The sequence below is a fragment of the Suncus etruscus genome, chromosome 18 (assembly GCF_024139225.1).
Source record: "Suncus etruscus isolate mSunEtr1 chromosome 18, mSunEtr1.pri.cur, whole genome shotgun sequence".
In the NCBI taxonomy this organism is placed as follows: domain Eukaryota; kingdom Metazoa; phylum Chordata; class Mammalia; order Eulipotyphla; family Soricidae; genus Suncus; species Suncus etruscus.
Genome location: NC_064865.1, coordinates 12,529,580 through 12,601,668, shown reverse-complemented (window position 1 = coordinate 12,601,668; position 72,089 = coordinate 12,529,580). Strand labels below are relative to the sequence as shown.

Sequence of the window (72,089 nt, the reverse complement as noted above, 5' to 3'; positions counted from 1 at the left end):
ATTTAATGACTAATCCTTTTAGGTATTTTAATGCCCACATGAAGATTTATTGAAGAGAAAAGGAAAGCATATGTGGTTTTCTGGTAGAGCCTGCCTGCAGGCGGAGGATTGAGCAGATTGTTTTTTTTTTTTTTTTTAATTAATATTTCAGTTCTTTGTGTTTTGGTGGGCAGGTTGCACGTAGATCTAGTACTGAACAGACAGCTCCTTTCTCTTGGGCTGTATACTGTGGGCTAGCTAATATTGGACAGGGGTATATTCTGGGAAGAGAAAAAAAGTGGGGAGTAAGAGAATGAGAGCAGGTGCTGACTCCCTTTCTTTCTATACCCCACACAGGCATAGTCTTGGCTCTTCAGAAATTAACCTACTGATCTATATTGGTAAAATTAGTCAGACTTTTTAGTCTTCTCAACTCAGCCACAAAAGGGGAGGAGAAAGCTTGTCAGACCCTCCTCCCTCCCCTGGGCTTACTACAAACAACTTTTCTGATGCTAGGAAGAGACCTTTGAAGATAAGAAAGACAAGTTTTCCTGCATTTTAGGAATCCATCCTGTAGATGCAAAAAATCTAACTAATGGACTCTCCATGATCCCACTTTATTTGTGACATTATAAACCGTGTTGAAATATGCAATGCATATGTGGGTGTACAATCATACACAAATATTTACATATATATGACAGTGTATAAGCAGTACATAAGAGATAACTAGAAATAGACTTAGTCATTAATATACATATTATATTGGTCAATTGTAGATATAAAATTAACATAGTATAGTGAATGACCAATCAATTTGAATCAATAATTTTGAAAAGCTTCTCATTTTTTATTTAATATAATTATATACTAGCTTCAGTTGTTTATGCTTTTTTTCAAAATTTATTTTATTTAGAAGAAAATTCAAGGGACTGTGACCTCTCAGTAATGGCATATTTCACTAAATTACATATACTGAAACATTAAAATTTTGATCACAATATGAGCTTGGGGGCAATAGTACAGCAGAGAATAAACAAAGTATGTACAAAGCAGAGTGCTTGCTTTGTACTTAGTTGACCCAGGTTTAATCTCCAGCACCCTATATGGTCCCCCATGCCTGAATAAAATGAACCAAGACTGCAGAGACAGGAGTAAGCCCTGAGCACCACTGGATAGCTAGCAATAAAACAAAACTAAACAAGACCCCAAAACTGTGAGTTAAACAAGTTAGGACACTTTGGGACAGATGCTAAGGTCAATCTCAGTGTTTTGAGTTTAAGAACTCTAAATAAATACACTAGATATGATCAGATACATTTTAGTGTAAACTTAGACCTTAAGATTGCATTTCTGGGCCCGGTGAGATAGCACAGCAGTGTTTGCCTCGCAAGCAGCCGATCCAGGACCAAAGGTGGTTGGTTCGAATCCCGATGTCCCATATGGTCCCTCGTGCCTGCCAGGAGCTATTTCTGAGCAGACAGCCAGGAGTAACCCCTGAGCAACGCCAGGTGTGACCCCAAAACCAAAAAAAAAAAAAAAGATTGCATTTCTATTTACATTTTCCTTTATGGTAAATATTTCTATTATTCATAACTTTTCATCTTTCCCTACAAGGCATATGGAAATATTACAGTCTCCCTTTCACATGGTTAAAGAAAGTCATGTGATGATATATAAGTATGATATTCTGGAACAAAAGATTTGTTATTTATTTGGTCAAGACCCTTTGGTTCTCTCCCCAACATCTGCCTTGTAATGTAGAAATAAATGTCCTGAGGTCTAGATCCATAACCGTCAAAGTTAGACAAGTAAGTCCTATCCAAACTCAAATGAGTTAAATGTTTAATAGGACTATGTTCTTTTGTTACGCTAAGTTCATTTTAGTGAAAGTTGTTACCAAGCGTTGTCTCTCTCGTTGTGACTAATAGAAAACCTATAAAAAAAATCACAAGTAGGGGCCGGAGAGATAGCATGGAGGTAAGGCATTTACCTTTCATGCAGAAGGTCATCGGTTCGAATCCCGGCGTCCCATATGGTCCCCCGTGCATGCCAGGAGCAATTTCTGAGCACGGAGCCAGGAAAAACCCCTGAGCATTGCCGGGTGTGACCCAAAAACCACAACAAAAAAAAAATCACAAGTTATGCAATTAGAATCATCATCACCATCTTTATCTGGACACTGTAAACTAATGCTCATCAACAGAATTTAAACAAAAGCCCATTTTAAAAGGCCATCTTAAATTTTCTAGCAATCACATTTTAAAATGAAAAAAGTACACAGGTTTTATTTTAAATATACTTATTAGGGCCTGAGATATAGCAGAAGATATAGATAGAAATAGTAGAAAGTAGACCGTAGATAGTAGAGATAGCAGTAGAGATAACAGTAGGACATTTGCCTTAAACGCAGAAGGATGATGGTTCAAATCCCAGCATCCCATATGGACCCCTGAGCCTGCCAGGAGTGATTTCTGAGTGTAGAGCCAGGAGTAACCCCTGAGTGCCAACATCGGATGTGGCCCCAAAACAAAAACAAACAAAAATACAAAACAAAAAATAAATATATTTATTAAAGCACTTAAAATCTTGTTGTGATCAATATAAAATGTATTCATGCTGCATCTTCTTTTTTCATACTAAGTTCTTGAATGACATATGTCGAGCATACACTTATAAAACATCTCAGTTTGACCTAGTTTTATTTCAAATTGCCAATATAATACGTTCTAGCCAAAGACCACCAGCTAAAGAAAAGATGTAACTCTTGGATAAATACGCAACATTTAATAAAGGGGGTGAGAATGACGTCTAGGATTTAGATTTTTGGTTGGTGATTTCAAGAATGGTGCAAGGAAGCAGAGGTTCACAAATTGAGTGTTCTCAGAAAGAGTGGGAAAACTATGAGTGTATATCTCAATAAAAACAAACTTTCTTAGGGAAGAAAGTTCCATTTTATTTGGCAAAAGCAAAGGGTGACTCATGTTAGTCAGAAACAAAATTGTATTTTGGTATTTAGCTATTGCTCATGCAAAGTGTATGCTCTGACAGTGTAAGAAAGTGATCTCGTTTACATATTTATCCATCCTGTTTAATGATGACCTTATAGAATGTTGATGTTTTCTGGGGCTATTTGTGTACAACACAACACAAAGACCCAACATATCAGAGGAGCCATATGCAACATTGTGACCTAATAAATGATATTACTACAACTACTGGACAAAAGAGACTAGGATGGAGTGATCTGTAGCTTTCTAATTTTGAAAAGGGAAGGAAAAATTAGAGTAAACAAGTTGATATGCCCTTACCCCCATAAAGTTAGGGTTTTTAAGCCCCCATAATAATGCAACAATGTTAAATAATAACTTTGTTGAGATAGCCATTTAAACCTCTTAAAGTTTTTTTTTTAGTTTTACTATTAACCTTATTCCAAACATAAATGACCTTTTCAATATAAAGTATGTTAATGTTATAGCTAACATTCTGCATTGCCACTCCTTCTCTCAGCCAAGGTATAGATAATTAGGGAAATAAATCCGCCCTCTAAGTCAGGATTAAATATATCAGTTAGTACAAACCTATGTGTGCTAACTTTTGTCACTATCATTAAGGTTAAGAGACTAGTGCTGTTAAGTAGGAAATAATCTTGTTATCTATAACTACTAGCACATAAATGTATGCGAAGTAGTGTTCAATCATACAAAGAATTTTACACGCTATATTATTTATCAAAATGTCTGCATTCATTACAGATATCTCTAAAATATGATACATACTTAATGTATCCCAGTCTATATGTTTTCAATATTTTGTACTATAGAGGTCTTAATGCTAGATTTAATATCTATAGTCACCAAAATATAATAGTTCAGAGGAATAGTACAACAGGCAGGGTGTTTTCTTGCACACAACTGACTGAGTTCATTTCTCAGTATAACATATTGTTTCAATGATAACAATGATGACTCCTATCCTCCCAAAAATTTTTAATTCATTACCTCACCTAAATGAATGGTCAGTCAAGATAGTACAATGGTCAATGAACTTCTCTTGAACACAGTCAATTCTGGTTCAATGCACAGTAATGAATATGTCCCCTGAGTAACTTCAAAAATCCCTGAGCACAGAGCCATGAATAAGTAGTGCTTAATATATACAAGTGTGGCCAAAAAACCAACAACCCCATGAGCATTCTGTGACATAACCTATTCAATTAAATTTGCAAAATAAGCCTTATGGAAAGAAACTTAGAGATTAGGTTGGTTTTTCTGCAGTATTTTCTTCAGTTATGAATATCTAATGAGGAAGAAGAGTAACTAAAAGCAGATAGGAAGTTAATATAAAGAGGGTTACCAAAGAATGAGTGGTGATAGATAGACTGTGTTGGATTGCAACCTCAGACCTTGCAAAGTATACTGAGAGTGGATAAAGATGGCAATACCTATAGATTTTGGGGGGTGACCCACACCAGTGATGATCAAGGGAAACTCCTGGCTATGCACTCAGAAATTACTCCTGGCTTGGGTGACCATATGGGACCAGGGGATAGAACTGCAGTCCATCCTAGGTTCACACATGCAAGGCATATGCCCTACCGATTGTACCACTACTCTGGCCCCAAATATATGATTTCTTGAAAACTTTCATGACATCAAACAGGGCAAGGGTTCATTTTTACTTTCTGAATCTAGAAATTAAAAACACAGTGCTCTAATATAGAAATCAGTGGAGATGTTTATAATAAAGATAGAAGCAAAACAAGAGAGGAGAAAAAGTGTAGTAGATAGACTGTTTGCTTTGCATGCTGTGAAATCAGATTTAAACCCTGGAATCCCATATGGCCCTTTCTCTCTCTTTTTTTTTTTTTTTTTGGGTCACGCCCGGCGATGCTCAGGGGTTACTCCTGGCTGTCTGCTCAGAAATAGCTCCTAGCAGGCACAGGGGACCATATGGGACACCGGGATTTGAACCAACCACCTTTGGTCCTGGATCGGCTGCTTGCAAGGCAAACGCCGCTGTGCTATCTCTCCGGGCCCCCATATGGCCCTTTCAAGACTGTCAGGAGTGATTCCCTGAGCACAGAGCCAAGAGTAAGTTCTGAGCACTACCAGGTGTGGCCCAAAAACCAGGCTCCTCAATAAAATATAAAAACATACTTTCATATTATAAATAAAAGATATTAAAGAGATGCAATATGTTTATCATTATTAGATTTCATAGAAACTCAAATAAAAAGCTTGGCTTATCAGTGGGAAGTTAATTTACAAAAATAAATCATATGTGATCATTTCAAAACAGATTGTCTATTGTAAAGCTGTTTTATGCGTATCAATACATATAAATATATATGACTTATATATGCTTATATGTGTTTGTCTTTGAGTATATTTCTTTAATGCGCCCTGCCTGTAAGTGAGAGAAGAGTAGTAGTTTAGCAAGTTGTATAAAGCCATAGAAAAACGAGTGAAAGAATTGGTTCATTCTTCATCATCCATTTTTGTTCACAGGGAAATAAAAAAATAAATACTTATTCTATTTTTTTCTTTTATCTTGTGTGTGTGTGTGTGTGTGTGTGTGTGTGTGTGTGTGTGTGTGTGTGTGTGGCTTTTGGGTCACTCCCGGCAGTGCTCAGGAGAAACTCCTGGCTCCATGCTCAGAAATTGCTCCTGGCAGGCATGGGGGGGACCATATGGGAAGCCGGATTCGAACTGATGACATTCTTCATGAAAGGCAAACACCTTACCTCCATGCTATCTCTCCAGCCCCATAAATACTTATTCTAATAGATGTGGGAAGCCCATAGGGTGCCTATAAGTAGAACTGACTTGAGAGAAGAATGTTACCATTGTCCACTGAAAAGTGAGAGACTTTTAAGTTAGAAAATATTTTTATTTGTGTTTTAGAATACACTGAGCAGTGTTTTTACAGGGGCTATTTGACTCTGTGCAAGAATGATCCCTGTTGATGCTGAAAGACTATATGTGACACCTGGGACTTGAACCACAAAAAGTCAGCCTCTTGCAAAAAAAGTGCCTTGGCTCTAGTACTATCTTTCGACTCTAGAAAACTCTTTTTTAATGAAACATCCTATTGGTGATATGTATAAGAAAGCAGACCTGGTATACATTTCTGAGCATTTTTCCTGAGCATTCCAGGCAGCAGGCAGGTAGTTGAAAAACAAAGGAATAAAGTAAATATGGATGGACCAGGAGTTTCAAAACAAACTATTCAAGGGTAAGTAAAAGACAGACGTGAGGTCTAAACAGCATGCACAGAGCGTGGAGATTCGTCAAGATTACATAATGAAGTCAAGAAAGTGAAAAGGCAAACACTAGCACAGCCAACTTGAAGAATAAAAGGCGATTGCACCAGAGATTAAGATAAATAAAATAAATAAAAGTCATTGTTCCAGTACATAGGAAGAAAAGGTCAATGGAAAAATAAAGTGAGCCTCTGAGAGGCTGCTGGGGTAATTGACAGAAAAAGCAGACAAAGCTCTTTTAGTAAAATATAAATAAATAACTAGAGTAACTGGAGGTCTTGGTTGCCTCAAAGCTCCCCAAGGCTGTAAGGAGGGAGCAGAGACAGGGGCATGGGGTCAGCAGCCAGAGAGAACCACAGGAGTTGGTTAGGAGATAGGAAGATGAGGTTTGTTCTAGCGTGTTCAGAACTTGATGTAATGCAATGCTGATGGAGAAGTGCACACATTCCCTTATTATTGAGAAGATAAGCTGGATGTTGAGACAAAATATTTGTAGATTATAAGGAAAGCATCTAAATCATAGAGTCCCAGAGGGGAATATGGGGTTCCTGGGAGGAATGGAGGAAAGGGAATAGAGATGAATGGGAAGAGGGAGAATAAGAGGATTGGGGAAATTAAAAGAAAATGTATTAAATAAAAAACCAAACTTTCAAAGTCCATAACATTCATTTTGCCAGGAGAACAATTAACTAGCCTATATAAGAAAGGAAATTGGGGTGGAGGGCGGAGACCATTTCCTAGGACCTGAATGACAGGCTCTGAACTGAGTGGTGCAGATATCTGAGCTCTTACTTTCTGTCATTGTGACTTTATGCCTTATACTTAGAGAAAAAGTAGACTCTGATCACCTATGACATTGCCCAGAGCCATGTTTTGTACAGGTGTCTTCTGTCCAAGGACTGAGAAAATGCATGCAAGAATGTTTTGCTAATATTAATACATCTTCTCTTCAGTAACCCTTTTAACAACTTCCTTCTTCCAAATAATAATAATATAATAATAACAAATAATAATAACATATCAGCACTTCCCTGGGCCCAGGCTCTTCAGTTCTTCAAAAGGGATGTACATGCATACATTCATATTTACACACAAGAGTAAAATTTAAGCTTCAAACCTGCCTACATGCTAAATGTTCCTGTTATTCCCCTGCCCACCTCCCATTATCTGTGTGAAAAAAATAAGAAAATTCTCAAGGACAATCTGATCTGAAGACCAATTCCTTTCATTCTAGCTCCAGTTTCTCTGTTGACGAGCAATCCTGATTAGCTCTGGTATTTGGAAACCAGTGGTACCCAGGATTCCCAGAAGTCTGTGCTGTAATAAAAGCAACAAGCCACTGCCCCAGTCCTAGATGTTGGAGAACACCCCAGGTAGCATTTGCAGCTGTCACTTAATGCAAACTGGGACCTCACAATTCTGTAGGGTCCACAGAAGCACGGACTACCTGGGTCACATCTGGAAATCAACTGATCCCTGGAAGGGACAGGTTCTTAAAGCCGCCAACCGTGCCCAGCTTCAGAAAAGAGAGAAATGGAAGATCATGTGGGATATGAAGGACAAATTGTAAAACCTGGGAAAGTTTGGAGACAACATCAGAAACTAGAGATGTATTTGGAGCTTGAGGAGGTGAGATATGAGTCTGAAGCCCAATTTCCTGAGTTCAAAGATTGATGTGATCTTGGTTATTACATCTTGTTAGTGATACTTTCTTTCACAGTTTTCCTTCACAGTCAGAACCATGTCCTCCAGTTTCCTCCTTTTACTAATACCCTTGATGCAGTATGTTAATATGTCCCAAACTTGTGCATTCAGGCTTTTCATATATGTTAGCTGTTGCTGTAATGTTGTTGTCTTTATTAGCTCTGCAAAGGAAGGGAATAAAAACTACAGGTGTAAAAAAAAAACAAAAAAAAAAAAAAAACTACAGGTGTCCTCTCAACTTGAGTTGTGATGAAGAAAGCTATTTCCTGGACCAAAAGAGTCCATGCTTCTGTAAATGCTTCTTAAAGAAGTCTCTGCAAATCAGCAGAAAGTCTCCAGGAAAACTTTGCAAACGTCCTAAGCTAAAGAAAGGGGTTCTGAATAAGTACAATCCTCTCCAACCACACACTTTTCTAGGTGGGTTGGGGCATGTTTCTCAAAGGTAGTGCAAGGCCTTGAATCCTAGAGACAGTTTCCCCGCCTCGAAGAGATCAGCCAGCTAAGACACAGCTCTGCCCTGCCCCTGGTGCCCTGCCCTTTAGTTCTCGTGGAGATGCTGAGGGGCGAGCGCCCTCCAATGCCATAGGGCGGACGAGGCTGCCAGCGTCCTGGCGGCGGAGACCTGGAATTGGGCGAGTGAAAGTCCTGGCTGCGTCCCACTCCGCTGCAGTTGCAGGCAGAAGGGACAGCGAAGAAGTCTGCCTTCTCCGCCTCTGCTCCGAGTTTTACAGTCATCAAAGATCAGACTTCAGATAAGACTTTTTCGAAATTTAATTTTTGGATTTATACGTTAGCACGGTTTTCTTTTTTTAATTGCTTGCAAATGCATTTTCTCAGTACTATAATGGAATCCGTGTTGCCCGTCGGCTGGAAGGCTAAATAGGAATACTGATCGGCCTAAGGTGTTTTTATTTTTTTTTCTTTACAAACAGCTTAGAGGGCGGGGTGGAATGGTACAGAGGGAGGTTCTAAAACGTTTTTGTTTTTTTTTTTTTTTTAAGAAAAAGAAAGAAGGGGATTTTAAAAAAATAATCAATGACAAACCTTAAGCTGAAATGACTGGCCGAGTCTGCCAGAAATGTTAATTTTCTCTAAATATTCTAAAGCTCCTTTTTCAAAGATGTCCTGCATTTTCTACTTTGGAATTAGATAACGTTTTAGGCAAAATGAGCCCAGACTTAGTGGAAGGGAGAATGGAAGTTGGGGGATGGGAGGACCTAAAGGAGGGAGGAAAAGAGTTATTATCTTCTAACTGGAAAGAACTGAAGAGGAACCTTTGAGGAGATACCCAGAATTGAGATCATCCAGGGCTAATATAAATATAAAGGCAAAGAGTGCAGTTAGAGAAATAACTACACTGAGAACTATCCTAACAATGAGAATGAATGAGGGAAGTAGAAAGCCTGTCTGGAGTACAGGCAGGGTGGGGTGGGGAGGAGGGAGATTTGGGTTTCCGTGAAAGGAATGTTGGTCTGGTGAAGGGGGTGTTCTTGACATGACTGAAACTCAACTACAATCACATTTGTAATCAAGGTGTTTAAATTAAGATATTAATAAAGTAAAGGCAAAGAATCTAGTGTTGTTTGTGATGTTTTCTTCTTTCTTTGGGGGGGAGGGTATAAGAAAACAGGATGTATGATCTCGAGTGCCTATGCATGATTATCCATACCGCCAAATGTTCTTCCAATACAGCAGTCTTGGTAACTGTTTTAGAGTTTTGTCAAGTTTTAGATTTGTGACTCTTTCCCAGATATTTTTTATCATTATGACTATTTTTTCCACCCTGCCTACAGGAGAAATTAATGACCATGGGACCATGATATGACATGATAGATCCATTGTTTCCTTTGCTACTATTGGTATGATGGACCCACCCACATGACCACATCAGCAGTAGCTAGAAGAAGTGAGGAGGGAAACAGCAGCAGAGGTCCTTGCATATGAAGACCTTCCATTATAGTTAAGATCCAGAGTGAATGTGAGTCCAGTGTCCCCTGAGAAAAGGCCAGAGAAATCCTTTGTGGTTAGCTCTTGGAAATTCCAGGGTTCAAACTCTTAGAAATCTTCTAGGGTGGAGATCTTCATGCAGAGCTGTCACAAAGAGGTAGAAAAGCCTGAAGCAGGTAGGACCAAAACACCATTAAAAGGAGACACAGCAGTTATGTGTTTTCTTTAGACTCTTCTATATGCATCTGAAATCAGAAATGGACGTTTCAAACGGAAGTGGAGGGAATGGGAGAGTTGTTGATATTTAGTCACCCCACTGGTGTTGCTCTGTAGAATGTGTATGAATCTGGGGCTGGAGAGATAGCACAGCGACAGGGCATTTGCCTCACATGCAGCTGACCAAGGACAGATGATGGTTCGAATCCCGGCATCCCATATAGTTCCCTGTCCCTGCCAGATGTGATTTCTGAGCACAGAACCAAGAGTAACCCATAAGCACCACTGGGTGTGACCCCCAAAAATGAATATGGTTCTGAAGAGTTTTCATTGTTACCCTACCAAAGCCAGGGTCTTAATGATGACCAAAAATTGCACCCTATTTTGTAGAATTATGTCTAGATTACAAAACTGTATGCCCCCAATATTATTTTAAATAATGTGTATACATGCAAGTTGTCTCTCCCACTATTCTTCCCTCCATCCCTCTCTCTTCTTCCCTCCCTACCTCACTCCCATCCCTCTTTCTCTCTCTTTCTCTCTCTCTTTCACACACACACACACACAAACACACACACACACATTTTGTTTTTGAAACACACCCAGATATACTCAGGGCTTATTCCTGGCTCTGTGTTCAGGAATCAATCCGAGTGAAGTTTTGGAGAGGTAAGAAGGAAGAAAGGAAGAGAAATGAAAAAAGTGAAAGAAGAAAATAAATTGGTTGATTTGTGTCTGCAAACAAATACAAGGAAATGTTTTTGGTCTAAAGCTCCATTTATATCTATCTTAAATTAGTTCATATCGGGCCGGGTGGTGGCGCTGGAGGTAAGGTGCCTGCCTTGCCTGCGCTAGCCTAGGACGGACCGCGGTTCGATCCCCCGGCGTCCCATATGGTCCCCCAAGAAGCCAGGAGCAACTTCTGAGCGCATAGCCAGGAGTAACCCCTGAGCGTCACAGGGTGTGGCCCAAAAACCAAAAAAAAAAAAAAAAAAAAAAATTAGTTCATATCATGGAGTCACAGAGTATTAAAAACAGGAAATTTTATGAGACCCAACTATTCAGGCAACAGAAAAGCAAAATCCTTGGAGGAGCAAAGAAAATCCAAGTAAGAATAGAAGAAGGAGGATATAAAATGGAAGAAAGTAGAATGAGAAATAAATGTTTAATAAGTTAGGGATAAGCTAGTGTTTGTGACAGCACACTTACCAAAGAGTGCTATCAGTTTGCCCCTTTGGTGGAGATATTTAAGATCAGATAAAAGGAGGAGGCTTTGTGTAATACCAGCTTGGAAGATCAAGAAGAAATCCAAGATTCCATAGATAGATGATTGATAGATAGATAGATAAATAGATAGATGATAGATAGATCATAGATAGACGGATAGATAGATAGATCATAGATAGATGGATAGATAGATAGATGGATAGATAGATCATAGATAGATGGATAGATAGATCATAGATAGATAGATAGATAGATCATAGATAGATAGATAGATAGATAGATAGATAGATAGATAGATAGATAGATAGATAGATAGATAGATAGATAGATAGATTTCATGCAGCTTTCTAAATAGTCCATAGTAGAATAATCCTTTCTGGATATGGAGCATGGAGTGATAAGATCAGAAACCCTGTTGGATGCCAAAGGAGACGCTCAAGTTTTTAGTGGGGTGGTGATTTAGCCAGTGTTTTCCTGAGTTATGTCCTCTAGTTGGAGAAAGCCTCCTGGCCTCGGGTTCAGGCATGGATGCTCACTACTGGTTCCCCAAGGGAGGGAGCCCCAGGCAATTGTCATCGTGTCTCCACTCATCTTGGCCAGTTAATTCAATTATGCCTCCTGCTAGAGAATGTGTAGCCAATTGCTCTCCAAGAAAGCGGCAAAGAGGGAGAAAGAGGAATTAGCTTTTCTGAAAAGCCTAGCTTTTGGGTCAAGCAGGATGACACCTTATTAATTGCTCAAGACCATTAATTGGATGGGAAGGGGGAGACAGTGTGTTAGGGTGGGAGGGGGGCTGTCTGACAGAAATAAATCTCTCAAGTGCCTGCGTATCTCTCACACACAGACACCAAGCACACCACACACCTGCCTCAGTGCTTTTCTTTAGAAAAGGGGCTCATGGAGCAACTTTAGAGCAGATGGATGAGAGTGCTGACCAGTGTGTGCATATGGCTCAGATGATTTCCTCAAGTTTCCTTTCAGAAATAAACAGCTTTTTTTTTTTTTTTTTTTTTTTGGAAGGCTGGGAATGGGTGAGAGGGAGTTGTTGGCCAAATGGAGTTTCCCTACACACAGTTTAAAGACTAATGTGGAAAGCTTAAAAGCAGGTTGGGAGAAGAGCTTTCTCAGAGAGGATTGACATATCCTGGAAGTAGATCCTTAAACTCAGAAAGAAGCATGGCACCCTCCTATCATCTCCTTTAAATATAAGGTGGGGGGTTTGTTTCTCTTTATTGCAGAATGTTTAGTTTCTACTAATTTTGCAATGTGGGGGCATTCAAAAAAACATAATAAATAAAACCTTGAATGTCTTTTATTTCTGTCCCTTGAAGTCATCAGGCAAATGAGCTGGGAAAGGGTCAAGAAATGGGGAGGTAATGGATATTATCATTACTTTGGTGATGTCCTGATCTCTGTGACAAGACAACTGGAAGTTAGAGCTTATTACCAAATAATATCAAAGAGAGAGAGAAAGAAGGTGTGTGGATGTGCTGTAAGTGAATCAATTCTTATCCCAGACAGAACCGAAAACATAGACCAGACAGACATACTTAGGACTAGCAGAGCTACTGAGCCTCCAAGGAGCAGGAAGCAGGTCTGTATCTGCTGCCTGGACCGAAGCAGGGAAAGAAAAACTTTCAATGAAGCTGTATCTGACAGTATATGGGAGGTGGGTTGGGGGTGGGGAGAGACTCTGCCTAAGATGGCTCCATCCTTTGCCTCTGTGTTTAGACTAAGTGGGAAACCAACAGCCTCCATCAGAAAAAACTTATCTTGCCAGTCCCAGGATACATGCAGAGGCTAAATACAGCCCCTTCCTGGGTGGGTGGAAGGGGATCAGTTTGCAGTTCTGCAAGGGGGTTTGGGGGATTAGGTCCCATAAGAAATTTTCCCTCTGGATAGAATATTGAGGCCCTATTCAGTCCAGACAGACCAAAAATTCCTTTTTTAGTATTGGATGATTCAATACCTTCGTGTTAACAGCATCATGTTCCCTCCCTCTACTCAAGGACCAAGTTGGATGTTCTTCCTTTTCAACTGCTTGGGGCATCCAGTCTCCTGACTTTATTAAACCTAAATATAGAATTCCAAGAAGTGGGAGTAAGGGGGTCCTTGGCACATCTTGAAAAGAGAGCGAGTGTTGGCTGCTGACCCTTGGGGCTGGACCAAGCAAGACATCATGAATCTCCATTTCAGACAGGACATTTTAATTCTCATCATGTTCCTTTGTCCATTTCTATAAAGCAAAGCTCTCTGAGTGACAGCCCCAGTTAGCCTGCATGAGCAGATCCTAATAAGCCCTCCCAAATCTCAATCTAAAACAAAAAGAAAGAAAGAAAGCATTCATATTTGCTATCAGCTTATTAAGTTTCCTTCTTAAACACTTAAGCACTAACCAACATGTAATGACAATTAAAGTTCCTTTTCTGTCTAGGAGATGTGTCCATGGACCAGATATTACTTAGAAGCTAGAAAATGTCTGGAAAGCAATGGTGCCTCAGTTTTGCCAGCATGTAGCCATGGACACCCGCTCCAAGCACCAGGGCACTAGATGCAATAAGTTGAATTTTGAAGGAAGCAAAGAACCAATATGATTTGAAAGTCTAACAACCACCAGAGAGAGAGAGAGAGAGAGAGAGCTGCCTCCTTCCTCTCCTTTTTGTAAAATATAATATTCAAAAACATAAGGGTTATTTAGGGGTAATGGTGTTCAAATACCTGAGCCACTGCTAAATGGTCGACTTCCCAACCCCCCTTCAGCGCAGTTTCCAAAAAGGGGAAGAAGGAAAACACAAAAGAGGGGGAAATGGGTTGGGTTGGGGAGTGGAAGACGTTTTACCTAAATGTAGAATCTTGTCACACATCTCTATTCTCCTGCATTCTTCTTAAATATATTGTCAGTTACACCATTCCTTTATGATGGGAACTTGGGACAGTCCATCATGGCTATTTATTTTAAAAGCTGCTGAAAGTGCAAGCAACCACCTGGTGTTGTTTTTAGAAAAAAAAATGAAATGGGAAAAGAACCCAAATTTGATGTAAATATGGAAAGAACAGTATTGTTTCCACTTGGGTAAAGGCAGACACCCCAATCTGAGTGAAATGGATTTGGGTACTTGGTGTAAAAAAGCAGCTTTCAGCATCCAGGGAGTGGAACCAATAGGAATGAACACTTAGCCGTGTAAAAAGGATGCTTTAATTAATATATATTTCTACCTCTAATATACACAGAGGGGACTAGATCTTCATCTTCACAATAAAATGAGTGCAAATGATCTCTGCAGAGATTAGTCGCCACCTCATTCGGTATAGAAAAAGCATGATAAAGGTTGGAAAAATGGATAAAAATGTTGAAAGAACCTCCAGTTCCTTATTAGGCGAAGATACAATATTTATTCCTTGTCTCCTGGGATAAATCTCTTCTGCCTATTGTCCTCCCAGTTCTCAGTGCTGATGCTTAATTTTCAAAACTTCTATATTACCAAGGGACCTACGACATCAGCCAAAGAAATACTCAGCAAGTACAAAATCTGTTCCAGGGAGCTGCTTTTGTGCAGAGGGAAAATTTTGTTCCTACAGGTTTTAAGTGGGTACGAGGCGAGGAGCTATATCTGATCCGGGCAAAGCCATTACAATTTAGATCTCTATCTATAGAACATTTTTTCCTTAAAAAAAAATTGGAAAATACACGAAGTTTTGGATATTTTTTTTTCCCGATTCTTTTTTTGGAGGGGGAAATTGCACCGTAAGCTTTTGGAGAAACCCAACATGTCAACTACCTTTCCGGGACTAGTCCACGATGCCGAGGTATTATTACTTTTTTTTTTTTTGCGCGCGCGTGTGTGTGTATGTGTGTGTGTGTCTGTGTGTGTGTGTGTGTGTGTGTGTGTGTGTGTGTGTGTAGCTGCGGCAGTGGCAGCGGCGGCGGTGGCAGCTTCCCCTCTCTCTAATCTATATTGGACCGTTATGTTTAATTATAATCTGGCTTGCTTGCTTTTCTGGTGGAAGTTAAGGAAGGAAAAGGGGGGAAAAGTTCGTTATGACATCTGTCGCCAGGAAGGGCAGCAACTCTCTGGCCCACATTAGGAAACGTTTGCCATAATGAGGAGGGGAGAAAGAAAACCCCAGAACCCTAATAATAAAGAAAGGGAGGAGGGGTAAGGAGAAAAAGAGATGGAGATGGAAGAAAAGATAGAAAGGCAAAGTAAAAAGATAAATGGGGGGTGCGGTAGCTAGACAAGGGGGGTGGGGATCCACGCACCCCTTTGGAATGGGCTAGTTCAGGCAAAGAGAAGCAGGGGGAAAAGGGGGGAGTCGATTTCCTTGTCCCAAATGATTAAGGCACTGAGCAAGTGAAACGTTTTTGTTTTGTTTTGTTTTGTTTTGCAAGGACTGTTGGGTTTGTTGTTTTCTGTGGCTGTTTTTCAAAGAGATGAACAAGAAATGAGCGGTGATGTTTGGAACCGTTCTGAGACCGTCTTCCAGAAGGATGTGCAGCGGCTGGTGTTTTCGGTCTTGGGGTTCGCTTGCATGGGGGGACCTCGGTTGGCTCCCGGCTGCCGGGGAGTCCCTAATAAACCTGGTTCCCGCCGCCCAGCTCCTTGGCAAGTGGGGCCAGGCTGTGTGCGCGTGTGTGCGCGTGTGTGTGCGTGTAAGCGCGCGTGTGTGTATGTGGGGTGTCCCCCGCACCTATATAGGGTAGGGGATTTTCCCCTCATCTTTCGACGGCGAGGACCAGGCCGCCCACCCGGGTGCGCCCGATTGCCAAGGCATTTCTGGGCTACGGTTTAACCCGAACCCTGCGCGCTCCGTCTCCAACGAGGGTCGGGAAGGGTCCTGGCTCTGGAGAGCCAGACCTCGGGGGCCACCATGACCAACCTCAAGTTTTTCTGCTCTCCCCTGTCCCCCTCTTCCTTCCAGATACGTCACGACGGATCAAACAGCTACCGTTTGATGCAGCTCGGCTGCCTGGAGTCTGTAGCCAATTCCACCGTCGCCTATTCCTCCTCCTCTCCTTTGACTTATTCCACCACCGGCACCGAGTTCGCCTCCCCTTACTTCTCCACTAACCACCAGTACACCCCGCTCCACCACCAGTCCTTCCACTACGAGTTTCAGCACAGTCACCCGGCTGTCACCCCCGACGCCTACTCCCTCAACTCGCTCCATCACTCGCAGCAGTACTACCAGCAGATCCACCACGGGGAACCCACCGACTTTATCAACCTACACAATGCACGGGCGCTCAAGTCCTCCTGCCTGGACGAGCAGAGGCGGGAGCTGGGCTGCCTGGACGCCTACCGCCGCCACGACCTGTCCCTCATGAGCCACGGCTCGCAGTATGGAATGCACCCAGACCAGAGACTCCTGCCCGGGCCCAGCCTGGGGCTGGCCACCGCTGGAGCCGACGACCTGCAGGTAAATAAGCCAGCAAACCAGCAAGCCAGCAAGCAGGAGGCGAGTTTGGCTGTGCTCCCCCTCTTTTCCCTCCTTCTCCTCCTCCTCCTCCTGACTGTTAGCTCTCTCTCTTCTCTCTCTCTCTCTCTCTCTCTCTCTCTCTCTCTCTCTCTCTCTCTCTCTCTCTCTCCCTCCCTCTCCACTCTCCCTCCTCTCACTTCTCTCTACTCTTTCACTCTCTCCTCTCTCTCTCTCTCTCTCTCTCTCTCTCTCTCATACAAACACACTTACACACACACACACACGCATGCACGCACGCGCGCGCGCACACATTTATGGCAAGTTATCCAAACAACTAAGAGAGGCGTGTGCCTTTCTGTCCCTCTCATTGGATCAAGACATTTCACCTGGACGCTGGGGGGTTCCGCTATCTGTGAGTCTCCGCTTTCCGTGGCCGGCCCAGAAGGAGAGAGAATTCACAAGAGTATCCCTAAGGGGAGGCAGAGAGGAGATCTGGGAGCCTGAGGTTGAGCCCTCGGGTCTCGAACTAAGACTCGATAAGTTGATGACCAATCGTACCCTCCATCTCAGTCGAGCGGTGAGGCGCATATTGAATAGTCCCCAAACTTAGATCCTGGGGGAACAAATAAGTTACTATGCTGGGGTTCGTTTGATCCCCAGACCTGTTGAGACCTTGAGTTCTATTTACAGAGGTTTGACAAACATGATAAATAGCTGTGGGAAGGAAAGAACTTGCGAGTAAAAGCCTAAAAATTGGCCTCAATAAAAAGATCTGCATAATGCACTTGACTAGGATATAGAACAGGGCGGAATACTTTCATACTTTCTGCCTGGAGATGATCCAATCCTTTAGGATAGATTACAATACTTTCGATGGATTACAACATTATTTTCTCTAATCAGATTATTATCTTTTACATAGAGTTCAACTTGAAAAGAAGGAAATGAGAAAATAACAAGCGAAAAGCGAAAATAAATGGAGAAAGGAGAAAAGAGAGCAAAGGAAAAGGGGGAAAGGGAAAAAGAGAAAGGAGAAAGGAAGGGAAGGAAGAAGGATAAAAGGAAGGATGGAAATTCAGTTATTGTAAAAACCATCCGAAGATCTTTCTACTTTGTTAATGCATTTTGCGCATCCTTTGCTAACAATAGGATTTAAAATTATGTAAACATATTATCTGAGACATATTTCAAACCAATAAAGCCATAAATGTCCAAAAGAGAACTTAGACAACATAAATTACTGGTGTCTTTTGGCTAAAAGTGCAGCCCTACACGGAAGTTTTAGCTTTTTACGTGCGCGTCAATCGGGCAACCTTTTCCAGTATCCAAAAGGAAAGGGTTGGTGCTGAAAAGCACAAATTGGAGACATATGAGGTCCCTCGTTGCGCACAGAAAATCTCTCCCCCTCATTTACCTACAAGCAAGGGATTGTTTTTAAATTATAGTGAAATCCCTTCCAATCCCAACAAAGAGCCATAGTGGCAAGATCGGCACACAAGAAAAGAGATTGGGCTCCCTAAATCTTGACTTTCTTTATTAAGATTCACGAAATAATTTTATACGCTCAGGGCATTTTTAGATTTTTCACAAGGATCCCTTATGTCTCAAGGGTGGGGGGAAATCTGCCATTCAGTACTTAGCTTAACTAAAACCTATTTACTCCTTTTAATAGCCACGTCTGCTGCTGATTTTTTTGTATCTGTACAAATTTTTTTTCTGTGCTAGGCACAAAGCCGGGCATTTTTCAAAAGAGGGGATTAGAACATTTGCAAGCACCAGACAAAGCATGGATCCCGTGCAAAAGAACACCGTAGTTTATCCAATTTTCAACTTAGTGCCATTCAACTGGTCATTTATGCAATGTCATCCAACCAAACATGTTTTACTTATGAGGAGGGAAAGTTTGTTAAGAGACCAAAGATTTGTTTCTTCTAAGATAATAAACATCTTAATGGTGCGTCAGCGAAGGGGAGGGAAAGAGGCTTTCGCCCTTTGCGAGCGTGTAAATAATTTTACCTTCTGCATTTCAGACATTAAAAACCTTTATGCAGCCTGTCTTTCAAACTATATTTAGTATCATTTTCCCTACATATTGGTTATATGGAATGAATAGTCAGACTGAAACAAACATTCCAAGAATAAATAAAATAGGGTGCATTATCTATATGAATAATCCACATCTACCCAGATGTATGGAGAGTGCAGATACATATATTGTCACTCATATACACAAAGCAAATGGTAAATCTGGTCAATTTTTTTTTTACTCTTCTTGGACTTAGTTGAAAATTGAAACAAAAAGATAGAGGGGAAAAAAGTCATAGCTACTTTTGAAAAGAGAAATTGTTGGGGAGGGGATGTGTGGGAGAAACCCGTCTCTCTCCTTTTATTTCTTCCTTTTTAAAACATTCATCAGCATATGCCTCATTTCAGATGCAACAAATGTAAATATACTTTTCCCTGCACAGAATTTTAAGTGAAAGTCCAATGGTTTGGAGGGCGGTCTAAGTCTGCCTAACAGATGCAAACAGTCTTGTGGCTTCAGTTCCATCTTTGAGTCCCCTAAAAAGATTTGCTATGGCCAACAAAGGAAACTGTCACACCTTTTCCCATCACCGCTTTAATTTATGCTCAGTCTCCAAGTTTTTTTTTTTCATATTGATTTGATAATCACTTTAAGGCAGAACATTTAAAATAAGAAAGAGCTTGTGAGTAGGTTGAAAAGGGGGGTCCTTGCAGGCCTGCCTCAATATGGTGAAAATGGGGAAGCAAAAGAAGCCAGAGCTGTAAAGGTTGTTTTGTAAAGTGGGTTTTTATTATGCACCGACTCTCTCCGCATTTACTTAACTCTTCACGGGCTGTTGGGTAGGTTAACACCCTTCAAGGCCTCTTTCATGTCCAATACCTCGTTTGTTTGTAAAGGAAAATGAGCCTTTAACACATTTCAACTAGGGAAAAAAATAGAGAGAGAGAAATTTTTATTTGTCTTAATCAAAAAATCAGAAAACCCTTCTCTTCTTCCCAGCTCCAACGATCCCTCCTTCCATTAGGAGGCTAAAGAATGAAAGTGAACATATCTAAGTATAAAGGTGTGTCAACTCTAAGGTCCATTTTTTGGGATCACCTTATAGTATGCTCCTCCATCTGGGACAAAGCAGAACTTCCCTAAGCTTTCTTGAATCTTGACAAGAAATGGCTCCTCTCAGTTGCCAAGGATCCTATAGTGCTGGAATGGCCACTTTTGGTGTCATTTGCTCTATTAGAAAGTTCTCTGGAAAGTGACTGTGTGCTATGTAGCTGGATGGGAACTCAAAGGGTTTCTCATTTCTTATGTCAAGATGAAAGCGACTTGGGTGCTCTGAAGTGTATTGTTTTGTGGTTCTACAAAATGGACTTCTTAAGATTTATATAACCTTTAGGCTGCACTTTCTGACAGTGTTTTTCTCTTAAAGTATATGTTCTTCCAAGCTTGCTCAAGCTCAATAGTTTCTTTTAAATGTCTTCTATGAATAATAGAGATTTGCAATTCAGGGATAGGGCATATTGATACACTTAACTCAAATGGTCTTTTTTGAGTAGTGCCTACTTAAGTAATGTAATATTTTTTTCTTTTATAAGGGCTCCGTGGAAGCTCAGTGTGGGCTTGTTCTCAATGGTCAAGGTGGAGTGATAAGAAGAGGTAAGTAGCAATTTATTAAACCTAACATTCTTCTGTCTGTTACTTCGATTTTGACAATCTGATTCCTTGTATGATGATGAAAGAAATACTTTTTCCTGACCCACGTAGCATATTCAACATTTGGGTTGCCTTATGGAATATTGGTAGGAAGGAAGGAAAGAAGGAAGAAAAGAAGGAAGGAAGGAATTTTTCTTACCTCCCCTTCCCCCATTACCACATCCTTAAGCAGAATTTCTATTCTCTTTTAGCCCTGAATGTGCCAGCCACAACCTGCATGTTTGAGGTGATGGTGTTAGCTTGAGGCTTTGAAGGATTCTGTGAAAGGCTGGATTCGTTGAAGCTTTAGGGAAAGCTAATGAAACACCAGTGTAGTAGCTGTGTTTATTTTTTTTAGGTGTCCAGAACATTTCTTTCTTTAAAGAAGGGTGGGAGGAGGTGGTGGTGTTAACTGTACCGGATAAAGCTTTCTTGTTCCCATCTGTTGAGGCAAACATCTGAAACTAGAGTTACCCATGAAATTGGAAGGAGTGGGGGAAGGCAAGAGTTGAGAGCTGTTGATTTTGGCTCAGATACTGATGGGGGGGCTGCATCTCAGATGTTCCATTTTGACAAAAGGTTTTAAACTATGACATTCTCAGACCTCAAGGCAGTGCAGATTTTGCTGGCTTCCTCACTTAACTATACTCAGAGCCTCTGAATCTTATTTTTCAAGCAAGCTGAGTAACCCGAAGAACACACAAGGCAAAGGAGACCAGCTGTTACCTCAACTTCATATGAATTAATAAGACATCGCCTATTGAATAGGACTAATTCCAGCTCCAGGGCCATAGTTGTCTTTAGTAGCTAAGACACTAAAGACTAAGTCATTTCTGATGGTTCCAAATAAAAGTTCATCTTCAGTCTCTTTCTCCGTTCCTTTCAAAGTTCATTGAAAGATTCCACTGCTTTTCAACTAAATAAATGCAGTGATAGAATGTGGTAATATTTTTGTTTCATGTTTAAATTACAAGTTTTACACTGGAGGTCCAATACATAAAGCTACTTAATTTGAGGGGGAAATAAAGCAAAATCTATTTTCCTTTAGACTATTATTGTTATTATTGTAAATACTGGAAGCTTTCATTATTCAACTTCTTGCTGACCCCTGTGGAGATCTGAAAACTTCAAAACAAAGCTACTAAATTTGTGCCACAAAAAAATAGTTTTTCAAAGAAGACTGTTAACCTGGTCAGGCCAATCTGCGGCTATCCTGAGAGTACTGAAAATACTTTTAGTAAAAATTGAAATGGAAAATGCTGACTCTGTCGAGTGGAAGTTTAAAAATTCACACCAATAGGTCAGGTGAAACGTCCTGAACTGCGTTTGCTAGGGCGGTCACTGGGAAGGTGAGGCCAAGCACCCAGGGCGCGCAGATAGCCGGTGGTGCTGAAGGACAGCGCCACAAATTAGCTCCAGAAGAACGCTCCTCCCAGAGCGGGGCAAGCGCTCCTGCGTTCTTTCCGTTCTATTCTTCCTTTGCTCCAAGATCACGTTGTCAAAAGGCTGGAAATTGCATTCGATCTTACAACAGCTGACAGAGGGTGGAAATTATATTCCAGGGCGGAAATTATTATTAGGCGGGAGAGAAGGAAGGTGGTAGTGTAGTGGGCTGAATTTTCGGAGAAAGGTTGAAGGGGTAACCTTTCACCATTTCCTGAGAAAAGCAACATACTGGGTTAATTAGAAAATGGGGTGTTCAGATCTATTCTATCAGAATGATAAGAAATGATATATCTTGGGGATGATTGTATTGTTCGTGAAGAATTCTGTGCCAAATCATTTCACCTGAAAACCAGCAAGTAGACTACTTTTTTAAAATCAAGTGTTTGAGTTGGTAGGAGAACATGTTGGCTCCCCAAAGAAGTGGGGAGGTAACTTCTTTGGGGTTTTAAGTCTGCATTGTTGAACAAACCTTAATCCTCACTGTTGCCTCCCCTTTCTGCTCCCCTGGCTGAAGGACTTCAGAATTTAGCTTCAGAGTGTATTTCATTTCCACGTGTTTAAGAGAAAGCCAATTAACTTCCTCGAGCCCCAGAGACCAGGTTGTGTGGCTATGTGTGTCTGTTTACCCTAAAAGAATCAATGTTCATGACAATTAGCAAATGGAAGGCAAGGAAGCCTTGCATAAGAGGACATTGTTTATCTTGCCCTACTTTCCCAGATCTTCATTTCAAAAATTTCTATTCCTTAAGAAATCCTAAAAAATTCATTTCTGACTAACATCATGGTAGTGTATATACAGGATTCAGAATATCAGCTCAAGTTTCCTTTGTTCATGGAAACTCTTCAATGGACAAAAGCTCTATCCAATCACCGTGTGGTATGATATCTTGGGTAGGCATGTGTTTCTCATGTAGTACATGACTTACAGGCTACTTCCCAGGAAATGTCATTTCTTAAAAAGGACATTTTTTTGTTACCATTTTCCCGCTATGGCCAAAATCCTGAATAAACAGGCATTTCTAATGATTCCCCAAAGTTACTGTGGATGGATAGAAATAAATGTCACTTCCCAAAAACACTCTCAAGGTTCTTATGGAAGATCCTAAAATGCTCAAATGCTAAAATTCACTTGGGAGAAGCTGTCTGGGTTATTGTGATGGGCTGATGCAAGGGGAGGGGGAGTTCTCATTTCTGTAAATTTGGCCACTTTTTTCTTGCAAAGAGCAAAGCGTGGTTTCTTTCCCTGATTCACTTTGGAAGTAGTAATTGCATTGTGTTTTGCTGGTAATGAAGGCGAGATAGCCACAGAAAAGGCAGCGAAGGAGGGGGTGGGGTGGGGGAGTGGCGAGGAGGTAATTACCACCTAGATAAAATATTTGCCAACGCCTTGGAGGCGCAGCTCCCGGCGCGCGCACTCTCGGTTAATGGTGTGCGCGATTTTGCCCGCAGCTCCTCCACTCAGCCCCATCAGAACCAATAATCTTTACTTTACCCTGTGCTCGCGTATCGATAGCTTCTCTCGCCTCCGGCGTCGGCTTTGATATGTTAATATTTCTGAGTCGCAAATTCTGCAGAGATCATATTAATGTTGTACGTACAGAGTGGAGCTTTGCCACCGTTGAATATTCAGATCCCGAGTTTCAAAAGGCCTCTCTTGAAGAAATGAGACTTCTATTTACAGGAGGCGTCTATGTTTTTAATCATAAAAAAGGGAAAGGAAAGGAAAACCCATTCTACTTTCCTCCCTAGAGTCCTCTGAGCCTCCCTCATGGCCCCTTCCCTTTTGTCAGGCTTTGGTTGGTCTCTTTCCTTGGGCGCTCTGAGAATTTAAGAGTAAGGTGTTTGCTGATCGGGAGGATGATGGATCTGATAGGATTGGAATTGCACGGGTTCCAGAAAGGGGTTCAGTTCAGTTGAGGAGGAGGCTAACGTGGCTTTCACGTGCATGGAGGAGAGAGAAGAAGATGAGATTTTCCATAGTTGGCTGCCAAGTGACATTTGGCCCTGGTCTTTCTTGTGAGATGGGGAAGGCAAACTCGGGAGGAAAAAAGAAAGAGAGAAAGAAAGAAAGAAAGAAAGAAAGAAAGAAAGGAAGGAAGGAAGGAAGGAAGGAAGGAAGGAAGGAAGGAAGGAAGGAAGGAAGGAAGGAAGGAAGGAAGGAAGGAAGGAAGGAAGGAAGGAAGGAAGGAAGGAAGGAAGGAAGGAAGGAAGAAAGAAAGAAAGAAAGAAAGAAAGAAAGAAAGAAAGAAAGAAAGAAAGAAAGAAAGAAAGAAAGAAAGAAAGAAAGAAAGAAAGAAAGAAAGAAAGAAAGAAAGAAAAGGTGGGGGAAAGGAAGAAAGACAAAAATGAAAAAAAGTGTAGCGGGGGTAGCGCCCTTGTTTCGCTTTGTGATCACTCTGCCTTGCAGCCTCAGGCTAATTTCTGAAGCTTAAATACCGCCGTAGCCTCTGGGCCACGCGGAGTGGGAGAGGCCCGGCCACTGGCAGGCGCGCGCGCTTTCCGGATTGCCCGTGGCTACACAAAATACAAACTACTTTGAATCAAACATTTTGGGGGGGAATTAATATGATCTGAACTCTGCACGTTTTAAGAGAGTTGGAGTTTGTCAGATCGCTTAGAGGTGACTGGCACGCCAAGGCGGAGGCATTTAGGCGGCGGGGCAAACATTGTCAGATGTGATTTAATTTTTAGGATAAAGCGTCCGTGAAATGGAGTTGAGCTTCAATCGTTCCATCTGCCAATAACAGGGTGCCTGGGACTGACTGACCGTTCTTCCCAGATGCAGCCCTGGTAGCTGCTAGCTTGCAGCAGCAGCTGCTGCAGCTGCAGGAGGACGTGCTTTCCTCTGCTTCTGCTGGTTTCAAAAGGGATACTGAGCCTGGGTTTAGAGAGGTTCGCTTGGAAGCTTCTGGAAAGAGAAATGGGATGGGAGTGGGGCATATATGTTGGGGACAAAAGCCTTGTTCCTCCATTCAAGTTCCTGGAATCTCTCTTGATATTAGAGACATCTCCATGAATCTCCCTGTAACCAGAACATCAAAATTCATCTCTGTGGCCCTTCCACTGTGAAAACAGTTCCAGAAAGACACCTTCGGAATTTCTTTGTCCCCCATTACTTTGGCCAATACAAATTCTGCAGATTCATATTTTGGTACACGTTGTATGAAGTCTGAAATTCATATGCCAAAGGATCTACAGGCAAGATTTGTTGAACTAATTATTTTCCGGAGAAAGTGGGGGCATAAACTCTTTTCCATAGACCACTGCCTTCCAAATTCTTCATTGCCTAGGAAATCGAGAGAGAGAGAGAGAGAGAGAGAGAGAGAGAGAGAGAGAGAGAGAGAGAGAGAGAGAGAGAGAGAGAGAGAGAGAGAGAGAGAGAGAGAGAGAGAGAGAGAGAGAGAGAGAGAGAGAGAGAGAGAACCAACAAATCCCCCTTTCTTTTGTCCTATCTTAACTGGGAGGATTGTCTTTAGAGATACCTGTACTGGCAAATTTTCTTTCCAACACCACAATTCAATGCTAATTCATCAGCTGTAAGTTCTTTGATTGCAATTAAGTGCTATGTCTTTCCTAGCTGATGATATGTAATATATGCGGGATTAGGTTGGAACTGGGAAGGGCCAGAGGCTAGAGAGGAAGCAGTGGAGGAAAATGTTACCCCAGCCGGTTTCCCCCGTGCACCTCAATGATTCCACAGAACAAACAGAGACAGGAAACTCCCGTAATCGCTTACACATTTTAAATGTGTCAGGGAAAAAAAAAATTCAACAACAACAAAACAAAAACAACAACAAAAGGCGAGTGATCATTGGAGATGAGTCATGGGGGGCGTGGGGGGAGTCCCTGCCGTTTTCCTCTTTTTCATTTGAATTGTAAACATCTGTTTGGCTGTAAGGCGAACAGAACATTTATTTTGCTCTCAAGATTTGGTCTCATTATGTCAACACTGAAGCGGCGGCGAATTGGGCGCCGGGGCGGCTTTGGCGAGGTTGAGCGCACGGGCCCAGCGCACAAAAAACGGCTGCAAGTATCGATCGAACCTGGAAAACGTGCCCCCCTTGAGCACCCAGCCAAGCTTTCTTAGAGGGGTGAGGTACCCAGTGGGGCTTGAGGCTTAGAGGCAGCTTTAGGGAGGAGGGGCAGGGGCACTTCAAGTTCCTCAGAGATGGCCCTAGAGGTTTTCCATGCCCTAATTGCCTGAGATGAGAAGAGGAAAAGACTGCCCAGGCTTTGGCATTTGCTTGTAGCACTAAAGCGGGTAGGGGATTGGGGTGGGGTTTTGGATAGGGAGGGCAGAGGAGGGGGTCTTTGGGTCGCCCTCCATTGGCTCCAACCCGAAAATTGGGTCTGGGGATGATGGATTTGATTTAAGTTGCTCTGCGCCATACACGTACGCATTTCTCCTTGCAAGTTGGTAAGAGATAATGTGATCGGCCCATTTCTCAGATGGACTAATTGAGGCCTAGTGTTTCCCTTTCTAAGACCCCCGTGGGTCCTGTTAGCTTCTTCCTGGATCCCTGCACACACCAATGTCTTTGGCTTCATCCAAAAAATGGTAGCTGGTAGCCATTCAATGTTTCTTTCCTCAGCATAAACTCAACCAAATCTGAGGCTACAGGATATGAATCTTTGCATTTTGTGCTTAGTTTTATTTTCCACCCACTAAATCTTGGCTGCGGTATCTGTAATGGCCATATCTTAGGGCTTCAATAACTACCTTCAGTAATTAGTTCTTGAATTATTACTCTTTTATTATTGCTACTCAGATTAGTTTTAAGCATCGCTGGAAATATGAAAACTTTTTTATATTTCCATTTTTAGAATGATGATTTAATGGAAGTATTGTTTCTGTACATTGTAAATGGAAAGGGGATATACTGGGGAGAAACCCTGCATGATGAATGAGCCCACTTAGTTGTGACACCAACTCTACAAGTTGCCAAATTTTTAGCAAGAATGAGCGAGAAAAACAGCTGCTAAAAGAGATAGAAATAGAAGGAAAGAGAGAGAGAGAGAGAGAGAGAGAGAGAGAGAGAGAGAGAGAGAGAGAGAGAGAGAAGTTCCCCAAGGCTGTAGCAATGCCAAGTATCAAAGCAAAAGAAATTCCCTTTAAAGTTGCTGTGACATAAAAAAATAAAAGACTCTAGAGTGGATGGGTAATCCTGAATACAAACTAAATCCTCCGGGCAATTTGTGTGTGCACAAAACATACTCTTAATATGCAGCCTCTATAAAATATCCAAAAAATACTTATTTGAGCAGAAGCCTAAAGCCGAAACTGAAGGTAGGAAAAGACCCAGGGCCCAGGAGTTCTTAGCACTTGGCTAGGTAGCAAACCAGAAACTTTCCTGAAAGCTGCTGATTTTTAGTGTATGGGATTCGGGTTTCTGTAAAAGGACAAATTTCACATTAGATAAAAAGTCCAGTTTATCATTAGAACATGATCATCTGCATTTCCCTAAGTTAACTAGGCCTTCCTCTGCTCTTGGTAGAAGCAACTTACATACTCGAAACTTCTGACTCAGTGGGTGAAATTCTTGTACTTCTTTTGTATACTGGCTGCTGTGCAAAGGAAGGGTTATTGTAAGTATATAAATCGGAATTAAGTTCATATTGATTGTGGATAAAGGTCCATTTTCAGAAAAACATTGAGTGAATTTGGGGGTTATTAGGGTGTTGATTCTTTTGTTTGTTTGGGGGCTACACCAACCAGTACTCAATACAGCTGTACTATCTCTCCTATCCAGGTTTATATTGAAGAGTGATATTAAATTCCTATTATGTTATTGAAGTTCAGATTCACTGATACCTAGTTTACTTTTCTATTTGTCTCAACTTTAGAGAAGTCATTTAAAATTTTTTATGATTTTATTAAATCATGTAAAAAGTTCATGGGTCCAAAGTGAGATGATAGGGTTTTTATTAATAATTTTTATTTTGACCAAAGTGTCTTACTTATCTTTCACAGTAATATTTTAGGTACATATTAACATCAAATCAGGGGCATTCTCATCACCAAAGTTGTCCTCCTTCCACCCCTGTTCCCATCTTGCATTCATATCCCCCACCATCACCCCCTGGGCTACTAGTTTGGTCTTGGTACTCTCCATTATTTCCCCTTCTATTTGAAAGGCGGAACTAGGTAGTTCAAGTTATGTGGTTTTGTTTGAAGAAAAGAAAAGCAATAAAATGGGGTAAAAATCAAATAAGCCGAATATGGACCGAGTCCTTCTAGAGGCTCTCAACCTCAGCTTGAGAGCAGAAAGGGAAAAAGAAAGTGAAACACCACAACAATACAAAAGGAAATATCAAAATAATCCAATGAGCACTACAGCAATAAAGACAAGCACCACTTAATAATCAGGGTCCTGAAATAAAAACATAACAGAGTGCAAAAAGGAGAAAAAAAATTAGAGACAACTTCAATATTTAAACCAAAACAAAGAAATAAAAAAAATAGATAAATAAAATAAAATATTATTTTGTAGATTTAAACCCAGAAATCTGGGGACATGATCACCATCATAATTAGGATTATCATCATCATTATCACTATTTCATTAGAAATTTATGGGGCCGGGAAGGTGGCGCTAGAGGTAAGGTGTCTGCCTTACAAGCGCTAGCCAAGGAACGGACCGCGGTTCGATCCCCCGGCGTCCCATATGGTCCCCCCAAGCCAGGGGCAATTTCTGAGCACATAGCCAGGAGTAACCCCTGAGCGTCAAACGGGTGTGGCCCAAAAACCAAAAAAAAAAAAAAAAAACAAAAACAAAAAAAAAAAAAACAGAAATTTTATTTGAAATTCCAGTGGTAATTATGGGAAGTTTCTTTTTTAAAATATATATATATATCACTGCTGAGAAAAAAATTCGCTTGAGAATCTATTATGTTAGCCAAAGTTTAATGCCAAAGAATTTCAACATAATTATTGAAGATTCAAGTCTCAGATTTCAAACTGATGGCAAATTTCTAGAACCTAGTTTCAGAAATTTAGCTGAGGGTTCAGAGAGATAATGCTGGGTAACCCCTGCCTTGCCTATTTTTTTTTGAAGTCCACCCCATTTTGATCCCTGATATAGACTATGGTCTCTTAGCACCACAGGAGTGATAACTGAGGAGAGTCAAAAATCCTGAGCACCACTGGTATGATTCACCCAAAAAAAAAATTTAGTTGAATTTATAGTGTATGTCTTCCAGTTCAGAAAGCACTGTTTTTACTGTCTTTATTTTGGTGGGGTTTTTTATTTGTTTGTCTGTTTAAGAGCCACACCCTTTAGTGTTTAGGGCTTACTGCTGGTTCTGCATGCAGGAAATTATCCTGATGGGTTTGGTGGATCATATTGGATGCTAGGGATTAAACCTGGGTTGACTGACCATGTACAAGGAAAAAACTCAATCTGCTGTACTATTGCTCTGGGCCCTTGTTTTATTTATTGAGAAAAGACAATATTCAGATTCTTAGTTCTTAGCAGAGAATCAGCTTCATAAATCTTTGGGGGTATATCCTTTCAAAGCAAGTGAAGATGACTATGAGATAGTCAGATGCAATTCCATATATATATATATATATATATATATATATATATATATATACATATAAGGTAGTAATTCTTGAAGAGCAGAGCAAGGTTGCCTAGTCCTTCCACTCAAATCCAGGAACCTTTTGCCTTTTGGAACATCCTTTTAGGTTCCTGAGCAACTACACCCAGTACACATAACCAAATCTAATTAAGAGAAATTCCAACAACATTGGGGAGGAATGTTGCGGGGGGTGGGGGGTGGGGGGGGTGGGGGATGCGGCATACCAAAGGTGCTTAAGAGAACTACTCTGGCTGTACTCTGCTCAGGGATTCATGAGTACCAGTGGTCAAACTAGGGTCTGCCACATAATGGCCAAGAGCATTATACTCTGTAGTATCTTTCCAGCATCCAACCTAACATTTTATGAGTAAGTAAAGGAGAGAAAGAATAATGAGATTAGTCCAAGACCACTGCTAACTAAATTTCATTGTCATTTGAGCCAGTTAAGTATCTTCTAAGGATGCTAAAGATCAGACGATCTGGTATTGGACTTGAGACTCTGCCTTTCTAATGAGTTTCTAGGAGATGCCAACACTGCCAGCTAAGAACCACACTGAATAAGATACTTTGGACCCTATTCCACTCCCCTGTTTTATTTTCCCTCCAACTACTTTTATTAGAAAACAATGGGCTTCCAAACAGTTCTTAGGAAGCCTTGAAACTACTCTGAAAATATTCAGCCATGCTAGTCTGACGATTCAATTCTAGGGTTTGAGGATGTGTAGTTGTTTGGGCCCTACAGTGCCAGGAACAACCACTACCATGTGGTATCAGTTTATTAACTCTGGCCCTAAACATAAAAAGCACAAACTCTTGTCCATTCCTGGCCCCTCTAACTACTTTTTCTTCTCTTTTCCTTCTTAGATATCACCCTTTTTAGAAGAAGGGTATTAAGTTTGCCCATTACTAAAGAAATAAAATGTATGTTTAGTAAAGTAAACCTGAAATTTGAACTTATCAATGATTTTTAAAGTGTCTCCCCTTCTATTGATCAATGCATGGAGAAGCAGCCTTGTATCAGGAACTCTGTTGATAACATGTTAGCAATTGTAGACAGTGACTTGAGGTCTTTTCAGTAGGAGAAAAATTAAGGTGCAATAAAATATCCCCTCTCATATTGAGATCGTAAATCTATTTCACCTTCCTGAGAAAAAGAAATTCACTATTGTTCCTGGAGTAAAGCTAAGATGAAGGGCCTTCTGGTCATTTAATTCAAAATCTTATGGGGCCAAAGCAATAGTACAGTTGTAGGGCATTTGCCTTCCATGCAGCCAACACAGGACCGATTCAATTTCCAACATCCCATTTGGTCCCCGAGGCCTGCCAGGAGTGACTTCTGAGCACAGGGCCAGAAGTAATTCCTGAGGGCTGCCGAGTGTGCCCAAAAACAAACAAACAAAAAAAGACAAAGCCTTCTGAGCTAGGAAGTGAGAAAGTTGGAAATTAGTAGTTACTATTTCTTTGTTCACTAATCATAGTAATTCTAGTGAAAGCTTTAACAATAATATCATTCATGAACATGCAATTGTTCTCTCTGTTATTGTGTTTTATGTCTTGTGTTGTGTATAACTATGAGTGCTAATTCTGAAGCATATAGTAGAGAGAGTTGATCTTTAATCAACCTACATGAGATTGGAATTTTCTGACAGTAGGCAAATTAATTTTAGTGGTACCTTAGGTTTGGGTGACTCTGATGCCTATAGTTGGTAGATGAGAAAGGAAAGGAGATGGAAATTCTCACATATTTTAGAAAAGAATTTCCTAAAATTTTGAGTATATAATCAGTCATTGATTTCAATAACTCTGTGCACACATTTGAGAAAGGGAGGGAGAGAAAAGGGAGAGGGGGGGGGGGGAGGGAGAATATCTAGCTTTTGTGAGGTTAACTATTACAGTCTGGGATTTTATTGGATTATTTCTTCATGTGGTTGATATCAACCCTGGTACACCAGCCAACAAACCACAAAATGTCAAAATTAAATTTTAACAACTAAAGTAAAATTTATATAATATTTGAAAAATAGGACCTTGTTTATTTGGGGGGGGGTATTTTATTTTTGGTTTTTGGGTCACACCTGCTGGTGCTCAGGAGTCACTCCAAGCAGACTCAGGGGACCATATGGGATGCCGGGCATCAAATCCAGGTCTTTTGCGTGCAAGGGAAATGCCCTCCCCACCATGCTATTTCTCTGGGTCCTGGAAGATAAGACCTAGAATGGCATTTTAAAAGTTCATTTTCAGAGCAATTTTCTAAGATGAGCCAGATTGTATATATATAAATATAATTTTGTCACCACATATTCCCCAATCCAAAGTAATACCTTGAAGTTTACTTTGCTTTGCATATTAATCTTTTCCTATTGTCACTAATATGTAATATACTTTTTCTTTTACAGGTGGTACCTGTGTGGTCAACCCCACAGATTTATTTTGCTCTGTGCCAGGCCGTTTGTCCCTCCTCAGCTCTACTTCTAAGTACAAGGTGACCATTGCTGAGGTGAAGAGGCGTCTCTCACCACCTGAATGCCTAAATGCTTCACTCTTGGGAGGCATTTTAAGAAGGTAAAATAGTGTTTTCTGAAACAGTAGGTCTTTTCATCATTATGATACCAAGTGTGTTATGTTTTTGTCTGTTGTTGGCATCCCATTTATTTATCTAATCATTTTTTTCAAATGTGAAATTTCAATACCAAGTTTTTGTTTGTTTGGGAACAGAGCAAAATCCAAGAATGGAGGCCGCTGCCTGAGAGAGAAACTGGATAGGCTTGGCCTGAACTTGCCAGCAGGAAGACGGAAGGCGGCCAATGTCACGCTCCTCACTTCCTTAGTTGAAGGTATGGCTTTTCAATTTTGTAAAAGCATGGTGGAAGGATAGCAAGTCTTTGAAACTTGAATGTTTTCAATTGTACTATTTTATTTATGCTTAGCAATTAAACATGACAATTAATAGTTACAAGTTAATTTTTAATAATAATTAACAATTTTAATGCTTCAGTCAAAGTAAAAGCAAGACTTAGAGAATACATAAGATACCATTTACCATACTAATCTTAGCAATATGAAGGAAAGAAAAATCAAGGGAAAATTTAAGTAGTTCATAAAATGTTCCCAAAATACCACCACCAGTAAAAAAAAAAGATTGACTGTACTGGTGTCAGTTTGATTATTATTTATTTTAGTGTACAAGCAAATCTGACTTAACTCATAATTCAGTACTGAGCATTATCTGCTATTTAATAAACATTCTATAAAGAGTTCTGAGGAGTCTATATGTGAATCTAAATTAGAGAACATATTATGCAAATTCTAGAGATATCTCTTAGATTACAAGGAAGGTATGGTGAAATTCCATGGTATTTTACCTGTATAAATTCAGTTACCAAAAGGTTAAGATTAGCAAGAGATTTAGAGACAACAGTGGAATATATTCCATAAAGTTATTTCTTTTTTGATACTTCTTTGCCACTTTGTTTCTTTTCTAAGAATCAGACACTCTTATTCAGTATTCTTTCTTTTTTTTTTTTTTTTGTGGTTTTTGGGTCACACCCGGCAGTGCTCAGGGGTTACTCCTGGCTCCATGCTCAGAAATTGCTCCTGGCAGGCACGGGGGACCATATGGGACGCTGGGATTCGAACCGATGACCTCTTGCATGAAAGGCAAACGCCTTACCTCCATGCTATCTCTCCAGCCCCTATTCAGTATTCTTTCAAGAAGAAATATGAGAGGTTGGAGTTGTGGCTCAGGGGTAAAAGCCTTACATAGAATAAGATCTAGTTCAGTCCTAAGCATGAAAGGACAGGCAGACAGACAGACAGACAGACAGACAGACAGACAGACAGACAGAGAATACGTGCAGAAGCGTTTTTTTTTTAACTTTCAGGAGTTTTCCCATAACTCAGTTATTAATACAGAGGCCATTTTGTCAAAATTCACTTGAATATGCCTTTAACTCTTTTATTGCATTAGTCACTTCTTTTTTTATAAGACCCTGCAGGTTATGAAAAGTAAGTAAAGTACAAAAACAAACATCGGGATTTTTCCAGGTTATAAAAAGTTATGTTTTCTGTTAGACTTGATATTTTTGACACTAGTGTTGGCAAGATTACTTTGGTAACTTTGCTGTTAATGGTTATCTTTGCTTATGCCCCCATTTAAAATGTTAACAATCACAAAAATAATTTTATAATCCTCTAACATTTAATAAATTTTACCAATATGTTCTATGTTTTACCTTATGTGCTGTGTTTGACTGTGTCTAATAATACTTAAAGATGAAATGGTAGAAAAAAATATTATACTATCCACTCACAAGGGCTATACATACTAGGGGAAGGAATCAGTAAAAAAGACATTTGATAAAGGGAAATTTATATAGAGAATATTACAAAAGAAGAGCTATTCCTGCTCAATTTAAATGAAATCATCATTAAAATTGTAACTATATAAAAATGGAAATGGAACAAAATACTTGTGAGAATATAATGGAGTGAATTCAAGTCCTATATGGATGAGAAGATTTGATTAGTTCCAAAACCCATCTATCCCTACAATCATCTATAACTAAAAGTTTCAAAAGAGCTTGACCATACAAAGTGCAAGTATAAACTGAAAAACCATAAAAGCACAGATTCATAATGTGTCTTGTTGATGTTCATGATCCAAACAGACTGGAGCATCTTGTGTTTTGAGCTCTGTGGCTGTTCGTGTGTTTGTAGTCATGCCTCTCCTATCTCTAATATGCTCATATCATGTTCTGTTTACTTAGCAAGATTTTTTCTCAAGCATCTTATTTACTGTGTTTTGAAATGCCTTCAGTCTTCATGGTAGAGAAAAGAAATGTTTTATTGTTGAATTACAGGCATTTGGGCTTTCTTTTTTTTTGGTTATTGTTTTGTTTTGTTTTGCTTTGCTTTTTAATTTTGGGCCAGACCTCAGGTGCTCCCTGAGTACTCCTGGCTCTGTGCTCAGGGATCACTTGTGACTGTGTTCTAGGGAACACATACACACACAAACACACACACACAAGAAATTTAGGATCAAAGGGTTATTTTAATACCTCAACTGTACAGTGTTATGCCCTATAAAATGTACTCAAACATACTTTAAAAAAATCTTTTGTGTAGACTGGGAGATAACTCAAGATTAGGGGTACATGCCTTGCATATTTAGGCCTCTGAGTTTATCTCTAGTACCACATATGCCAGCACCACCATCTAACTGCTGGTGTAACTTGGTGGTCTACCACGCTGCTGGGCAAGCAGCACTGCATTGCAAAAACTAGTACTGACTGAAATGTCAGGCTGTATTGGATGAATATTGCTGGGAGAGATCTCTGGGCTCACTGAGGACTGCTTAGGATACTCTCACACATAAAAATAGAAAGGTTATGTGTACTATGTTCTCTGATATTTTATTCTATCATCACAGTTCTGCATTCTTTAATAATATTGAATGTAAACACACTAATTTATTTCAGTGAATGTTGAATTATGAGTCATGTTGCACAGTTTTGAAAATTCTAAGTTATAGTTCAGCAGGTAATGTTCTTGCCTTGCATTGGCCATGGTTCAATCACTGACACCACATACTATCCCCTGAGCCTACCAGGAGTAATCGCTGAGTCAAAGCAAGGAGTAAGCTTGAGCACTTCCAGTGTGGCCTAAAACTAAAAATTAAAAATTCTAAGTTGTTGGAGGCCGGGCGGTGGCACTAGATGTAAGGTGCCTGCCTTGCCTGCGCTAGCCTTGGATGGACCGCAGTTCGATCCCCCAGAGTCCCATATGGTCCCCCAAGCCAGGAGCGACTTCTGAGCGCATAGCCAGGAGTAACCCCTGAGTGTCACCGGGTGTGGCCCAAAAACTAAAAAAAAAAAAAATTCTAAGTTGTTTTGGACATGTGAGCCTAATATTTGAAAAGCAGATACATTCCATCTAAGTAAAATTGATCTTATTTTAATCCAGGGAAAACTAGAAAAGAAGCTTCATGATTGAGGAATCTTCTATATATTTTTATTCTGACATTTCAGTTGGGTTGGTGTTGACAATTAAATGATTTCTTTCAAGCCATCAGGACTCTATGCTTAGCATTAGACTTATATTCTAATGCAGAGCCTAATGCTCTGCTCCAAACCAGTTGTTTTTTTTTTTTTGTTTGTTTGTTTGTTTTTGTTTTTTTCAAAAATTTTGACAGTGGGGCCCGGAGAGATAGAACAACGGCGTTTGCCTTGCAAGCAGCCTATCCAGAACCAAAGGTGGTTGGTTCGAATCCCGATGTCCCATATGGTCCCCCGTGCCTGCCAGGAGCAATTTCTGAGCAGACAGCCAGGAGTAACCCCTGAGCAATGCCGGGTGTGGCTCAAAAACCAAAAAAAAAAAAAAAAAATTTTTTTTTGACAATGAAGCCCCGTTCTGTCTTACTAGCTCGCACCCCCCCAACCTCATACTTAACTTCCCCACTTTTTAAAACTTTTTTACTTGTGATATGACTTTCTTGGAATATCATGGGTTCTACATGGACCATGGTTAAGAAATGCTGCTCTAGAAGTTGTCAGGTGTATACAGAATAACAAGTACCTAAATCTGTTTTATAATCTGGAAGAATGAAATTGTTGATACTTGTCTTCATACTTTTAGTACCTTGAATTTTTTAAAACTAAAATGGGTCTGATATTTTGAGAAGGTAAATGAAAATTTTACTAAATGTACCAGCTGGTATTTAGAAGACTATGGATTGATCATGTAGTTGTATAAAACTTCCCTTTCCCAATCAATCATTTTTGCCAAAGCCACCAACATCTTATTTTTTTTCAGATTAGATTTCTACTTATTAGAAATGGCTCCACAACTTTCTGATAAGCCCTTTTTAAATTCCATCTGAAATTTGAACTATCATTTAAAAGTAAATATGATAAGAAAAATAAGGATAATAAAATGAACCTTTGCTTAATGCTTACTTTAGTCAGAATTCTGAAAGAATCGAATCGATAGGCTCTGGTTTTCTCCTTTGCACATGGACATTCTGGCATTAATTGTATCTTCTTAGGCACAGTTTTGCATTTCAGATCTATAGAATAGAGCCCATTAAAATAAAAGTTAGTAAAGCATACCCTGGTCATTCATGGAAGTCCACATCTGTTGGTGCTTAGGGATTGATTACTTCCTGGTAGTGCTCAAGAGAGCACACAGGATGCTGGAGATTAAACCATGGTCAATTGCATTAAAGACAAGTACCATATTCACTGTCCTATCATTCTGGCCTTTGTCCTTCATTTTAAATGTTCTCTTGGAAGAGAAAAAGTTAAAGTTTTTCTTGAAAAATGGCTTCCCACTCATAATTAATAACTACTGTTTTATCAATATACTTCCTGTTATAAAAAATTAAGATAGCTATGTAAAATTGTTGGGGTTTTGTGTGTAAAATTAGTTTTATGTTGTTGGTCTTTTGTTTATTGTATCAAACAGGATTATGCCCAGGTAAGCTCAGAAGCATTCCCTGGTTCAGTGATCAGGAACCATTCCCAGCCACTACTTGAGAACCACGCAGTACCAGGCATATCATGTGCAAAGCATATATTCCTGTGATTTGAGCTAACCCCCTGGTCCTTATCTATAAGTTGTTAAATTCTAAGTCATAAAATACCTGAAGCATTGGATAACAAATAAACATTATTGCATAATATTTTTTTTTTTTTTTTGGTTTTTGGGCCACACCCGGTAACGCTCAGGGGTTACTCCTGGCTATGTGCTCAGAAGTTGCTCCTGGCTTGGGGGACCATATGGGACACCGGGTATATCGAACCGCGGTCCGTCCAAGGCTAGCGCAGGCAAGGCAGGCACCTTACCTTTAGCGCCACCGCCCGGGCCCCATTATTGCATAATATTTAAGAACGTGTCTTATCAAAATGTTAAACTAAAAAGAAGGAAGAGAACTGAAAGTGCTGGAGCACATACTTGGCATGGCAGTCCTGTGTCTGATTTCTGTACTGCATTGCCAGTGAGCATTACTGGGAAAACCAATGCCTTCTACTACTGTGTGCCCTTTAAGACTCAGAAGTACTGGTTTGAGTAATTTTAGGAGAAGCCCTGGGTCCCTTGAGTACTCTTTGGGAGATACCCCAAATGTTAAATAATTTGACTCCTTAAATCAGATGTTGTCATACAATATTATGAGCATCTTAGATGTTCATCATAGATGGCATCTTTTTAAATCATTTGCTTATTTGACAATGGTTCTCCCTTGACTTGCATCAGCTTTAGATTGTAACATGTAAGGGCAGAGGAAATAGGCTACACATATGCTTTTGTGTCTGGCTTTGTGTTGGATTCTATACTCCTGTGCCTAGTTGTGGTGACCATGTTACAAAAAGACTCGTGTATCTATGCATCTGCTAATCCTGTCAAACTCTTTGGTTCTGCTTATTGCTCATTTTTTAAATCATTCTGCTTACTTAAAGGCATGTTTCTGTGGTAACTTTGTAGTCACTATTTCTTTTTCTATTATTCTTTTTTCAAGGTTTTTTTCTATTATTCTTTTTTCAAGGTCTTCAATATACTTATGCCTTAATTCATGTGGATTTCAAGTTCAATTTCTGCCTTTTCCATTGATTTCATATTTCTAAATAATAGCATCCTAAGACTATTCTAAGACTGTAATCATGCTGTTAATGTCTTCTACTTAATAGCAATAGCAGTATTTGACTTGCTCATTTCTGACTTGCAACAAACATTTTTAAGTATGGAGCAGAGGGAAATTTTATTTTTAACTGTAAATCAACACTTTGTTTTTAATTTCTTTTATTTTATTTTTTGTGTATGGGCCACAAATGGTAGTGCTCAGGATTTACTCTAGGCTCTGTGTTCAAGGATTACTCCTGACACAGCTCAGGGGACTATATGGAATATCAGGGATGGAACTTGGGTAAGCAACATGCTATCCACTGTACTATCTCTCAGGTTCCATAAATCGATACTTTATAAATATATATATATAGTTATGAGTATACAGTGAAACTTTTTCTTTGTACTTTATTCCCCAGTCAATTTCCCTCCTTAAAAATGTTATTGATTTCTCTATTTCTGCCAAGAATACATACATATATATGCAGCCATATACTTTCATTTAAAAGGAATAAATCATTATATACACATTTTTTTATACATTTGGTTTTCTTTCATACTGTTTAGCATTTGCTTGTTTCAGAGCTTATGATATTACATCATTTTAGAGTATTTAACCAGTTCTCCGATTACTCTTATACACTTTATCATTATAAGTACTTCCATAATAGTATTAAAAAACATTAATGCAGTAGTATGTCTCTATATGTCAGCCCAAATAGGAAACAATTAAAATTTTATCTTTTCTAATTTTATTTTTAATAAAATATTTTGTAAGCTATTAAACATATTCATTTTTTTATTTTGGTTTTTGGGTCACACCTGGCAGTGCTCAGGGGTGATTCCTGGCTCTGCACTCAGAAATTCCCCCCATCACGCTCGGGGGACCATATGGATGCCGGGATTCAAACCACCGTCCTTCTGCATGCAAGGCAAATGCCTTACTGCTGTGCTATCTCTCCGGTCCCTACTGAGCAAATTCTTAAAAGAATTTCGTGCTTTTCTTTCCATTTATTTACTTTGTTTTTAGGGAGGATCTTGATAAAGTTCTCATTGATTATAAGTAAATTGAAATGTGTTGTATGCCTTTGATTAGAGGTATCCTGACCTTAGTTTTTCTATTTGCTGATATGAAATTCTGTCAGTATTTTTATTTGTTTTTGTCAATTGAAAACATAGACATTAGGGGCCAGAGAGATAGCATGGAGGTAAGGTGTTTGCCTTTCATGCAGAAGGACGGTGGTTTGAATCTCGGCATCCCATATGGTCCCCTGTGCCTGCCAGGGGCAATTTCTGAGCATGGAGCCAGGAGTAACTCCTGAGAGTTGCTGGATGTGACCCAAAAACCAAAAAACCAAAAAACAAACAAACAAAAAAAAACAGACATTATATGCATTTTTATAAAACATTTTTTGTTATTTATGGGTAAATAAAATTTATATTTATAAATATTTGTTTTATATTATATTAACATATAATCTATATCATATAAAATTGTAAATATATACAAATTATATAAATATATTTATATACATTTATGTGTAAACAAAATTTATATTGTATACATTATTATAATACATTTTAAATTTATTTTTATTTCAATTAAAAATTAAAAAAAATTATTGAGACCAATGTGAATTACAAGTCTATCACAGTTATATTTAAGGTACATAGTGAGACAGGATTAGGGCAATTTCTACCACCAGTGATGTCCTCCCTCTGCCCCTGTTCCCAGCAAGCATCCCATACCTCCACCCTTAGCCCCCTAGACTGCAGTGTAACAGTTCCCTTTTGTGCATAACTTGTTGTAGTTTGAGTTTTTTGATTCTATTGTCATTAGCTTTTAGTTGTGTATTTAAGACTGGTCATTTTTTCTTTCCACTCAATGCTCATGAAACTGCTTTGCCCTAGGTACCATCCACACTTTTTCTCAGTTTATAGGAAGGCATAGAACATGAGGCAGAACAAGATAATTCATGTTCTATGGTTCTGATTAAAAAATAAATAAAAATTAAAAGCAGGCAGAAGCCCCTCCCTAGAATCTATAAATGTGAATTAAAAAAAAGAGGGGGAGTCTTGTATGGTGAAGTTTATTTTGTTTTGTTTCTGTTTTTCATAGACACATCAATTATTGGGGAAATTAGAAAGAAAATTTCCTTGGCCTAAGAGATACAGAATGTCTCCAACATTGAAGGTTACTGTCATGAAACAAACTATAGGTTTCAGACCTGTTCATTGTCAGACTCCTAAGTCTTCCTTCGTGGTGCCAGGATATGTTCTGCTCAGTTGTGGTTGTCAAAGCTAGTCCTCTGTAATTGAAGATGTTGATTTTTGCACAGATCCTAGGATGAATTATATGATAGAGTCTTTGTTTATGGTTCCAGAAGTTCTGTTCAGTGATGATTATTGTAGTCAGTCTTCTATATTTAATGATCTTGGTTTTTGCACAGATCAAAGGACAGTGTGTCTTCTGATATCATCTCACCTTTAGGTGATGAGATAGGGCAATCTGCCCTTAGATCAAATTGTTGCTGTTTCCTCATCAACAGGGTGTTGCTGTATGAACCTACCCTGGGCAAGTTGGTACCAGAGCAGTATTAGGGACTCACACGGGGGGAGTTTACTTCCTGGTGCTGTTGAAGGGAACTGTGACAGTTCTAAGGTTAGGATTGGATGGTTGATGTTTGGTCACATGTTTGATCACATGAGGTCTAAGTCAGTTGAGTCCCCAAGACATATTTTAGGGTGGAAGGCACCCCTGTATTATATTTCTGGTTCTTATCTCTAATAGATAAAAACTTGTTTCTATACATAAGATTTCCCTCATTTTAGTGTGCCTATGCAAAAAGGAATGATACCATATTATATTGTTGGTGCATTTGGGTATAAAAATGACAAGCTAGACAATCCCTGTGCACTGGTTTTGACCTGAGCTTTTATCCCAAGCAAGTTTATTCTACTAGAATTTCATGCTAAACAGAACCAAAACAAACAAAAATAAAAATTATAATTAAGAAAAAAGGGATGGAGAAGACTACTTTTACATTTGGAAATAAATACACTAAGAGATATACTATTAAGAAATTAATTATGTAAGGAAAATATATATATATCCCTATTAAGTCTTTTGAGATAATCTTGGGGGAATAATCTTGGGGGCACATTTTCTTCCCACACCGTGGTTTTATTAATCTGAGAAATGGTTTGTAGCCGTAAGGGATCAGGTAGTATCTTTGAACTGGGGCTGAGTTCGGTAGCAAGCAATATGCCACATTGAGGTGAGGTGGGAGAGAGGGGGCCACCTGGATTGAGTCAGCGGGAGTTGTGGTTGAAGCTTCTTCCTAGGGCGAGAGATGAGGGGTTGAGAGAATGTCCTTTTGCTTTGGGAGTCGGGTAACAGCTAACTGGTGCAGGTGGACGGCCCCAATTCTTGAGGAGTGAAGAGCTGAGGGTGAAGAGATTTAAATAATCAGATCTGGATTGAGAGGGTGAGAGGATAGAAGGAGTTCTGAATGGGGAGGAGTAATATATAACAGGGGCATTATACAATATAGGCATAGATTGTTTACAATATAAATTAGGCAAACATAGAGGAGTCTACTGCATACAAATTCATGTCAACTTATAGATAGGCATAAGAGAAAATTTATAGGTTGTGATTGGGGCCCTGATCCTTATAGTGGTGGGCCAGAGCACTTAAAATAATTGAATTAAGGGGCCGCAGAGATAAGCATAGAGGTTTGCCTTGCATGCAGAAGGACGGTGGTTCGAATTCCGACATCCCATATAGTTCCCCGAGCCTGCCATAAGCGATTTCTGAACGTAAAACAAGGAGTAACCCCTGAGCGCTGCCTGGTGTGACCCCTCCCCCCAAAAACCCCCAAGGAAGGAATTAAGAAAAATAGATGAAAAAAGTAGATTAAAAAAAAACAATAAAGAAAAAAAGGTAAATAAATTAACTGGGCCAGCACAGCAGAGAGAAAAAGTTTTCCAGTTTCTAGGGACTTCATCAATGGCAGGGTGAACTTTGCTAAATTTTAGGATAAGCATATTTTCACTTGAGTTTGCTATGCAATATGATAGCAAGCACTATAAGAGGAGACTACCCTATGTAGTATCCTCCCTCGTGTCTTGTGCGTTGAGGTTCTTTTCCTGAAAGTAAACTGACAGTGTAGGCATTATGCTATAATAATAACATAGTTTGAATTGAAGAAGGAGAAGAGAAGTAAAATTCCAAAATAAATAAAAAAGAAAAGAAAGAAAAAGTAAGATTAACAAAAGAGAGAGAAGAGATAATAGTAATTTACAAAAAACATACTCAATAAATGAGACCTACAACGTAAGTTTCTGGTGTGCAGTTGCCTAGTTCAGTGGTCTCCATGGTCATAAGCTTTATGACTAGTAGAAGACATACTCATAGAGTATTTTATCAAGACATTGTCATAATGAGTACTGGTCTTGAGTCTAATATGTTAGAGCACTTCATTGCAAATTAGGGTGTCCAATCTATATCTCCAGAAACCTCTTTGAACAAAGGAGAAGTAAAGTTAATTTATGCATAATAAAATTAAGGCAGTAAAATAAATATATTTATATTTATGTATAAATAAAATTTATGTTATCTACATTGCTATAATACTTCTGAAGTTTTTTATTTCAAATTATAAACTATTTATTACATTTTATCTTTTATTCTTTTTTGATTTGTGTGTGAGTTTTATTTGTTTGTTTTTTGCCAGATGTGGCTTAGGCTCTGTGCTCAGGAATCAGTCCTGGCAGGTTCAGGAGACTATCTGGGATGCCAGGGATCAAAACCTTGTTGGCTGTGTGTAAGCCAAGTCTTATAATGTCTCTCAGGTCCCTGCTTTCTTTCCTTTTTTCCCTCATTTCTTTCATTCATTCTTTATTTGCTTTTTAATATTTAAATATTTGATTCATCTGTACTTTGCTTTGTTGTTGAATGTATGTTATAGATCCAACTTGTTTGCCTAATATCTTTATTTATCATATATGTTTTGTTAAGTAGTATAAAAGCACACCTGACCAAGCTCAGTGCTTACTTCTGACTCTGTGTTGAGGAATCACTCCTGGTAGGGCTTCAGAGGACCATACATGGTGCAGAGGGTCAAATTCAGGTCAACCTTAGGCAAAACAAGTGCCCTACCCCCATGTACTATCTCCAGTCCAACCCATCACCACATCTTGTCATTGTTGTTAGAGTTTATACTATACTAGTCAAATAAAACAGAACTCACTGTTCAAAAACCTACAATGCTAAAGTCTTTTTCAGTCAAATATTAACTCTATGCTGACTGCCATTCCCTTGGATAAGGCTGAGTGCATCTGATCTATTAGGATGAAGTAGAGTTAATATGTCTCAGACCCAATGTTTTTCCCTTCACCTTAGGACAGTGGTTCTCAACTTTGACTTGGGCGTTATTGCAGGAGCTCTCAAAACTGCAGATGTGCTAGCTCCAGAGATCAATTGATAATAGAGTAGAATAAAACATTTAAAACAAAACATAAGGGTATGGATTTAATTAGGTTGGGAAAAATTACTTTCAACTCTTATTAAATTACTTTCATTCCTTATTCAATTATAGACTGTTTTATTAAATATTCCCATTAATAACATCTTTTAAGTAATTTAAGAGAGTATTCTTTGTAGCAATTTTTCTTTTCTTTTTCTTTTCTTTTCTTTTCTTTTCTTTTAGTTTTAATGTTTGGGTCATTCATGCATAGCTCTGCATTCAGGGACCACTCCTGGTAGTGCTTGGGGAACTTATATGGTTCTGAGGATTGAAATGAGTTTGGCTGTGCAAGGCAAGTGCTTGTCTTGCTGTATTATTTTTCTGGCCCCTCTAGCAACTCTTCTGCTCTAAAACCTATATTCTTTATAAGGGGTTCCTTACAAGTGCATTATTATAACATATTTAAAAGGCTCTTAATTGAATAAATGTTTACTGCACACTAGTTATGAATCAGGTACTCTGTTGTATTGCAAGATATAAAATATGGAGCAAAACATAGAATACAGAATTTCTGCATTTAAAACACTTATTATACTGGAAAAGTGCCCAATCTGAGGACCCTACACTAGATAAATATTGCTTCAGTGTCAGTTTCTCACAAAATAGGAAAATCAATAACATATTCCCACTGTCCTTCAATTCTAGAATTTACGTTAGTTGCTATTTTAAGATTATTTATTTAACACAATATTTTTATCTAGGTTTGAAAATGTTGGCAAATGTGCTTTCTAATGAATACTTTGGGGAATAACTCTGGAGATATATTTGAGTGTGCTATTTCCCTATAGTTGTAAACAAAACGCAAAATATAGATATGTATCTGGAATTTATATAGGAACTAGTGCTTTCAGTTTAATGGTATTGAATATTATTACTAAGTAAAACTTATTAATTGACTTCTTAATACTAAGTAACTAAGTTGATTTAGGCTATATTTTCATGATGACAATCGGTAAGCATTACCTTGTGAATAACAATGTAAAAGAATACTTTAGCTCAAATTTGTGCTGTTTTTTTAATATATATATTTTTTATTTAAACACCTTGATTACATACATGATTGTGTTTGGGTTTCAGTCATGTAAAGAACACCACCCATCACCAGTGCAACGTTCCCATCACCAATGTCCCAAATCTCCCTCCTCCCCAACCAACCCCCGCCTGTACTCTAGACATGCTTTCCATTTCCCATTTGTGCTGTTTTTTAAACTGACTTTATGTGAATTTTCTCCCTAAAGCACACTTACTTTCGTTTAATTTGAATTTTGAGCTACACCTGGAGGCCACATCTACTCTTGACTCTGGCTCTGGCTGGGCCAGAGGTTAAATCTGGGTCAGTGCATGCAAGGCAAATGCCCTAAATGCTATTCTAATGCTCTGCCTTCAAAAGCGCACTTGTTTTAGAGAGGGAAAGAATATCCTTGATGATTATATAAAAGGTTGAAAATCAGATTTATATATTTCTGTTTATAAAATGCATTTAAGTAAGTTTAAAATAATGTGTGAATGTAAAATTCTCAGTAAAAGTAGTCATTGGCATTCTTTTAGAAAACCTTTTCATTAATCTTTTATTTCTGAGATAATTAATGATATCATTATAATTTTTTCTAATGTTTTTCTATAGTTTTTATCTTGCTTTTGAGTGTGATAAATGAATGCCCCTAAATCAAAGAACCAATTCCCTTTTTATGTCATTTTATATTCTATAATTTTTGAGAGTTACTTAATGCAGTCAACAACCATTAATTATGTTGAAAAATGAATATCCCTTAATAATTCCACTTTTTGGTAGAGATAAAAGGGCACTCCTTGATTATAGAGCCCAAGGCCTTTCATTTAAAATAATCTTTTTTTCCAGCACTAAACTTGCTCCCTTAAAGATCCATGATTCCATTCTAAAATTTTAATTTCTAAAATTAAATGGATATACATCCCAACATTCACGTGCTCCTTAGATTGTGTAAAAAAGGGATATAGAGCTTGTACTGCTTTGCCAGATGACTCAATATAATTGAAATAACTGAATAGTTTATACCTCTTTTTGTAATTAAAAATATTGAGGATCCACTATCCTACTCCAGACTGAGGAATAATGACATTATCTGGTAAATAGAAACAGGAAGGAAAACATTCAAAGCCCTTCCTGAGATGCCCTCTCCACTATAGGTTATTATAACTGTTTTTTTGTTCATGAGAGTTTGAACCACCTGTGACAGGGTAGGCCTTTCTTCCAATCAGTCAAATCACTATGTCGTAGTCATGTTTGTGTGTTAACCCTGAAAAAAAAAAAGATTATTTTTTGGATTTGTTATTGTAATTTTGGAATTTTGTTGTGGGCTCACCCTGGTGATTGATGCTCAGGGGTTACTGAAAGATGCACAATCAGGAATTACTCCTGTCAGTGCTCAGAAGATTGAACCCAAATTGGCTGTAAGCAAGGCAAGTGCCCTTGTTGTACTATCACTCTGGCTCCTTAAACCTGTTGTCCTTTGGGTGGAAGGATTTAAGTATACACTTGCCATGTAAAAAAAGAAATTGAATATCGTGTACATTTGAGTTCTGAGATCCATTTATTCATTCTCACGTGGTCCTCCCACACAGAGCTTTTGTGACATGATATACACATCTTAACTACATATCAGAGCGTCTTCACTTGCCACTTCTTTTGATGTAGCATTGCTATACATCCAGTAACAATGTTACATTGCAAGCATGAGAAAGCAGTAAACAGAATCAAGGGAAGGAAGGATTGGGTTGTCAGTGTAAATGTAAATAGCAGCTGTTCCATTCAAACTGTTTTGCAAAACTACCAACGGTGGGAGCTTTGCACAAATTGGGCCAGATCCCCAAGAATTGGGTTTTAGCACAAAATTTAAGAGGAGTGCTGCTGTCCTCCTGTTTATATTGTTTCACTCTCTTTACTGTTGTCCAAACAGTAGAGGGAAGGAAAGTATATGTGTATCTTGTCTATTTATTTGTATATATTTAATATTTTGTATGTGTCCTTGTAAAAATCATATTTATATATTTCTATATGTTTTGCAATCTTAGATGGCCAGTATACATGCTTCTATGTCCTCTTCTAAAATGGCACACACAATACATCTGTTAGTTCAAAATAATTAGACCTAAGGTCTCAAGAGTTTATTCTCTTGACCAGGTATCATAACCATTATTTTATGATTCAAGTTTTAAGATTATTTTTTTTTGGTTTTGGCCACACCCGGTGACTCTCAGGGGTTGCTCCTGGCTATGTGCTCAGAAATTGCCCCTGGTTTGGGGGAGCATATGGGATGTCAGGGGATCAACCATAGTCCATCCTAGACTAGCACGGGCAAGGCAGACGCCTTACAGCTTGCGCCACTGCTCCAACCCCCATTTAAGATTTTTAACTTAACCTAAAATTTGACATTTTTCAGGTTATTTTTCTCTTTCATTTTCCTAATAAATATTATTAACCTATATTGCAGGACAATGTTCTCCCATAATCTTAGAAACTTTCCAACACCCCCAAAAGAAACCTCCTAGAGAAAAATCTCTTAAAAAGTCTTCGCTCCAGAACTAAAGAAATAGTACAGTGCAAAAAACATTGGTCTTACATGCAGTCAACCTGGGTTCTATTCCAGAGACCACATATGGTCTCCAAAGCCTTGGCAGGACTAATCTCTGAGCATAGATCCAGGAATAAGTCCTGAGCACAGGTGAGTATTCCTCTAGCAAAAAAATTGAAAATCTTGTGGCCAAGAAAAAGGTGTTCTGGGACCAGAGAGATAGCATACTTTTTAAACAGGGGGCCAGTTCACTGTCCTTCAGACTGTTGGAGGGCCAGATTATAGTAAAAACAAAAATCATGAACAAATTTCTATGCACACTGCATATATCTTATTTAGAAGTGAAGAAACAAAATGGGAATAAATACAATATGTGGCCCACGGGCCTTAGTTTGAGGACCATTGGCATAGAGATAAGGTGTTTGCCTCGCATGCAGAAGGTTGATGGTTCAAATCCCAGCATTCCATATGGCCCCCGAGTCTGCCAGGAGCGATTTCTGAGCGTAGAGCCAGGAGTAACCCCTGAGCGCTGCTGGGTGTGACCCAAAAACCAAAACAAAACAAAACAGAAAAAAAAAAAAAAGAATAAGGTGTTTACCTTACATACAGCCTACCTGGGTAGGATCCCCAGTAAGTATCCCATATGGTCCATTAGCCCACCAGAAATAATCATTTAACACTGCTGAATATAACCTAAAACAAACAAAAAATCTTCATGCCATTTCTAGCACCATGTATATATTTCCTTTCCTTATAGGTTAACATGTATATGCTTTCTTTCCTTATAGGTTAATGTGACAAATTTCTGGCAATAAGTACTATAAAAATACAACTTATCAACTTACACACTAAAGCCTTATGCAAACCTGAACCTCTAATCACTACCACTACTGAAACTAATATGGATAATATCTATTTACATTATGTTCTATTTAAAATGGAGGAAGACAATATTTTCTGTCACATGAATATAAAGTATCTTTTACTTTTTAATTTTTTATTGTTTGTTTTATTTTGTTTTGTGCATAAATTTGGTCCTCACCTTGTAGTGTTCAAGGCTCTATGCTCAAGGATTTCTCCTGGAGGATTTTGGGGTCATTCGGGGTGCTTGGGACCAAGCCACATCAGCTGCATACAAGACAAATGTCTTACCCATTGTACTAGCTGCGGCTTCTCTTTCACTTATTTATTTTAAATATTTCTTATAGTTTAGGAAGTATATTTACAATGACATTAACATTAAGGTCAGTATACACAGTCACCCTACCACACAACCAACAGAAGACCCAATAACCTATTGTTGGCTTGAAGCAGAGTTGAGAGCAGAGGTAGAAATAGGAATGCAGAGTTCACAAAGCATTATCTGACCTAGAATGTTTATTTTGGTGCACTATTCCTATAATGAATTATTTATTTTGGTGAAATATTCTTATAATGAACAAAACTCTTCTGAGACTATTCTTATATTGACCTAAAATCTTTTTAGACCTAAAATGGGACTTTTCAGTTGTGGGAATATTTACAGGATGAGTGAGAGGAAAATGAAAATAATAAAAACATTAGTGTTTCTTGACAAGATAAAAATTAAGCACAGCACTTGCATAAATTTTAGTCTAATGTTGATGGTTGCTTAATGGAAAAGAAACCTCAAATCAGGCTATTAATTACAACTGCGTATCTGTCAGGGTAAAATTGTGGTTGTTTAAATACTTTTCTGTCAAATAAGCAAGAACCAGGATCCCTTCTAGTTGCTATTTACTCAACAGGCATGAATTATGCAAGTAAGCCATTGTTAAAGAGTCCTTAGGCTAGTTCCTTCCTCATCATATATTGGGAAATTTGAGATAAAAGCTATAGGGGAAATATATAAACAAATATAAGCACAAGTCCTTTATATACTGGAATTTTTTTGTTTCAAGTAAATTGGATTAGTTCCATATGATACAGAATACAGGATAGACTAAACACTCGAAAAGAAGAGCTGGAGTGATAGCACAGTGGTAGGGTGTTTGCCTTGCACTCAGCCAACCTGTACATACCAGGTTCGATTCCCAGTATCCCATATGGTACTCCAGCCTGCCAGGAGCAATTTCTGAGCTTCTAAGTGCAGAGTCAAGAGTATATCCCCACCCCCAACTACACACACACACACACACACACACACACACACACACACACACACACACACACACACAAAGAAGAAAAGAAAAGAAAAGGAAAAGTATATACTTTGGCAGAATTTTGAGCTAGGTTTACTGACCTCACAGCTATGATTAAACTTATTTCTTCTTTTGCTTTCTTTCTTCTTACTTATTTCTTTTTCTTTCTTTCTTTCTTTCTTTCTTTCTTTCTTTCTTTCTTTCTTTCTTTCTTTCTTTCTTTCTTTCTTTCTTTCTTTCTTTCTTTCTTTCTTTCTTTCTTTCTTTCTTCTTCTTTCTTTTTTCTTTCTTTCTTTCTTCTTTCTTTCTTTCTTTTTCTTTCTTCTTTTCTTTCTTTCTTTCTTTCTTTCTTCTTCTTTCTTTCTTTTCTTTCTTTCTTCTTCTTTCTCTTTCTTTCTTTCTTTCTTCTTCTTTCTTTCTTTCTTTTCTTTCTTTCTTTTCTTTCTTTCTTTCTTTCTTTCTTTCTTTTTTTACCCAGTAACGCTCAGGGATTACTCCCAGCTATGCGCTCAGAAGTTGCTCCTGGCTTGGGGGACCATATGGGACACCGGGGGATCGAACCGCGGTCTGTCCAAGGCTAGCGCAGGCAAGGCAGGCACCTTACCTTTAGCGCCACCGCCCGGCCCCTCTTTCTTTCTTTCTTTTCTTTCTTTCTTTCTCTTTCTTTCTTTCTTCTTTCTTTTCTTTCTTGTTTCTTTCTTTCTTTTTCTTTCTTTCTTTCATTCTTTCTTTTTCTTCCTTCCTTCCTTTCTTTCTTTCTTTCTTTCTCTTTCTTTCTTTCTTTCTTTCTTCTCTTTCTTCTTTCTTGTTTCTTTCTTTCTTTCTCTTTTCTTTCTTTCTTTCTTTCATTCTTTCTTTCTTTCTTTCTTTCTTCTTTCTTCTTCTTTCTTTCTTTCTTTCTCTCTTTCTTCTCTCCTTTCTCTCTTCTCTTGCTCATCTTTTTTATTTGCAAAATTTTATTCTTAAATGTATGTACATGTCTCAAAACATTTCATTCTAGCTAATATTGGCAACAGAAGTTGCATAGGGAATCCACATGTTTAACCAGGAAAGATCACTAATTCCTTGGACATAAGGAACAGTTTACTTTTTCAGAGTTCTTAATTCCACCAGTGATCCAGGGGTTCTTTCCCTGGGTCTTGACTTTTAGTTCTTCAAGTTTCTTCTGCTTCTCCTGTTTTTGTTTGAATGTATATTCTTCCTTCTTGCTACCTTCACAGCTGGATCTGGTGCTTGCCACCTCTCATCCAGAATATGCTACAAGAGACATACTGGAATTTTTAGCATGTCCATACTGAAGTTTACAACTTACTATGAAATTTATAAAAATGATATAAATCGATTGTTAGGTATAGATAAAGAGAGATTAATATGGATAAATATATAATAAAAATTACAAACTGGTATATCTATTTACTTAAGATTTTAAGTTGTAGGAAAGCAAATTATTTGAGTAATTTAAGGAAGAATTATCTTCAGGTTCTGTTTCTAGTATAACTTTATATTAAATAAAACCATCTTCTTGTTTTCTATAGTTGTAATTTTCTTGATATAATTTTAAGTGAATGAACTTCTAATATAATCTAAAAGATAATGTTAATGTTTCTTATTGCTAGAGAAATGACAGTATTCGTACTAAGGTAACTTTTATTAGTATTACTAGCTTAGTTTACATATCTGTAAACCTTTCCTATTTCTCTATAATTTTATCCATTTTTTAGAATTAATAAATTGATTACCCATTTAAAATAATAAATTTATTTTCTTTATGAATATAAAGAAAAATTAAGTTCATTACATATAAGAATTTTACTTTGGTCAATATCAAACAAGGATTATATGATTCTACCAGGAAGTCTAACTATTCTTTTTGTTTCTTTGTTTGTTTTTACTTTTGGGGCCATACCCAGCTGTGCTCAGGGGTTACTCTTGGCTCTGTGCTCAGTAGTTACTTCCAGTAGGCTTGGGGGACTATATGGGATGCCAGAGACTGAACCTGGCTCCGCCACGTGCAAGTTACATGCCCTATCTGCTGTGCTATCACTAATCACTATGGCCGCAAGCCCAATTATTTTTTTATTTCTTTATGATAAAATTTGGTCCACCATTTGACTGTTAGATCTACTTGTTTAAATTCATTCAAAATGATTTTTTTTATTATTTTGATTTGAGGCCATACTCAGTAATACTCAAAATTTACAACTGGCTCTTTGTGCAGTGCTCACTGCTGGTGGTGCTTAAGGGATAACATGTGGTGCTAGAGTTGACCATATATCAACGAAAAGTCAATAAATGATTACAGATAATGTTTTGATATGTGCAATGTAAGTTTTTAAATACTACTGCAGTAGTTGTATTATTTTACACTATTTGAGGTATGATTGTCATATGCCTAGAGACAATGACACTCTTTGGTATCACCTATAACTCCCATCCAGTATTATGCCTTGAACAAAGTAGGTACTCTTTCTACATATAATATATGCATTATTATATGTAAATTATATTATAATTTATTACACATATTATATGATTATATATTATATATCATTATAATATAAATGATTCATTATACTATATGGTTATATGTTATATAGTATGTGTGCATATGTGTATATTTTATATATGTATATATGATCATGTATTATAGCTAATTATCTATATTGTAATTGTATAATATATAATTATATATATTTTAATATAAATTGTTTTAGAGCCAAACTAAATGTTGCTGAGGGATAATCCCTGGTTCTGTACTAAGAGGTCATCCCTATCAATACTCAGGGGACCATAGGCAGTGCCTGTAATAAACTGAAATTGACCACATGTAAGACAAGAACCTCAATTCTTATACCTCTCCAACCCTTACTTAATTTTGTTTTAATGTTCCAGTAAAATATTGCTTTGTTAAGTTTTATAAGACTTAAGTTCTCCACACTGACATACATCACCAGATCTTACTTTGCCAGCAAACTATTTTTATCTCAACTCTTACAATTTTAGGATCAGAGAGATAGTGCAGGATTTTAGTATATGCCTAGCATGCAGTTGATACCAGACCTTCCTGGTAATTGTTGATTCTTGAATACCACCAGATGTAGCTCTGGAAGTTCCTGAGCTCTGTTAGGTATCCCAGGAAATCCCCCAACACTTCATGATCTGAGCATCACCACATCCTCACGTCCTCGTGGTGAACCACAAGTCCTTGGGAGTCAACCCTCATCATCTCAAATAGAAGGAACTTTACTCAGGTGTAAGATTTTGATGAATAATACAATTTTAAAATACCATTGTTATAATGTTATTAAGAAGCATTATACATAGTGCCAAACTGTACAGAGACTTACCAAAAAGCCTGCTAATGTTACTTTACTTAAACAATATACTCTGTTTTTGTTTTTGTTTGGGGGCCACACCTTGTGGTACTCAGAGGCTACTCCTGACTCTGTTCAAAAGTCACTCCTGGCAAACTTGGGAGACCATATGAGATGCCAGGGGATCAAACCTGGGTTGACTGATTGCAAGACAAATTGCCCTACTTGCTGTGCTATAGCTCTGGCCCAAATATACTCATCTTTTTTTTTTAATGGAATCACCATGAGATACAAAGTTGTTTATTACCAAGTTTCAGTCATGCTATGTTTGAGCACCCATTCCTTCAGCAGTGTCCACTTCTCTCCATCCAAGTACCCAGTTTCCCTCCTGCCATCATCCTCACCCCCCAACCTTCCTCTTTGGCAGATAGTTTTTGTTTTGTTTTTTCTTCTTAGGCACTGTGGTTTGCAGTACTGTAATCGAAAGGATATGATGAATATCTCTTTACCTCCTTTAATACCTAAATGTTGTCCAGCTTGATAGTCTTCCACTATCATTTTCAGTGGTCCTTTGTGCTAACTGCCCTCCCCATTTTATGGCTAGCTTCCTGATAAGGACCAGTCCTCTGGAACTTTGTTTCTAAACAGTATAATCTTTAGCAATATAATATTGTGTAATTGATAACATTTATTTATCTCTTCCAAAATGGTCCAACTCCTTTGAAACATTATTTGGGCCCTTTGCCGATATTTTGATAGGATTCGTGGAAAATACAACTGATTATTTGGGGAAAACAGAATAGAATGAGTAGCAATATAATGACATGCCCAATGAGCTTTTTTCCTCCATAAATGTGTTGGATCTCAGAAGTCAGTCTCCTTTAATGACCCAAGCATTGAGGGTAGTCAGAGCTTCCAGATTGCTGCTCTTGTTTTCTTCCTCAATTTAATACCAACTGCTTGGTAAGTTACTTTTGTTTCCCTGTTTTTATTATTTCTCCCCACATCATCTCTGATAAAGTCAGCTTTCTTTTGGATTATTTAGAAGAGGAAAATTGATCCATCTGATCACAACCAGGAATGAGACTGGAGGGAAATATGAGATGTCATTCTTCCTAAGTTTGGATATTGGTGAGAAACTGATTTTTATTGTCTGCCAACAGGAGAGGCTTTGCACTTGGCTCGAGATTTTGGCTACACTTGTGAAACAGAATTTCCAGCCAAAGCAGTTGGAGAACATCTTGCCAGACAACATATGGAACAGAAAGAACAGACAGCAAGGAAAAAGATGATCCTAGCGACCAAGTAAGCAGAACGGTGAAGCCTCTGTGTGTCTTTAGCCTTCGTTTTTTCCATTTTCTCTTAATAAGGGTAACAGTCTGGAAAATCCTAATTCACTAAAACATGTGGTTCTTATGCACCAGTAGCTAGATGTTTTCAATAAATCTGCCAATTTGACTTATATCCAGCTTTATAAGCCACCATTTAATAACTATGGTTTTATCCATGACACTTATTTTCTTAGAGAATGTCTCAGGAACATGCATGAATTCTTAGAAAAGGAGCATGTTTGAGGGATATAGATTTCAGGTAAATATATCATTGGTTGCTGTGTAATTTGATCTAAAAGTTATTGACAAATGAGGGTAACAATCTCAAAAGAGCACACAGGGCTCTCAAGGAATGTGATAAAAGAAAGGACTCAGATATATGAACTACAGCAGAGAAGCCTCTAGAACCATGTATCCATTCTCATGCTGTCTTTCCTTGTATATATAAACTAATAGTTTCTGAACTTCTCCACCTCCTGTGGTGATAATATTGAGGAGAAAAGACATTATGTAGGAGAAAATTTCTGAAAATTGTAAAACATCCATTAATATGTGAATTTAATTAATGGACAAAATTATGTTGGAACTCTAACATTAAATGACTTTAAAATTTTCCCAGTTTAAAAAAAAAAAAAAGCTGAGCTCTTAGGGCCTGGAGAGATAGCACAGCAGTGTTTGCCTTGCAAGCAGCCGATCCGGGACCAAAGGTGATTGGTTCGAATCCCGGCATCCCATATGGTCCCCCCTGCCTGCCAGGAGCTATTTCTGAGCAGACAGCTCAGAACCCTTGGGCTCAGTAACCCTTGGGCACCGCTGGGTGTGATCCCCCCCAAAAAAGTTTCCCAGTTTTTCAAGTAATTAGTTAGAGAAACTAAGTTGTATTGTGTGAAATCTCGACAATTTCACAGTGCTACAAGTCCTGTTAAAATATTTAGAGAAAGTTCTTTCAGGTGGTAGAGAATTCTTCCTCTCTTTTCTTTACTATATAAATCAGTACAACACATAGACCACTAGCAATCTTATCTAATTCTCCAGCCCTGTAATTAGCATTTAGAACAAATACTCTCAGGAAATTAAATGATCAATTACAATGTTCTTTAATTTGGGGTAAGGTTTTAGTTTGGAGTTCTTTGTTTTACACTTGTTTCCTTTGGAAAATGTTCCCCAACAATGCTGAGGCCTCAATGCTATCTATGGTGGAGCTCTAGAGGCCATGATGTCAGGAATGCACTGCTATTGTCTGTGTTATCTACCCTGCATAATTTAGGGAAAACTTTTAAAGAGAAAGAAAGGTATATATAATTAATAGCATTGTGTTTTGGAAAAAGTTTTTAAAATTGATTTTAGGGCCGGAGAGATAGCATGGAGGTAGGAAATTTGCCTTGCATGCAGAGGATGGTAGTTCAAATCCCGGCATCCCATATGGTCCCCCGAGCCTACCAGGAGTGATTTCTTAGCGGAGCCAGGAAGTAACCCCTGAGCACTGACGGGTGTGACCCCAAAACCAAAAATAAAATAAAATTGATTTTATAGGGGCTGGAGTGATGGTGCAGCAATAGGGCATTTGCCTTGTACATGACCTAGGATGGACCACGGTTCGATCCCCCAGCGTCCCATAGTGTTCCCCATGCCAGGAGCGATTTCTGAGTGCCTAGCCAGGAATAACCCAGTAACCCCTGAGTGTCACCAGGTGTGCTCCCCAATTTTTAATTGATTTTATAGTCTCTGGGTTCAAATTTAATTCTGTGCAAAATGAGTAAAATCAAAGTTATATAATTCTTCTCCCATCTTTTGTCACTTATTTAAATTTTTATAAGTTTAATGGTTTATATGGAATACTCACCATCTTCCACATTTGCACAAGACATTTTGGATCATTTCTTTGCAGTTTATGTTGCTTGTCACCATTTTAGGATATATATATATATATATATAAATATATATTATATATATATATATAATATTATAATATATATATATATATATATTCATTACTCTTCTGAAAATTCCAAGTGATTTGTTCATCCTACTCCCAAAATAAGGAAAATCAAAGATGGTGGGAAAAAAAAAGGATATAAGAAAAGGCAAAACAAATAAATAAAAGTAGAGAGGTATAATAAAAAGAGAGAATAAAAACCAAGAAAGAAAATTAAAAGAATGTCTAAAATTTGGACTTAAGAATTTGATATATTTTTTTCTGAATTCCTGAAAACTTAGTAGAAAGACCTTAATCTGAAGGTGTTTTGCAGGGAACGAATCATGACTTATTTCTGGTGGGGGAGATGAGGAATGCTCCTTTTACTAATATTCTTTTGATCTTCTAACCAGATCGGGTTTTTTGCTGCTGTTTGTTTGGTTTCTTTTTTGTTTGTTTTATTTTGTTTTGGAGAGGGATTATCTATACCCAGAGACTTTCAGAAGCTATCCCGGTTAAATCATGTGCAATGCAAATTCTTTACTGACTCTATAACCTTCAAATAGCTTTTCTATCAATCAGTGATAAGTAGCTTTCTCTAAAAAAGATTGAAAATACATATAATTAGTTTCAATCCTTCATGTGATTTCAAGAGAAATACAAAGTATTGATACAGGTGAAAATATTGTATGGCATTAGAAGTATGTCATATGCTGCAGATGAATCTAGAGCCTATAGTTTCTAGATGATTGGATCAAATAGAATTTTCAAAACATACTCAGAGGGAATGGGCCTACTTAATAACACTAATCCCAAGACATAAATTATCTAAAAAAATTTTCATTTTCTACCTCAAAATTACTTGTAGTTGTTGTTTCAGGTAAAATTTTAAACTTTCACTCTACACCAGAGAAATTATTTTCCATTTGGGATGATTCAGCCACATCTGGTGATGCTCAGGGGTTACTCCTGGCTATGTGCTCAGAAATTGCTCCTGGCTTGGGGACCATATGGGATGCCAAGGGATTGAACAGTGGTCTGTCCTAGGCTAGCACAGGCAAGGCAGACGTCTTACCGCTTGCACCACACCTCCGGCCCCAATTTCTTTTTTTTTTCTTTTTTTGGGGGGGTTCACACCTGGAGATACTCAGGGGTTACTCCTAGATCTGCACTCAGAAATCGCTCCTGGCAGGCTCAGGGGACCTTATGGGATGCCAGAAATTGAACCACTATTGGTCCTGGGTTGGCCGCATGGAAGGCAAATGCCCTACTGCTGTGCTATCTCTCAGACCCCTGATTCTATAACTTCAATACTATCATAGCTAGCAATATTACTATATTTTTTGTTTTGTTTTCGGATCACACCTGACAGCACTCAGGGGTTACTCCTGCCTCTAAACTCAGAAATTGTTCCTGGCAGGCTCAGGGGACCAGATGGGATGCCCAAATTCGAATCACCGACCTTCTGCATGCAAGGCCAAATGCCTTACCTCCATGCTATCTCTCTTGCCCGGCAATATTACTATTAACATTTGAAACACTAAGTTCCATTTTTTGAAAGCTTCCATATCTCTGTTTAAAAAGATTTGACGCTTGAATTTATTCACTTAATGCTGAGTTTGTTTTCACAGACAAGAGATTTTTGAGCACACCTTGAGGGAAGGAAGATAAATATTTCCATGCTAATGAAAGCTCCCTCTGTTGAGATATCTGTCTTAGAACCAATGAGTTCTACTATTGAGAAGTGTTTTCTTTTGCTCATTTTAAAGACATTTTAATCTTATAAATAACATTATTTGAAAGTAAATTTTAAGCTGTGCTCTCATAAGATATTGCAAGAAAATATCAATTTTTTATAGCAAAAATTGAGTTGAAGAATTTTAATCACCATATTTTATAGAAAGTAAACAAGCTACAAAATCTGAAAACTGGAAGCAGTTTTTATTTTTTTATTATTTTTACATCCAATTTTATTAGGCATATTAAACAATATTTAAATAAACTTGTATTTAAAAACATACACAATACAATGTCATTAATTTATGTCAGTAAGTTAAATGCACAATATATTCAGGGATCCAGCACATGTAGTCTAAATAGTACTAGTTAATATTTATGGTAAGAGTTGACAGTTGGAGAGATAGGACTTGTTTTGTGATTGTCAACTTGGGTCAGTTTCTGGCACTGAGGTTTCTCAGCACTAGAGCTAAGAATAAGCCCCAAATACAACTGGGTATGGCCCTAACCACCCCTCCCCAAAATGCTGAAAAAAGGCTTAGAATTAGAATTAAATAATCTTCATGAATATTTGTCTTACCCCAAATTCTCTGAATGAGAAATCAAATTGCTAATTTATACTTTCATATGACTTATATATTTCCTTTTATTTATATTTTCTTTTGCTTTTTAACTCTGTGAATATCCATTTTAACTGATTCAGTTCTATTTAACATATTGTCATACCTACAATTGTATAAAATGCCCAATTGTTTAAGTGCCTCCTAATTACTTTTTATTTATAATGTTTTTAGGAAAAATGGATTTTTCTGCTATTAAAATTATTTGTAAGGAGGGATCAAAATGAGTTAGGCGATTCTGAGTCTAAAAATATTCGAAGCAAATTGTTGTAATTCACAGGAAAGAAGTTTAAATATCTTCATTGAATTTAAAACTAAATTTATTTAACATTTGATTTGTATCACAGTAAAAGCACAGTTAACAGATTTTAATTGTTATCATCACATGAATCACCAAAAGGGGAAATATAGAGCTTCAAAATCAGACAAAGCTTCAAATTTATATTCTTGAGGACAATGATGTAAGTGACAAATTTAGAAGCTATGATTCATTGAAGGTTACCTCCTATTACATAATTCATAATATGATATTCTGGGGCAGTAAGTACTTGTTATTGTTTCATATATAAAATTTTATAAGAATAAACTATAAAAATACTTATATTGGGCCCGAGTCATAGCACTTACGGTATGGTGTTCACTTTGCATGAGGCCAACCCTGGTTCAATATTTGGCATTCTATATGTCTTCCCTGAGCCCATCAAGAATAATTCTTGAGTGCAGAGCCAAGAGTAACCCCTGAGCACCTCTGGGTGTGGCTCAAACCTCCCTTCCAAAGAAATACACCTTGTAAGTTTCTGAAAGAATGAGATGATGCTAAATGTCCAAAATGCAACGCTTATGTTATTGGTTTTTATAGTAAAAGCTTTCTCAAGTCAGAGAGATAAGCTTCAAAATCAAATATTAGAGGTGGAGGATCGCTAATGTGAATTGCTTTTCCACATTTGCCCTCAATTCATCTATTGTTTTAGATAAGTTGCTAAGTTGTTTATATGGGAAGATTGATTTGCTAACAAATATTTATTTATTAAATAATCCAAATAGGGCCCGGAGAGATAGCACAGAGGACGTTTGCCTTGCAAGCAGCCGATCCAGGACCAAAGGTGGTTGGTTCGAATCCCGGTGTCCCATATGGTCCCCCGTGCCTGCCAGGAGCTATTTCTGAGCAGACAGCCAGGAGTAACTCCTGAGCACCGCCAGGTGTGGCCCAAAAATCACACACACACAAAAAAATTAATCCAAATAATTTCTGTATTTTATCATAAGTAGCAAAGCAGTGTTTTAGTTATTATTTTAATTTTTATTATATTTTACTTTGAGGAAAATTTAAAAATTGACCTGTGAAATCTGGTACTTCTATGTAGTAATGGAACACATTGATGTCTATAAAGTGACATCCACATGGAATAATTTGACAGCTCTATACTTGCCTTTGATTACAATGGTAATGATGATTTGATTTTATTAAATCACAATTATGTAATAAATAATTAAAGTACATAATATTTTATATTGATCATTATAAATCAAAACGCAAAACCCCAATAACTAACACATTATTATTTTGTAAATTTTGAATATAGTGTGATCTTACTTTAGATGATAAATTTTTTTCAGTAATTCCCTGACCTTAGTTTCTATTATACTAATATTTTTATAATGGAGCAAAGTAGTTTTTTAATAATTTACTAATTTTGTTTTAATAATAAATTAAACTGTTTCCTTTATTTGCTTCTTTAAACTTATACTATAAACTTATACTACTTGTGCAATATATTATAAAGCTTTACAATTATCCACGATGGTTTAACACAAAGAAAAGTTTAAAGAACAATAATACTTTTTCTTTGTTTTGGGGACACACCTGGTATACTTAGGGATAATTTCTGGTTCTTCTGTATTCAAGGGTCACTCCTAGCAAGGCTCAGGGGATCATATATGGTGCTGGGGATAAAACATGGATGAGCCACATACGTGACAAACACCTGCTCACTGTACTTTCACACCAACCCCAAGGAAAAAAATTCCTTTTTTTTATTATTTTAAAAAAAATTTTTACTTTAAGGAAAATACATCACATAGTTGACATAGATGGCCATAATACATTTGTTTCCAGATAAGTAAAAAAAGTTATTAAAAAAGAAAGATAAAAGAAAAAAGAAGACAGTTAAAAATAAAGTACACTATCAAACACACTTATGCAAATTATTGTATCTACAATTAAGTAATTAATACAATTGCTGTTTAGTAAGTTTCTTTTCTATTTTAAAACTTATAAAACTTTATTTCAATGTCATGATTTACAAAGTTGTTTAGAATACAGTTGCTTCAGGTATTCAGCATTTCAACTATTCTATTACTGATATGGCCCCACTCCCCTAAAGTCTTTAGTTTCCTCCTCACCCCATAAACCTGCCTCCCAGAAGGCACAAAATAATTTACTTTATTGTGCTTGTACAACAAACACTAAAACATAAAATTACTCTTGCATTAATAATTCTCTTTTTGGTGGAGGCAGCTGTTGGGATGTATGGGGTGTCACATGTATGCTGCCCCTCTGAGGTTGCACACACATGCTGGCTCTCTGAGGTTGTACATTTAAGCTGGCTCTCTAATATTGTACATTTATGTTGCCTCTCAGAGGTTACACACATAGTACTCTTTAGAGGACACTATATACATGAGAAATAAAAAAATTGTGATTGTAGTTGTGACTTATTACTTACAACTTTAAATATTTAAATACAATTTTAATTAGCCCAAGTTTTTATTATAATAGAATACTATGATAAAGAATTTTATAACTTCTACTTAAATCATGACTCTGGTTAGCCTATACTTTAATTATTTTATAAATATGATAGCCCTGTCTTCAAATATTCACATTTAACTTTTTAACATACTATGATTCTTTCCTATAATTTTCCTCCTTATTTGGGAGCTAATCTGTGAAAAATTATCTCAAAATATATATTGTGTTTGATAGTTCCAATTTTTTATTTGTAAAGTTTGCCTATATTATACAGAACTCTTGAGTGCAGTTGCTACCGTGAACTTTTGCTTTTGAAGGTTTCTATCCCTCTTTTAAAAAAGAAAACACACTTTAGTTGAAAAAAGACTAGGATGAAATTAAAGTCCTATCTAAAGAATATAACTTTAATTTTTAATCCTATATTTTAGACAAATTTGTAAAGAATTCCAAGACCTTTTGAGCCAAGATAGATCACCACTGGGATCCTCTAGACCCACTCCAATTCTAGACCTTGATATTCAGAGACATCTAACGCATTTCAGGTAAGACTGATATTTCAATTTTCTTTGATTTTCTTTTACATTGATTTTCTTTACTAATTCAGATATTGTTGTAGCCTTATCACAGATCCATTTAGAAATGTTATTGATATATTAATGTAATGGCAACTGTATTTTCCACAATTCCAAGTATCTACGATCAAATTAATTGCAAGTATAGGTTTTGTATGAAAAAATTTAAATCAGAAAGTTCAATGATTTGTTTAATTATCAGAAACTTGTGGCTTTGATTGTTTTGTTTTTTGTTTTGGGGCCTCATCCAGAAGTGTTCAGGGCTTACTTGCACAGGGGCTAAAATATTTGCCTTCCATGTAGCATACCCCAGTTCAATCTCAAGGACCTCAGGAGTAATCTTGAGCACAGAGCTAGGAGTAAGCAATTAATTTGATCATAGATACTTGGAATTGTGGAAAAATAAAGTTGTCATTACATTAATATATCCTTTCTCCCTCTCTCCCTCCCTCCCTCCCTCCCTCCCTCCCTCCCTCCCTTCCTTCCTTCCTTCCTGCCTGCCTTCCTTCCTTCCTTTCTTCCTTCCTTCTTTTGAAGCAGCACGTTTCTGTAACTTCCCACTCATTTTGAAGGCCTCATAGAATCAGTTTTATCCATTTACTCCTATAATCTATCTTTGTCTTGTCTCATCTAATTTCTAATGTTAACATTCAGGTATTTGATTCTTTTTCTTCATGGACTTTTCATCCCCATTCTTTAGCTTTGTACATATTGTATGCCTTCTAGTCAAGTCCACTAATATATTCTAAGAGCTGTGTGCTTGGCAACAAGATGGAAGAGTCTTTTCCTAATTGCTATCCTGATTGGAATTATCCAAGGAGCCTAAAGTGTTACACACTTTTACTATTGTTGTTTTGTATTATTTAACTTCTTGGTTGGGAAGGTGATAGGAAACTAATAAGCAGTACATAATTTTCATTTTGTGAAATCATTTTTTTTTAGTATTTGAAGATTACTGAAGAGGAAACTAGAGCAATAGTACAGCTTATAGGATGCTTGCATTGCATGCATTTAACCTTGTTTTGATTCACATATATTCCCTTGAGCCTGCCAGAAGTGATCCCTAAGTGCAGAGCCAGTAAGGAAAATCCCTAAGCACTTCTGGGTGTGGTCCAAAGACAAAAAATAAAAGTGATGAAGTTTTAATTAAATTTCAAATACCAAAACTACATTTAACTAATTATACAAATAGGTTTAGCACTTAACAAATAGTTACTAAGCATCATTTGGGATGTTCTGCCAGTTCAGAATAATAATAAGCCCATTTATTTAAAAATTTGGGGGGCTTGGGTTATAAGTTAATGGGAGAGCACTTGGCATTTGCCTTACATGTGTGAAACTTTAAGTTCAATCCTCAGCAACACACAAACATATGTATACACACAGGTCTGACATATGATAAAATAAAAATCTGTGTTGCTAAAATAAACTTTTCAGATAAATTCAAATTTAAAATGTAAAACTTTAACTTAAATTCCAAAATCAAACTTCTAGGGGCAAAGAAAAAGTATACTTATAAAGTATCTGGTCTTATTCACTACTTAGCTAAAAATAGGCAGTCTGTTTACATGAGGTTTGAAAATATTCTCTCTTTAAAGAAAACTTTAAGTAGCAAAAGTGTAGTCTTTTTTTAGAAAAGCTAAAGTTTGCATTTCCGTTATCAATAAAGTCATGATGTACTTCTTGTATGAATTTACATTAAATTACTTATATTTCTGTCCATTAAGTAAGAATTTAAAGAAGTATATACACTGTCAGGATGTATTGCACTTTACAAGTTATGAGCACCAACACCAAAACTGCCACTCCTGGTTCTGTTCAGGAATCCCAACATATGACTCAGGGTTCACTCCTGAATCAGTACTGGGGAGACCAGAATTGCCAGGAAATAAACACAAGCCTGAACATTCAAAGTGTACTAGCCCTTTGAGATATCTCTTCCGCCTTCAGTTTGTTCATGTTGATAAAAGAAAAGATATTGATAAAAGAAAAGAATCAGCTTGAAACTTGGCAACATATTCTCATTTAAAAAGTTAGACATGGGGCCTGAGTGGTAGCACAGCATTAGGGCATTTGCCTTGCATGTGGCTGACCCAGGACGGATACAGGTTTGAATCTCGGCATCCCATATAGTGTCCCCCCGAGCCAGGAGCAATTTCTGAGCACAGAGACAGGAGTAACCCCTGAGAGCTGCCAGGTGTGCCCGAAACCCCCAAAAACCAAAAAGGTTAGGCATTATTCAGATAAAATACATTGATCAAGAAGAGGTTGTAATACTACCTTATAGAAAGTCAGAATCCATTTAAGCTCATGGGTATATTCACACACATACATACATACATACACACACACACACACACACACACACACACCATCCCCCTAGAAAGGGTGGCATACATTAACATACCCTAAGATTTAAATAAAAGCAAAGAAGAGGCTATCATCTCTAAATTCAGCTAATGTTTCCTACCTTCCTGAAATAAGGCAATTTGAAGAGATAGTTTTTGTTGTGGATAAATGTTCTAGAGAATGTTAATTGGGAGGTCTTGCAAAATAGAAAATAGGACTTTTTAAAAGCATGAATAAAATTAAGAAGATGCCTGTTAAGTATAACTTACATTTTCTCTAACACCGGGTACCATAAACTAGAGCAGTCTGGGTTTTCTCAGCAGGTAATTAAATTGCTTAGAACCTGCCGGCTTCTCAGTATGAAATTAGTAATAGGAAAATGAAATCAATGAGTTGGAATATAGTTAGAGAAGGAGGAAGAGAATAATAAAAAACAGATTTGATTTTTACTATCTGTGACCCAAAGCTAAAATATTCCATCTTGGGGTCAGAGAGATAGCATGGAGGCAGGGTGTTTGTCTTGCATGCAGAAGGACGGTGGTTCTAATCCCAGCATCCCACACGGTACCCCGAGCCTTTCAAGAGCAATTTCTGAGCATAGAGCCAGGTGTAACCCCTGAGCGCTGCCGGGTGTGACCCAAAAACATAAAAAAATAAAAAAAAATTCATCTTGTATTTTTTTTTAGTTTGAACTGGGATATTTGGTAAAACTTTCCCCTAAGAATTATTTATAATAATATGTTTGTGGGTACACACATGTGTATTTATATTTGTATGTATGTTTTTATGGTTGTGTATATATCCATTGGTCTTGTCTTCCTTAATCTCTCCCTAAAGTTTTACAGCTTTGATTTAAGATATTTCTGAACTTTTAATTCTTTCCAATATAAGAATTTTTCTCCTTTGGGATTGGAGAAACAGTATAACAGATGGGACACTTGCATTGTACATTGTACATTGGTCTGAATGTGGTTCTCATCACCCTGTATGGCCACTGAGCCCTCCAGGAATGATCGCTGAGTGCAGAATCAGAGTAAGCACTGAGCACCACTAGTTGTGGCCCCAAAACAAAACAATTTTATTTTGCTCTCTGTAATGCCAGCCATTAAGTTAAATACCAACTGTTAAAGCCATGGGCTTATCAGCCACATTGTCAATGGACATGTTGAGCAAAGTGAAATGGAAGAGAACATTGCAGCACAACTCAAACTGACAATTGTCTTATAGTCCACACCTATTTCTGAGCCCAAGTAACTTTTTGCATTTAGCTCACTTTTCTTCCCAATTTGCCACTTGGTAATTTTGATAGATTTTGTCAGGTTTGTTGCTAAACTTTTTTTTTTTTTTGGGTGGGGGAGGTCGCACCCAGCAGTGCTCAGAAGCTACTCCTGGCTCTGAGCTCAGAATTAGCTCCTGGCAGGCTCGGGGGATCACATGTGATGCTGGGATTCGAACCACAGTCCTTCTGTATGCAAGGCAAATACCTTACCTCCATGCTATCTCTCCGGCCCTTGTTGCTAAACTTTTACTGAAATTACATTACCATTGTTCTACTAAATCTTTGCCAAGTGAAAATAGTGGTTATATTACACTCCTTATTGTGCATGCAGCAAGCATATCAGTGATCACTTCTAGTTTTTTAAATACTAACACTTCAAATTTATAATAAATCATTACATAAATTGTGATCTAGCTATTCAATGAAATACCATCAATGAAAAGTAAGGAATCAAATAATTTAAATAAAGAGTGAATCAGCACCCAGCTCAATGAGTCCAAAATTATTATATAAAGTAAAAAAAAAATTTCTGCAGACATAATTCCATTTGGATGACTTTGTTGAGGGGGCAAACAAAACTGTTGAAGTAAGAATTAGAATACTCGGGCCGGAGAGATAGCATGGAGGTAGGGTTTTTGCCTTGCATGCAGAAGACAGTAGTTCGAATTCCAGCATCCCATACTGTCCTCTGAGCCTGCCAGGAGTGATTTCTGAGCGTCGAGCCAGGAGTAACCCCTGAACATTGCCGAGTATAACCCCCCCCCCATAAAAAGAATTAGAGTACTAATTTCTGGGAACTGGGAATGGAGAGAATTAATTGGTTCAAACCGAAATTGAGAAAGCTTTGTGGATAATGGCTTATGGGTTTCTCAGAACATAAAAAAAAAGGTGTAAATTTACAAAAAGGATAAAAACTACCGAAAATACTTTCAAATTTGATAAACCTGTTTATTAAAGAAACATTTCATTTTGGAGGAAAAGGAGAAATAGCACCGGGGCTATGATGCCTGCCTTCCATACTATTTCTTGCATTAAATAATTAACGATGGGGCTGGATGGCGGTGGATTTCTCTCTGTGTCATCCCAGGCCACGTGGCTCAGCAACCCCCATGATTCGGCAGGTTCCAGGTTAAGCGAACGGCGGAATTAGACTCACAAGCAGGCAGACCTCAGGAAGCATTATCTTTATTCATGCCCTGACCACCACAGGTGTGTGGCCTATCTCATAACCTTTCAAGCATTTAGCCATTCCAGGCTTGCCCTGTGTCTTATTTCAGCCATCTCCCCCAGAAAGCCCAGCAGGGCCAAAAGGCAAAGACCCTTAACCCCCTGGCTCCCGGGTTTATCTACCTATTCCAAGACCCCTCCCCGGAATGGGCCGGGTCTTGCAGGTAGAGTTACGCCTACTATCCGGTTCCCAAGACCCCTCCCAGAAATGGGTAGGTCTCAGGGTCTTAAATAGGTACACCCACACTATTGAAACTGCTTGAGCATATTAATATTGCATATGATACTCTGAACAATGACAGAAGTGATCACTGACCACAGAGCCAGGAGTAAGCCCTGAGAATCACTGGATTTAGCTTCTAAAATGAACAAACAAACCCCATTATGGAGCCAGTGAAGTAGTGCTTTGAATGTGTCAGCTGTGGCAAATCCTGGTTCTATCCCCAGCACCACATCTGGTCCTCTGAGTACCACCAGGGGTCACTCTTTTGTTTGTTCCTTTGTTTTTGGGCCACACTCGGTGACGCTCATGGGTTACTCCTGGCTATGCGCTCAGCAATAGCTCCTGGCTTGGGGGACCATATGGGGCGTCGGGGGATCGAACCGTGGTCTGTCCTAGGTCAGCCGCATGCAAGATAAACGCCCTACCTCTGCTGCGCCACCGCTCCTGCCCCTACTGGTCACTCGTGAGCACAGAACTAGGAAAGACATTCAACAGGAGCTCATTTTTATCAATATATTTACTAATCAAAGAAATAAGGAAGTAACTTATTTGTGTGTTTGTTTCATTATCATTTGAAGAGTGGGTGGACCTTAGATTGGATAATAGAATAGGGAGGACAAAGGTAGAAATCAGAACGATCAGAATGGCCATCATACTTTGGGGAATGGAGAAGAGATAAACCTGAAAGGAGCTTTACTCAGTAAAGTAATAGAAAAACCAGAGAAAATTGGGGCCAGTGAGATAGCATGGAAGTATGTGGTTCAAATCCCAACATCCCATATGGTCCCCAGAGCCTGCCAGGAGCGATTTCTGAGCATAGAGCCAGGAGTAACCCCTGAGAGCTGCCAGGTGTGATCCCCCAAAAAACCAAAACAAAACAAACAAACAAACAAAAACATATAAAACTACAGCAATAAAAAATAAAAGTAAATAGAAAAGAAGACACATGCCACAAATAGAACTGAGGAAAGAAATCTAGAAAAATAATATCTGCTATAACTTTTATATTTTCTTCCACTGTTCAACAAAATAATTAAAATATCAACAACAACAACAACAACAACAATGCCAGAGTCTTAGCACAGTGTTGAGGCATTTACCTTACATGTGGCCAACCCTGAATGGACCCCAGTTCTATTCCCAGCATCCCATATGATTTCCAGAGCCTGCCAGGAACAATTTCTGAGTGCAGAGCTAGGAGTAACCCTTAAGCACTGCTAGTGTGGCCCCAAAACAAAAACAAAACAAAAATAAAATAAAATATGATATGGAGATAATTCAGTTAGACAGTGCTAATTGTATATTTTTGTATCACCTTGAAGATAAACATTTTGTTTTGTTCTGATTTTTTTTTTTTTTGGAGGGGTACACCCTGAGGTGCTCAGGGCTTACTCTTGGTTCTGTGCTCAGTGGTTACTCCTGGTGAGCTTAAGGGATCAAATAAGGTGCTGGGAACTAAACTAAGATCAGCTGCATTGTAGGCAAACTCCAGACCTACTGTAATGTCTCTTTGATTGCAAGGATAGAATTTTGAACAAATTTAAATTTAGAAAAACTTCCCAATTTGACAACCTGTTTCAAAAATCATTATGTCCTTTTAACCTAGATAATATTTGCTTGTGAAATATATGTTTATCTTGTGAACAATATATATCAGATAAAAATTTATAAACATGTAAAATATAATTTTAGTATCATATCTGAAGTTGAAAAATGTTTTCTAAAGCAAAATTAATCACCATTATCATTATCATGAACATTTGTCTCTACATTTTACTTTATTTATGGTATTAGTTTATTTTTGTCTAAGATTTAAGGTCAGCCTTATCATTTGTTTTTGTTCTTTACTCTTTTGTAGACTAAATTATTCTCTCACTTTTCTTTCATTTTTTATCTCTGTGAACAATATATATATATATATATACATATATATATATATTCTAGAACAGTTGGAGCTTATGGAATAGCATGATATTCTCAAAAATTCTTTTTAAATTGTTCTATAATGTTATTCCTTTCCTGTGTGATTTTTATATAATATCAGGTTAATTATTTGCATGATTAAATCTTACTGAAAGTTTCTAGGACAACTATGCTTTCTATTACATTTAATCTTATAGTGTGGACTGTGCATGTTTTTTTAAAATGTGGTATTATTTTAAGGAAGTTTGCATAATGCTTTTCACATTAAAAGGCAGCAGTTCAGATAGTTAAATTTCTTCTGCTCAATATTCAAAATACGCTTTAGTTTTACAACTTCCTTAATCATCCTTCTAGGTCCTTGGTTTTAAAAGGAGTACCATAAGCATTACTACTAGATGGTGAAGTGAAAAAGAGATGGAAAGAAACTTTGCAGACGATGTTCTGGATTAAAAGGGGGAATTTGTTGCCTTAAATCATGCTGCTAATTTCTCGTCTCTTTTTCCTTTCCTTTTCTCATTCCCAGTTTGATCACTCATGGCTTTGGGACTCCAGCAATATGTGCAGCCCTAAGCACTTTCCAAACAGTCCTCAGTGAAATGCTGAACTACTTGGAAAAACATACTACTCACAAAAACGGCGGAGCAGCGGATTCTGGCCAAGGACATGCCAACTCAGAGAAAGCCCCCTTGCGGAAAACTTCAGAGGCTGCTGTGAAAGAGGGCAAAACAGAAAAGACAGACTAACTACATCAAACAGAATCTATTTCCAGAGAGTCTTGCTGCTGATATTTTTTCTAATATATATATATCATTGAGGGTGATTACTCTTCAGTGGACCAATCTCTGCCCTCCCCCAATCCTTTATTAAAAACAAAATGGAAATGAAAAATGAAATAAAAAGACTAAATCAGAAAAAGAAAAACAGCAGTGTAATCGTGATGAAATTGTCACTTTTTAATTTTTATGTTATAATAACCTTTTTGTGCACGTAATTTATTGTCCTGAATTAATTACATCACAGTTTTTCAGCACTTCTGGACTTGGGAGACGCAGCACTTGGTTATTCATATCTGATGCACTTTTTTTATCCAACTATATAGCTAGGAATCAGAAAGCATGGCCAAACTGGAATCCATCATGGGTGCTTACAGCACAAATCTTTCTTGACTTAATTCCTTGTTAAAAAAGAAAAGAAGAAAAGAAAAAGAAAAGAAAAAAAGAGGAAAGAAAGAAAGAGAAAGAAAGAAAGAAAGAAAGAAAAAGAGAAAGAGAAAGAAAGAAGAAAAAAGAAAGAAAGAAACAAAAAAGAAAGAAAGGAAGAAAGAAAGAACAGAGAGTAACAAAGGAAGAAAGAAAGAAAGAACAGAAGAGTAAAAAAGAAGAAAGAAAGAACAGAGAGTAACAAAGGAAGAAAGAAAGAAAGAAAGAAAGAAAAAGAACAAAGAAAGAAAGAAAAAAAGAAAGAAGAAAGAAAGAAAGAAAGAAGAAAGAAGAAAAAAAAAAGAAAGAAAGAAAGAACAGAGAGTAACAAAGGAAGAAAAAAGAAAGAAACAAAGAAAGAAAAAAAGAAAGAAAGAAGAAAAAGAAAAAAGAAAGAAAGAAAGAACAAAGAGAGTAACAAAGGAAGAAACAAAGAAGAAGAAAGAAAGAAAGAAAAAGAAAAAAGAAAGAAACAAAGAAAAAGAAAAAGAAAGAAAGAAGAAAAGAAAGAAAGAAAGAAAGAAGAAAGAAAGAAAGAAAAAAAGAAAGAAAGAAAGAAAGAAAGAAAGAAAGAAAGAAAGAAAGAAGAAAGAAAGAAAAAGAAATGAAAAGAAAAGAGTGCCTCTTTCCATTAAGTAGATCAATTTGGCCATCTATTCTTTAATAATTACTTCAGGAACTGAAAAAAACAGTCATAAACCTTTGTTCTGTGAATCAACAGCAATTCTAAAAGTTTGGTCAGCCTTGACCCATTGAACTGCCAGTGCCTTGGTGGTATTTTTAAAATTCGAGAAAACTCTGTCCCTTCTACATCTTACAATTTTCATCCCAACCAAGTCCATTTTGTTTTTCCCAAAACTAAGAAAAGACTCAGCATTCTATCTATTGAAGATATAAGAGATGAACTCTTTCATTTATTCTCCTCATATCCCAAATTAACAATTCAAGGAAATAAACTGCCCTTACTGGAGCAGGGCAGGATGGACACTAGACAGGGTTTCTTTGCCACTTTGGAGATTCCAGTGGAAAACAATGCTATTATCTTGCCTGCAAAAGCTTGGGACTCAAAACAGTGATCTTTCCAGGAAACCATGCATCTCAGAGACAGAAGAACCCAGGGAGCCAGTGGAGGCCCCTTGAACACGGTGGCCAATGATTTTATGGTTAAAATGAGAATTTAAAAAAAAAAACAAAAAACCTTTGTGCTTCTCCCCTTTCAAGAACTATGTTTTAAACCTTAGAGGCACAGACGTATTCAGGTCTGTGCTTAATAAAGAAAACAAAATCAGAATGACTAGAGAAGGTTTTTCCTTTTAAGGTGCTTCCATTTTTTTTTATACTGGAGTTCTTCTAGCTTTATTGTCCTTTAGTTAAGACAATGAAAACAAAATCATTCCTAGTTGCAAAGGCCAGTAGCTTACTAAAAGAAAAGTTTCATTAATTTAAACCAAAATATATCAAGAAACCCAACTGATACTATACTGTTATAACTTTGCCACTGCCAAAAAATTTTAATATTAATATTCCCCTTGTGGTGATTTTAATTATTTGCAAAATCTAATAACTTCAAAAAGAATATTAATATTGTTTCTAATTGTGTGTATGTTGCTCATATAGCAATCACAAAAATTATGTTTATCTAACAATAATTCTTAAAATTATTTGGACTTTATCTTCAATCTTGCACAGAAAAGATGAAACATAAGCAATGAAAATTTAAAATATTTTAGACTAAATTAACAGAAGACACTACTAAGGAATTATATAATAAGGGGGTTTATAGGTATACAGTAGAATAGTTTAAAATAAAAAATGTAAAAGTAACAAATTGTGATTTTTATGTGTCTTATCTAGCTCCCCTAAAATTTTTTTACCACTATTGGTGAATTTAAAGTCTTTTGAAATAAAATAGAAAAGCTGAGCTTCTATTTCAGACCTGGATTTCATTACAAATTTGTTTCCATTTTACAAAAAAATTTTACATATTGTAAACTATACACTTGAAAAAAGATTAATATTTCAGTTTAATAAGTAGTAGGAAGCTATATACAGATAATATGGACTACAAAAATATCCTTAAATTTCCATAGTAGCTTTCTTTCCTTCCTTTTATTATTAACAATACACATGTATTTAATATAAGATTTATAATATACATACCTACTAGGTACATAATGTGGTTATATACGATATCAAACTTTCACCCCCAATAATCAGATGAAAAATAAATCTGGTTTCTTATACCAGCTTACTTTTCTACCTGTTGTTGTGGCTAGTTGGGTTCTTTATT

At 37.8% G+C, this 72,089-nt stretch overlaps 1 protein-coding gene across 1 annotated transcript; it reads left to right on the top strand.

The window, feature by feature from the left end:
• The first annotated feature begins 15,106 nt into the window (after positions 1-15,106).
• TFAP2D (transcription factor AP-2 delta) lies at positions 15,107-69,343 on the top strand. The gene is made up of 8 exons (XM_049765186.1): positions 15,107-15,145; positions 16,259-16,756; positions 20,375-20,435; positions 31,898-32,063; positions 32,217-32,335; positions 53,836-53,977; positions 61,456-61,569; positions 69,124-69,343. Exons 1-8 carry the CDS (start codon positions 15,107-15,109, stop codon positions 69,341-69,343), a joined length of 1,359 nt encoding a protein of 452 aa, XP_049621143.1.
• The last annotated feature ends 2,746 nt before the right edge of the window (positions 69,344-72,089 follow it).

Excerpts from the sequence above, each read along its gene's own strand:
- TFAP2D (XM_049765186.1), top strand. The coding sequence starts at position 15,107 with ATGTCAACTACCTTTCCGGGACTAGTCCACGATGCCGAG. Across the intron at positions 16,757-20,374 it reads CTGGAGCCGACGACCTGCAG|GGCTCCGTGGAAGCTCAGTG; the intron begins GTAAATAAGCCA and ends TTCTTTTATAAG. Across the intron at positions 61,570-69,123 it reads AGACATCTAACGCATTTCAG|TTTGATCACTCATGGCTTTG; the intron begins GTAAGACTGATA and ends TCTCATTCCCAG.